This window comes from Papio anubis, chromosome 4 (assembly GCF_008728515.1).
Source record: "Papio anubis isolate 15944 chromosome 4, Panubis1.0, whole genome shotgun sequence".
Classification (NCBI taxonomy): domain Eukaryota; kingdom Metazoa; phylum Chordata; class Mammalia; order Primates; family Cercopithecidae; genus Papio; species Papio anubis.
The window spans coordinates 588,042-660,130 of NC_044979.1; the positions used below are offsets into that span (position 1 = coordinate 588,042).

At 42.2% G+C, this 72,089-nt stretch overlaps 1 long non-coding RNA gene and 1 pseudogene across 1 annotated transcript; both read left to right on the forward strand.

Moving 5' to 3' along the window:
• The first annotated feature begins 12,168 nt into the window (after nt 1-12,168).
• LOC110742928 lies at nt 12,169-14,338 on the forward strand. The gene is made up of 2 exons (XR_002521264.2): nt 12,169-13,202; nt 13,726-14,338. It is a non-coding gene; the product is annotated as an uncharacterized LOC110742928 (long non-coding RNA).
• An 18,812-nt stretch (nt 14,339-33,150) lies between these two features.
• On the forward strand, nt 33,151-38,497 carry LOC100999787 (annotated as a pseudogene).
• The last annotated feature ends 33,592 nt before the right edge of the window (nt 38,498-72,089 follow it).

The following is a 72,089-nucleotide window of genomic DNA, read 5'->3' on the forward strand; positions in this document are numbered from 1 at the left end:
TGCTGCTTCTTACCACTTCTGTAATAAACGTAAGTTTCCATTAATATTAAATATTTCTTATGACAATTTTAGTCTAAACATATTATCAAATATCTTAGAAATGAACTAGGTCTCTAATAAAAATCATCATATTAATTTTCTATTTGGCTTTCAAATTTATAAAACCTTTATCATCTCATTGGATACAATCCTGTGGTAGTTTCATTACAAAGCAAATTGCATGTTGTAATCATCGTGCTTAGTTTCTGTCACTTTTAAAAACCTGATTTGTCTGTCTCCACGCTGGAATGTCAGCGCCACTGGGACATCACCTGTCTCTCTTGCCACCGCCTGGCTCAGACCTGGCACGTGCTCAGTGAGTTTGCAAGACTGAAGGAGACCCCTGCCTCCACGTCAAATCCCAGGGATCCCTCACAGCGCTGCATCCGGGAAGATGGAGGCTGAGCCCCAGGTTGCAAGCCGTGGTGCTGGCCCTCGGGTATGAAATACACCAGTGATTATAACGGTAAGTGAAAAATCTAGTTATGAAATTGTACATAAACTACGATTAAATCTTTTTGTATATGGGAAAGGATACAAGGAAATATATCTAAATGGCTATGTTCACTATGCTCAGTGATAAGATTAAAGGTACATCTTTTTCCCGTTTTATTTTCAACATTTTCTCAAATGTGCTTCTATTACTTTTACAAATTATCATAATCAGAGGTTCAATGCCCTGAGTCACCTGTTGTGTTTACTAAGACAACAAAGTGCTTTGGGGTTTCTTTGCTCCTTGCAGACAGGGTGGTGGAGCTGAGGGAGGCTGGAGCCAGCCCGGTCGTGCCCACCCGGGCTTGGGCTGGCTGTGAGTCCAGAGTCACGGAGTTCATGGGCCTCAGGGGCTTCGTGCACTCTGCCCCCTGCTTAGGGACAGGCTCCCCCAGGCCTCCCTCCTCCTTGGTGTGGCAGACTTGCTCTGGTCCTTTAGGGCTCAGCTCACCGGACTCCTCCCAGGAAAAGCTCCCCAGTTAGAGGCTCCTCTCCCGTGCTTTTATTTAGCTCCCTCAGCAGCTACTCTGCGTCTTCGTGACCTGTTTACCTCCTTGTTCCCCAGGGAAGACACAGGCTCCCTGAAGACAGGAGCTGTGTTTTGGTTACAGCCTCCCCACGCTGGCCTGCAGGAGAAGCTCTAGGGGTATGCGTTGGATACATGAGCGAATAGATGAGTGAGAGGTTCTGGGTGCCCTGAGCTCATGAGTATGTGTTTTAAGGCAAGTCATACCATATCAGTCATATCACTCAGCCTTCTCACTCATTTCACTGCAGAATGAGAATGCTACATTCCTCTTTTTCTTACATCCCGTAGTTGCACAGCACTTTTAAGTTATTGCATGTGAGAGACGGAAGACAGCCTCAGCCTCCCAGCTCAGCCACTGGGTCTGGTCCGTTGGTCATAAACACAAACCTGCAAGGTGCATGTGGCTCGGAGAGGGGCCCCTCAATGTCAGCAGCAACAAGGGGGGATTTCAGAAGTTTCCGGTCTCCTTCTTACCTCCCTCTCTCCTTCTTTTTTTTTTTTAAATTATTATACTTTAGGTTCTGGGGTGCCTGTGCTGGCGTGCAGGTTTGATTACATATGTGTGCATATTGCCGTATTTGGTGTGCTGCCATTAACTTCGTCATTTTACATTAGGTGTATCTCTAATGCTATCCCTCCCCACCCTCCCCACAATGGGACCGGTGTGTGATGTTCCCCTTCGATTGTCAAGTGATCTCATTGTTCAGTTCCACCTGTAGTTGAGAACATGCGGTGTTGTTGGTTTTCTGTTCTTGTGATAGTTTGCTGCTTGAGAATGATGGTTCCAGCTCATCCATGTCCTAAAGGACACGAACTCATCCTTTTATGGCTGCATGGTATTCCATGGTGTATATGTGCCACATTTTTCTTAATTCAGTCTGCCACTGATGGACATTTGGGTTGATTCAAGTCTTTGCTATTGTGAATAGTGCTGCGGTAAACATGCGTTATTGCTGTGTCTTTTATAGCGGCATGACTTGCATAATCCTTGAATATCCCCAGTGTCACGATGGCTGGGTCAACTGGTATTTCTAGTTCTAGATCCTTGAGGAATCACCACACTGTTTTCTACAATGGTTGAACTAGTTTACAATCCCACCAACAGCTTACCTCCCTCTCTCCTTCTTACCTTCCTTCTCTCCTTCTTACCTTCCTTCCTTTATTTATTCCTCTTTTCCTTCCTTTTTCAACTATTTTGAGCTCCTGCTATTTCTATGCCAGGTGGGAGGCGAGGCCTTGTGAACCGAGAGAGCTGAGGGGCCTGTGGCCACCAGAGGCCTCCGGAGGGCAGCTCCTTCACCCACTTTCGATCCCCCTAAAATGTCAACAGACTTTAATCACTGATTATTTGTCATTTAGACCCAAGTGCTAATGAATCTGTCCTGGTGAAGTTCAGAATGGGCCCCTGGGAGGACCTTGGGCCTGGGGGAGCCGGTGTGGTGGGGTTCTCCCCAAGCATGGCTGAGCCTGGAGACAGCGGCCATAGCTGAGAGCAGGACACTCCCCACCCTTCTCTCCTCACCTTCTAACTGAAAGAGGGGTTCAAGCCTGCTTGGTGAGAGACTTGAGAAGGTAGACGGAGGCTACCTCAGCAGGCGTGGGTCTCTCCTCCATCCACACCTGTGCCAAGCAGGTCAGCTTTTGTCTGATTCACACAGTGCGTGTCTGTGGGCAGTTTTGTGTGAAAACACATCTGCTGCATGAGAAACGGTGGGTGTGGGTGAAAACTGCTGCCAAGGGAGCTGCAGAGTGGAGGCCATACAGCATCTACTGTGGGCCTCTTCAGTTTCACATGCCTGACACACACTTGTGTGCACGTGCACACATGCACATGTCACATGCACACGTCACATACACACATCACATGCACACATGTCACATGCACACGTCACATGCACACGTCACATGCATGCATCACATGCACATCACATGTACACGTCACATACACACATCACATGCACACACGTCACATGCACACCGCGTGCACTCTGGCCACCTGCATGTGGGCTGAAATCTCACACAGAGGACACTCCACCCATCAATACCATCCCAAACCCACTGAAGTTAACGGGTGAAGGTGCAGCCCTCCGGAGTGAGTTCAGGAGTGAGAAGAGGACTTGAGGCTGCTCAGAGCCTGGTTAGAGCCATGGACAGAACAGAAGCCTGGAAGGAGCTGTTAGAGGCTTTACAGCCACGAGGCAGCGGCCTCTAACTGTCCCCCAAGTGTGGGGTCCAAGCTCTGCTTCAGTGACCAGGCAGAGCCTGGCCTGGGTCCCGCAGGAGTCACACGGTGAGTGGACGCTGCTGCTACTGCCGCCCACACCTGCTACTGCCGCCCACACCTGCTGCTGCCGCCCACACCTGCTGCTGCCGCCCACACCTGCTACTGCCGCCCACACCTGCTGCTGCCGTCCACACCTGCTGCTGCCGCCCACACCTCCACTGGTGATGTTTCAGGACCAGCTTGTCAACTGTAACAGAAACATGTATAAAACCAGAATCCATTGCTCTTCTTGAGAAATAATTTAAGATTAATTACAATTTTACAGAATGCATAGTTAGTATAATTGCTGATGAGGGACTGAAGGCATCACATCTTCCTTCCTTCCTTCCTTCCTTCCTTCCTTTCTTCCTTCCTTTCTTTCTTTCTCTCTTTCTGAGTCTTGCTCTGTTGCCCAGGCTAGAGTGCAGTGGCACTATCAGGGCTCACCGCAGCCTTGACCTCCCTGGCTCAAGCAATCCTCCCACCTCAGCCTCCTGTGTAGCTGGGACTATAGACAAACACCACAGTGCCAGGCAAATTGAAATTTTTTTTGTAGAGAAGGGAGTCTCACTATGTTGCCCAGGCTGCTCTTGAACTCCAGGGCTCAAGGGATCTCTCTTGGCCTCAAAAGGTGCTAGGATTACAGTGTGAGCCCCTACAGGCAGCACAAAACAAAATCTTAAGCCTGCTGAAATTATTCAACCTCTCCTGTGTCATCAACACACCTCTGTCAGGATGGCCTCTGAGCTTCCAAAGATGAAACATGGAAACAGGGAACAGAGTGGTGAGCTTCTCCCTGGGTGACGTGTCTCCAGCTTTCCTGCATGGATTACACAAATGAGGAGAGAAGGAATATGTTGCATCAAAGACCCCTTACTGCTGTTTGCAATATGCTTTCAAAGCATGACATGGAAGTTTGCTGTTGTGTTCATAAGTTTTTATTTGGTTATTATTGTAAAGGAACCAAAAGTTATGCCTGTACTGGTGTGTACACTTTTAAGTAAACAGTTGTGCATTTTTGATAATTTTTCTGTACTATATTCTATTTATTGAAACATAATTTTAGGTTTCGAATCTAATAAAAACTTAGGCTTGCTTTTGTATATCTTTTAAAATTATATTTTTCTAGCAATTTATTTTTGTTGTATTTTGTTAGTATTAGTCTATAATGGCTTGGCAATTAAACACAGTCAAGCCTTCCGCACAGACGGACTAGGAAGCAGTCAGGAGGCCCCATCACGGGCATCTCTCCATGCAGTCAGTTCCCTGTATGGTGAACAGGTGCACAGGGCAGTTTGGAAGCTCTTGAGGCAAGACTTTTGAAAATACCCTTGGGGTATATAAGGAGAGTCAGTCCTAATATTTAGTAAAATTAGCTATAAAATAATACAGAGAAGTTCTTGTTTTTATCAGAGTCTAACTGTTCAACATTTTAAAGAAACGGGGCTTTACTTAACTTTTAAGAAAGAGACAGAACACATGAAATAAATTGCTGGCAGAGAATTTCCGGAGACATGCAGAAGAATGGCTTTGAGCTTGGGGATTTCCGGGGTTCCGTGCAGATTGTACCTAATCCTCCACACTCTGATGAAACTGGACAGAAAGAATTGATGTTCGGAACCAGGCTGCCGTGACAGCGAGACACACCTGCATCTTTGGAACCATAGGAGGAATCAAATGTTTTCAGCCAGAAACGTGACCCGATACATCTCAGAAAATGTTCAGCAGTGAGGGGTGAACCAGGAGGGGCTTCTGCGGCCACAGAGTTACCCTGACTTGCCTTGGTGAGCGCTCCCTTAATGCGGTTGCCCTCTGTGTGGCTTCCTCAATGTTTTCTCCTGTCCAAACGTGAGCCCCAAGCAGGAGAGAAGGAGCCCAGTCCCTCGCAAGGCCGGGCCTCATTGGTTTTACTGGTGCAAGGAGCTTGGTTGTTCTTCACTCACGTGGCGAACATCGTGGCGAACATCGTGGCCATCTTCTGTGAGGTCCTCTGGGGCTGTGAGAACAGACTGGATGTGGGTCGAGCAACTGCGAGTTGTGACACAGGGATGGAGGAAGCACCACTTATTCAGGAGCCCTCGCCCACTCAGTCTGGATCAGAAGGTCAGGTAGCCTCGAAAACCATACACATGTTAGAGGCCCACCTTAAGCATGTTATTTTAACTCAAGACACAGAGCTACATTCTCTTGCCCATATTTTAATGTTGCACCATAGCTTTTCCTTAAATATTTTTTTGACTGAAATTCTACACTACTTTTCTGGAATAAATCACATCCACAAAGCTTTATTTATACTATTCATTTTATTTTGTAAAAATAAAATAGAACTTAAGGACATTAAGGTAAAGCTATCTACAAACATTTTTTGTTAGCTTTATAATATTTTAAAATCTTTCACAGAAGTTTTCCCATATCTATTTCAACAAGCATTTTTTTAAGGAATTTTCTTTTATTCTTTCCAAAGCATTCAGTTTTGTTTAATAAATAAATTAGTTATTAAACAAAAATTGTTTTATTTTTCTGCTCGTATTTCTCCAGTGTTTGTGCTGTCAATACTGTAATTGTTTAGTAAACTCGGGCACACGCACATTTAGGAACCAGCGCAAGACTCTCGAGAGATGGCAGCCCCACCAGTGGGGCTCAGAGTTGCCACTGAGGCTGCTGGCCCTGGCGTTCTGCTTGCCTCAGACCTAGGTCCCATGAATTGGGCTTTAAAAGCTTCTGTTGTAAGGAAATGTATCATTATGGTGCTTCTAGTGGGGGCAAAAATGAGGAGATGGACATCCCTGGCCAAGTCCAGTCTGAGCCAACAGCCAGTGTGTGCTGTGTACCCTGCAAGGACTTCCCAGTGAGCCCGGCCACAGGTGCAGGGCCTCAGAAGCAGAGCACAGAGCATGGGGCTTACCAACAGGGCCGGGGGCCCCAAAGGGTGTGGAGTCAAGGAGGGCCCTGATTTGATCCCTTTTATTTTAAAAAACCCCAGCAGTTGGGTGCAGGTGGAGGAGAGACAGAGGCCAGTCAGAAGGGCCCAGATCCCTGCCAGGGGAGAGAAGGGTCTGCATCCAAACCACAGCCGCAGTGCGGGAGACGGAGGGATGACTCACGGCCACGGAGAGGTAAACCCTCCAAGCCTGGGCCCTGCTGGGCGTGAGAAGAAAGGGAGAGGGGAGGTCTCTGGTAGGTACCAGGTATCGGATCCAGCCAACGACTCAGCACTGATTCTGTCCACCAAGAGAGAAACAAGGGGCCTTGTACTGAGGATGCAAGTGAATGGCTGACTCTCCTGAGGGGCAGACACCGAGGGCACTTCATTCAGGCATTTACTCTGTTATCACCATCAAGCTGTAAAAAGCCTCTAAAAAATATTTGTATGAGCAAAGAAACTAAGGCTGGAGGTGAGGTAACCCAGACTGCACCTCCAGGTAGGACCAGAGCCAGGACTGAGACTCAGCCTGTTGGACCCTGAAGTCCACAATTTCCTAGTTTGTGGTCTTCCCATGAGTGACCACAGGACACAGGCACAGCCATGGGAGCAAGGGGCCCTAAGAGACAGTGTTCAGGGAAGACACAAAGGGTTCCCTACAGTCACTGCAATGTCCCTGGGAGGAGGATGGCCCTGGGAGCCCAGGACACCCACGCCTGAGGGAGCAGCCTGGGACCCAGGACACTTACGCCTGAGGAGGCGACTGGGACCCAGGACACGCCTGAGGAGCGGCCTGGGACCAGGACACTTGCGCCTGAGGAGGCGGCCTGGGACAGGACACCCCATGAGGGAGGCGGCCTGGGGCCCAGGACACCCCACGCCTGAGGAGACGGCCTGGGACCAGGACACCCCACGCCTGAGGAGACGGCCTGGGACCCAGGACACTTGCGCCTGAGGAGGCGGCCTGGGACCAGGACACCCACGCCTGAGGAGGCGGCCTGGGACCAGGACACCCCACGCCTGAGGAGACGGCCTGGGACCAGGACACCCCACGCCTGAGGAGACGGCCTGGGACCAGGACACCCCACGCCTGAGGAGACGGCCTGGGACCAGGCCTGCTGAGTTTGTGGAGATGTGGGGAAACGCACAGGGAGGTGGAGTCTAAGGAGGCACGTAAAGAACATGATATCCCCCCAGGTCCTGACTACATCCTACAACATTTTCATGCTCAAATCAGTGTCCGTTTGACTAGCGTTAACTACCTTTATTTAGAAATTTGACCTCTGAAATGAGTGATGATCATTTAGTCCTGCAAAGAAACATGTGGAGATGTGTCAGCGGATGAAGCAACAGATAAGCTGCGAACGGCGGCCGCTGCCTGCTGCACAGAGAAAAGAATTCCAGTCACTCCTCACCTTGGGCGGAGGCTCCCAGTTCCTCTCTCTCCATCGTTTCTCCTGGGGAGACTGCATGGAGCTGTGGTTATCTGAGGGTTTATTTCATGGCCCTAAATGCTTGTTTTGCAGTGACAGCAAAACGGAAGAAAGTAATCTGTAATCAGAACTTCCATGAGGTCACGTTTGGATTCAGCTTTTAATGAGTGCGTAGAGGTAACAAATTAGAGTAGATGCTAAGAAGCACGTTTGATATGATTTTAGAAAGAGCAGCCATAGACTTCCAGCATCGTAAGCTGGGAAAGATTGTCTAGTCTTTAGAGTTGGGAGATATCTGCTGTGACCTAGCGAGCCCAGCATCTCACAGGTCGAGAGACTTTTTCAACTTACACGGGTGGGATCAGAGCCGAAACTCCATCCAGGTCTCCAGCACCCAGACCTGTGTGTTCTCCATTGAACTAAATTAGTTCATACAAATCTACCTTTTAAACACGATCATTAAAAGGCTTTTCTCCACGTCCATTTCAGTGAGATTATCAATGGCCTTTCTCTGAGCAGCCATCCTTATAGCGACAAATTGTTCTCACACAGCAACAAATGTCTCCCTTGGAAGCCCCTCGACACTGAGGCCTGGGGGCAACCCTCCACCATCCACGAGAGAACAGCAGCCTTAATGTGGGCCCTGGGTTCACACTCACTGCTGGAGCAGCTGGGGCCCCGCGTCGGGCACAGGAAGCACGAGAGACTGCGCCAAGTAGAAGCCAGGCCAGATGGGCCACGTGTGTCCCACGGAGGCTGGGAGCTGTTGCTCAGCGTGGCTTGTCGGGCCAGTCCTTTTGAGGCCTCTGCCATGCCCAGAGGGCAGTGTTCACATTCAGCTCTACATAAACATGGTATAAGGTCAAGTGTCCCTGTGGAGCCTGGCACTGGCTGGCCCTTCCTGGTCGCTTATGATCAGATTTTCTCACTTTAATGCCTCCTGGCAGAGGACCTCAAATTACCCACACTTTGGGTACATTTCCAAGGCTTTTTTCATTATTAGTGTTTTTCTTTGAGGTTTACAGAGATCCTGATATGGAGTGAATTGACAGAGAAACCTAGAATAATTGAATCATAAAAGCTGTATATTTTTTTTTTTTTTTTTTTTTTTTTTTTGAGACGGAGTCTGGCTCTGTCTCCCAGGCTGGAGTGCACTGGCGGGATCTCAGCTCACTGCAAGCTCCGCCTCCCGGGTTCCCGCCATTCTCCTGCCTCCCGACTCTTTCAATGTCCCCTTGAGTCTTGGGTCTAAAGGGTCTCAAGCCTGGCTGCTTAGATGTAGTTATAATTGTCTGTTTATTTGGAAGATGATTACACAGGGAGCAGTGGAAACACGTTCAGCTCTGGGACTTCAGAGAAAATGGGTAGGCCATGCATGTCCTGGATTTCCAAATTCCTATGACCATTTCACAAAGCTCAGTCAAATGTAGACTTTATCAGGGAAGATGCGGGTTCTAAGGAAAGCAAAGGAGGAAGGATCACAGAATCCGTTACAAGGCACCAAAGACCTCCACCCCGTCACCTAGATTGTCCAGTCCCGGATTCGAGATAGGCCATGGCAGAGAAGGGGGCTGCCGTGAATGGAGCCAGGACAAAGACGATTGTAGAAATATCTCCAGCAGAAGAAAAGGAGCCCAGTGGGAAGGAGGCAGCCCGCACAGCAGGTGACACACCACAGCACGCAGGGCACCCCTCGGACTCTGCTGGGGCCCAACTCAGAGACGCAATGGGAACACAAGGTGCACCTGCCCAAGGCCAGATGAGGCAACGGCAAACACGTGCATTTTTCTCTCTCTGGGTCCTGAAGAGCCTCTGAAGCCTGATCCAAACTACAACTTTCTGTGGTGGGAACACACACAGCTATCCCCTCAGAGAGCTTATGGTTTACCCGCGAAGGTAAATAGGAAATCGTGTGCTCGGGCCACCACAGAGCCTGCTGCGTTTTTCAGGAGTTAGGAAAGGCTTTCTAGAGGAATCAACCTTCAAGCTGAGACCCAAGTCGTGACAGGGACTTAGGCAAAGATTGTTCGAGAAAGAAAAATTACACAACATGTGCTGAAGCCTGTAGGAGAAGAAGAATGTGTGCACTGACGCCCAAAATGTGGCCCTGGTGACTGGAACATGGTGCAAAAGAGAGGGAGAGGGGAGACGGCATGATGCAAAAGAGAGGGAGGGGGGGAACAGCATGGTGCAAAGGAGAGAGAGAGGGGACAGTCTTGGAGAACAAGATGCAGATTGTGGATTCCCTTCAGAGGGTGACTGGTGCCCCGAAGAAGGGGTACGAGGCAGGGGGAGGTAGTAGTTGTTAACCAAAACGAGTAGCTGAGGCCGGTGTCTCAGTTGAGATTTATTGTGCCAGCTTGAGAGTATGCCCAGGAAAAAACATGAGTCACAGATGCATCTATGGCTGTTTCTTCAGATCAGAATGTTTAATATTTGTACATTTTCCTTAAAAAATCGGGGGGAAGGCAGTGAGGCAAACAGTTACATTCTTGTGAAACTTTACTTAGTGCCCAGTAAATCTACATTTTACATACGCTGAACATTTGAAGAAAACAGAGTAAAGGAAGAATCGATTGTGCTGGTGTCTCTGTGTGGGTGGAGGAAGGACAGATCTCCTTGTGCCTTCGTTCTGCACGTGTGGAGGTAAACTAGCAATCTGCATCACCACTGTGGAGGCGAACAGGCTTTGGCTGTATGAGCTACATTTAGATTGCAGATGTGGAACTACAATTGACAGGTTCATGTTTTATGGGAGGATATACATTTTTAAAGTCTACAGGCTGGCAAAGAATGTACTGAAAGTGATTTTGTGGGGGCAGTCATCCCAAGACGCCTGAGGCCTTTTGCCTTTCTGTGGGGGTCTGGCCAACGTATAATGTCTTGACACAGGTTTTGAAGTGACAGCTATTCATCTGGGGAGAGGATGGCTGTGTGGCTGACTCAGTTCCAGGCTTAACTTTCCCTTTGGCGTAAGGAGTTTGAGGGTCCCGAGATTTTACTGTCCTTTACATAGTCCGGGAGGGAAATGAGGGTGGCTTGAGTGAGGGTGGTGGCAACGAGGATGGCAGGAAGTGGGTAGCTCAGTGTAGTGTTTAGGAGACAGAGCCAAGAGAATCTGGTGAGTCGCTGCCTGTTGGATGGTAGAGAGAGGATCTACGAAAGCTGTTTTCCAGGTTTCTGGCATGAGCAACTAGACGAATGGTAGGTAGACTTGCATTATTTTCTGTTCCACTCCAGGATCCATTTCACCTGATCTGTGCCCAAGAGGCTGCCCTGAGACAGAGAATCTGAAAGAAGAGGAGGCTAGGAGATGGAGATGAGAAGTTTGGATGTGTCTACTCAGGTCCAAGTGAAGACGTTGAGAAAGCAGTTCTATTTACAGCTCAGGGGCCAAGGGAGAGTCCTTTGGAAATCCTTACCTTATATGTCCTTGAAACCAGGGGAATGTGTGGTAGAGAGGAAGGAGCAGTGAAGAACACCACCATGTACAGCCGTGTTCTCCACGTGTGCCCCTGAATGGTTCCACGTGTGGCAGCATTCTTTCATGTGTGACCCCTGAGTCATGGCATCAGATCACTTGGGATCTTTGTTCAAATTCACGTTCTTGAGCTTCTGCTTTAAGGAGTGGGTAGAAGAGGAAGAGATAACAAGTGAGACTGAGCAGTGGTGGTCGGGAAGATGGTAAGAACAGCAGCAAAATGTAGTCATGGGAGCCTCAGGGATATGAATGTCTCAAGAGTCACCATGAGAGATCATTCAGCCTGAGGACTGACATGTGTCCACTGGATTGATTGACATGAAAATCATGAATGACCTTGGCAAGGTCACACTCAGAGGAGTGGTCCACAGGCTGAGTGGTTTGTGAGGTGTGTTCAGGGTGAAATGACGCCGATTGCATCTAGACAACGCATACAGAAAGTGTGGCTCTAAGTGACAGGAGAAAGGCTGGCAGCTGAAGGAGATATGGGAAGTGCCAGGTTTTGGTTTATGCTTGTTTTTAAGAATGAGAAACCTACATCATAATGGGAGGAGATGATGGAGACATAGATATTGAAGCTGATTGGCTGATGGAGAAATAGATGTTGAAGCTGATTAGCTTATTTTCCTTTACATAGCCCAGGAGAGGAATGAGGGTGGTGGCAACAAGGATGGCAGGAAGTGGGTTGAAACTGATTGGCTGATCAAAATCCTGTGGAAGGACAGAGTCCCAGGCACATGTGAAGAATTTAGTTTTGCATAGTAGGATTCTTTTCTTTCTTTCTTTTCTTTCTTTCTTTCTTTTTTTTTTTTTTTTTTGAGATGGAGTCTCGCTCTGTCACCCAGGCTGGAGTGCAGTGGTGTGATCTCAGCTCACTGCAAGCTCCACCTCCTGGGTTCAAGCAATTCTTCTGCCTCAGCCTCCTGAGGAGCTGGGACTACAGGCACCTGCCACCACGCCCGGCTAATTTTTTTGTATTTTTAGTAGAGACGGGGTTTCACCGTGTTAGCCAGGATGGTCTCGATTTCCTAACCTCGTGATCCGCCCACCTCGACCTCCCAAAGTGTTGGGATTACAGGCGTGAGCCACCGCGCCCGGCAGTAGGATTCTTTTTAATAACAAGATTATTTTGTGATCATCCACATTCCTCTTGAGCACATTCAGGGCTAAGAAATCCCTCATGCTTTCAACCAATGGCCAGCCAGAGCAGCTTTGAACAGTTCTGCATGAGCCAAAATCTCTTCCTGAGTTTTCTTTCCCTTGGTTGTCACTTTTCCTTGGGGGTCTTCTAGAACAGAGCAATCCCTCCTCCCCATCGTGGAATTGCAAGGGTCATTTTTCCTTTGAGTTCACAAGTTCCCTTGCGTGTTTAGCGAGCTCTATCCCTTTCCCATTGGCCACTCCAGACCTCTCAGTGGGCCTCTTAATTTACGGCGCCCAGAACCCAATGTCAAACGATATTTCACAGTCCTGAAGGAGACCAGACGCCTCCACTCATGGCCGCAATAGTCTGAGTCCACTGATTTGAGAGGTGTGTTGTTTTTGCTTCTGCATATGTAACTCTTAGTTTAATATTTGGCTACTATAAAATAACAAAGAAAATGAAGGAAAAATATGGCCTCTGCTCCAAGAGTTGAATAGTATCATGGGAACTCAGTGACTCTGGATTCACTAAGAATAAATCTTTCCAGGATAGTTTACTTATTTTTTTCAGATTTATGAAAATATAGCCATCATTGATATCTCTTATACAAACAAAACTTTAAAAAGTTCAACTACTGTATACACTAGTATTAAAAGTCATTAGAAGGTCATTGAGTCATGGATTTGAGTATAATCCTGAGTGTAAATGATGTTGGCACACATGCCCATACAATGGCATGTATATGATACGTTATGATTTGATAGCAAAGCATTGCTGATGGTAAAAGCTAAATCCTGGCTGTGTGTTTTCATCCAGGGACACTTTAACAGTCCATTTCTTCTATGGCATATTTCCAGAGGTTAATCCCAGAAGAAATGATAAATTAATTTGGCCCAGAGTAAGTATATTCAGCTTGGTTTAAATCTGACTGGAAAACCAGGGGGTTGGAGGGAGGTGCAAGCATTGTGGAGGGCAGTCATTTCATTTATTCCTCTACTTCCAAGTCTGCAGAGAAACCATTTAAGAAAAATTACTATCTTCCTTTTCTTTGAACTCTCCAAAGCCCTTTACAAACTTTGAGTGGGGGGCCCAGCCTGGGTCATGAACCAGCACCCAGTGGGACCTGTGTTCGCTGCACAGTCCATTTCTCCTGCAGTGAGCATCCCTCTCTCTCTCTCTGTCTGTCCGGCATCCAGTCATTCTTCCTAGGATGACAGCACCTGCGTTTTCCTTGGGGAATCACCCGTTCTCCATATTCCCAGGAGTGGCCACAACACGGCCCTGGCCCTCTGGGCTCTGCGTCCCCTCTGGCTGCCACAGTTAGTTCAGGGATGGGCTTGTGGCCCTAGTGGAGCCAAGAAACACATAATTTCTGGGTTTGGACAGGATTCTAGGGAAGTGGAAATCCTTCCTTTCTGCAGGAGTTGCTGAGAGACCAGTGTGTGAACCTGGCCTTCTGGTGACAGCCGTGTTCCCTGAGCAGGGAGCCGGGAGAGGGAGCACCCGAGCAGGGAGGACGCCACTGCCCAGGACACTGGCACTGACCTTCCAGTGACTGTCAGTGAAGCCAACGTTTGTGTCACCTGCCACAGTGCGTCTCGACTGTGCGTCTTGCTTTGTGCTCCAACGTTTGTGTCCCCTGCCACAGTGCGTCTCGACTGTGCGTCTTGCTTTGTGCTCCTGGTGCCTGGACTTGGGTCTCACCGGCTTGCAGCTGCCCGCGGGCGTCGAGCCTGATGGCCGCGCTGCTCCTCTGATGCTGACCCTGGCCTCTCCCCGAGGCTGCAACGTGTGCTCACCCGCGGACTGTGTCTAATTCTGGCTGTGCTGGGCACAGGCTTGGCTGGGTGTTGCTGCTGTGTTGCCCAGGGAACTGCGGCAGACAAGGGGAGCTCATAGCTCCTTTGGTCAAGGATTCTCATATTTCCAAGAACCAACAGAGATTTTGTGTAATTTCTTAACTAAATTAGTCATGGGGAGATAAATTCAAACATCAGTTAAAGGCAGCTATATTAAATCATTTTTTTCTAACCTACCAGGCCAACCGTTCTCATATTTGATTAGTCTCTCATAATACTGGTCTCTGTATCTTCCATCCCAGTCCCTTGCCTCCTGGCTTGGGTAAATCTAGGAAAAGGCATCATCGTTGTACCGGGCTGCTGTGAGAATTGCTTTCCCTCGTCTGTGTGCCACAGTCCCACACAGAAGACCCAGATGCCCCCATTAGCTACCAGCTAGAGTGGGGGCACATCTGCTCACTTCCAGGGTCCCTTACATCTGGCCCCATTCTCACAGTTGCCTTTTATTAGCTCCTTCTCCTGTATTTTCCGCTCCTTTGCTCTCACAGTCCCATGCACTGGAACACGCTTGCTACAGCTTTCAACTGGCCAAATTTTACCCCAAATCCTCACTGCTCAGTTGGAATCTTACCACCTTTGTGAAACCATTTCCAGTCAATAGAGTTCATGAGTAGGGCCAACTCAATTCATCATTTATTGAAGACCTATTCTGTGTTTGGCAGATGCTGTGACTTGGGCATTAAAAAATGAACAATTCCCACAATTATAAGTTTATATTCTGTTGGAGCAATAAGTTATAAAACAAAGGTATTTACAAAATGTGCTCAGAGAAGGGGCGGGAGTAAATCCCTCCGTGTGGGACAGTGGCAGGCACAGTGTGCTGGTGTGACTGGGCTCGGGGGACTCTGCATCAGCAGCATAAGGTGACCCAGGGCCTCAGGCCGTGGCTCTGGGCAGGGGCTGCCATGGGACTCACAGCCCATCCAACTTGCCAGGGCCTTCTGTGAACCTCCACATCGCTGTGAACTTATTACTTGCTGATTGAATTCCTGGTTGCTCTTTGCTCACTCTCTTACACATTCTTCCGGAAAGAGATTTGTTGTATGTACCTCTCAGTCCCAGCATAGCGATACTTCCCATAAAACAAGTTTTTAATAAGTACTGTTATTGACTGTCTTTTTAATTTACTTTTAAAGTAAGCTTAGGGAGGACAAAATTATGGTGTATATTTGCAAAAAAAAAATATCTCTAAGGAGATATAAGATTAATTGAAAGGAAATAAATTTTTTAAATCAAATATCAGTCCTGAAGAGCAACAAATGACACATGAAAGTGATTTTAAACTATAGGACTGCCCTGCGGAAGCCGAGCAGACAGGCAGGTGCTGTTTTCCCACCACTACCTCCCACCCACCCTGACCACAGCCCGTGAAAGCTGGATAACTATATTGGTTTAATTGTTTCTCCTGTAATGAGGCTAGAATGACATAAGCCTCAAAGAAAGAACCCCAAGATTGCAGTGCTGAGCAGGACCTCCCTAATGCTGACGACTAGCAGGAGGACCAGAAAGGAGAAGGAATGGCTCCAGATGGGTGGAGGCAGGCGCTGGTGGGGCCTGGGATGGAAGACTCTGCCTTGGGAAGATCTGTGGGAATTCCCTGGAAGCCAGTGGAGTTAACTGGCCAAAGAGAGCCACGGGGTGGGCTGGTTGTATTAAGCCAAACTACCCATGGAATTTGAATTTACAGGGTGCAGATTAAAAATTGGCCCAACATGGAATTTTTATCAGTCTGTGTGAGGGAAGTGTCTCTGTGGGTGTCACACGGTGATGTGAATATAACTCACAAGGGTGTGTGCAGCTTGACACACAGATCCACGGAGGAGCCAACGTCCCATAGGCAGCCCAAGTTGCTATCTTATCCTAAAATGCCTCTTTTCAACCCAAAGATTAGGTTGGCCTTGAGACACTTTTCTTAAACCAGATGAGAAGCCAAGTGCAGAGACGGCTCAGCCTTGCAGTACGTTTTCTCTCCTCTGCATTCAATGTCTTTGCTTGAAAGGAAGCTGAGTGTAATTATTAGTAATTTAGGCATTGACACTCTTTTCAGACATTTAAAAGATGATTCCCCTGGACTCTATAGTCCTTTGCCATTAGACCTGGATAAAGATCCGAGTTTGCTCAGAAGTGGTGATTGCCGAAAACAGAATTATTTTCGGTTCCTAAGCCCATGTGTCTTTGAGGATAGTCTCAATTTGAAGTTGCATTAGGCCCAAAAAAGCAGTTAAGAGAGAGAGTTTCTACCCTTGAATTGGCCAAGTGCTATATCTCTTTGAAGAATAAAAGTGGAAAGCTATTATTTCTACTTCTCAGCTAGTTTTAAAAGTGAGGAGATAGTTTTTGCAGAACATATTTTCCATAGAGAGTTTAACGTCCACGGGGAGAAAAGACTGAAACGGAACACGAGGGGATCTGCAGGCATGGCCCTGGCCGTTTGTACGCTCTCTGAAGCGAGGAGCATAAAGCAAGCATGGGTGATGAACTGCAGACTGAGCGTGCAGAACTCTGCACTTTCCGAGGGGTCCTTTCTCGTCCACAGGTCCAGCCGTTCCAGCAGAGTGATAGGTAGGGCTGTTTCCCAGCAGGGAGCTGTAAAAGCTGGGCGTGGAGCCTGCCTGCTATAAAGGTAAGGAAATGGGACTGTTCAAAACCCAGCCGTCCACGAAGTAAGATACTCACAGTGATCAGGCCTGTGTTACCCTCCAGGCCCCTAACTGGCATTGTTGTTTGTACAAAACTGTCCTAGGCCACAATCTGTAAAGGGAAAAGAAAGCTGGCTTTAGTCATGGGCAGTCATAGACTTTTGGCCTATCCCTAATCCACCCCTCTTTTGAGCAGATAAGGAAACAAAAGTGCAGAGTTATCTATATCCTCTCTTCAAGAGGGGATAACGTCAAGACCCCAACTGAGACCAATAGTTTTAAATCTTAGAAAAGTTTCATGGTCTGTGCCTCTTCTTTTTGGAATTTCTCTGCCAGGCATCCAATGTTGCCGGTGGCTCACACCATCTGGAAACCTGCAAACTGTTCTGGAGCGACACTGCGTGCTGACCTGCGAGCTGTGGGCAGCCACACGCCCAACGCCCACTGCTGGAACTGGAAATGGGAAAGGCAGAGGGCCTCAGGGGCCCTCTGTGGGAGACCACGCCTCAGAGCAGTGGGGGTCACAGCTGCCTCAGCTACTGACATGAGGGAACAGAAGTTTCTGTCTGCGATTCTACCTTAAGGGCGAAAATAATCTCCTGGCAAGTCCTCAAAGATACACATTTCCCTGCAATGCCTCAGACCCTGGTTACAGAATAATCTTGGCAATTGGAGAAACGCCATGTTCCATCATTTCAAATCTTCGCTTTCCCTTCTTATGCCCCATCTACTGCCCCAACAAGACTGACGATTTGTTCCTCAAAAGCAGAGACTCCCGACTGATTAAAACGCGTATGTGGCAACGTCGCTCCCACTGATCTGGGTTAGCGCCTGTGCTCTGAAGTGACTTTATTTCTGCTCCTTCTTCACCCTGTTGCTGGCATTTCACATTCTAAAAAATTACAGTTGATAATACCTTTCATCTTTAAATTCCAATGCAGGTGAATTTTAGGGTGACTTTCATCATATTCCCAGGCGAAGAATAAAGGGAATCCACAGTGAAACCACCAGGATGGCAAGATATTCACAGCACATTACCTCGGAGGCAACTGCACGCTCTCTGCAGCAGTCAAACTCCTGCGGGAAAAATAATTCAAATGGTTGTTCTTTACAGTATCCTACGGCCAACTGTTTTTAGTTGTCATGTTTTCCCCAAGTCAGTTCTTTGTTTTATAAATAAACATGCAGTTAGGCAGCCGTTTTGGAAGATGACTTCTCAAATAAAGTTATTGAAAAATTCTCCCAGGAGGTTCCCTGCGGGACGCCCTGGGAGCCAGCTGCGGTGAGCACGCGGGACAGAGCGCCACTGTCTGCAGTGGCCGCTGACTCCCGACGCTGCCCCGCAGCCCTTTCCTGCTGTAAGGAAGAGCGGCTGGCAACTTGGTTGCACTTTGGAACTGAAGATAGCGGCTCAAGGACTTAGTTATACCACCCAAATATAATCAGTCTGAATCAATCTCCAAGACTATAAAATGTGCTTCACCAAGTGGCCAATTCTATTATTGAATTGAAAGCTCACCAACTTTAGGCTGCCAGCTATTCAGGTTTAAAATACAGAATACTAACCTAAATACAAATTCACACATTTGAAGAACCTACTGGATGAGCATAAGAAAATGTGAAAATCTACTAACAGGGTGAAGGCTTCCTGGATCAAATGGATTTGAGTCTTGATAAGACTAGACATCATTTGAATAAAGAACCTTCCATTTTGGGGATTCCTACAGATTGCCGGCTTCTGCATGGGTGGCAGAGGGGCTGGAGCTGGGTGCACTACAGAGGATGGCATTTCCATTATCAAGAGATGCAGTGCCCGTTATCAGTATACTGCCTTCACGCTCCACGTTCACTTTTCTTGGCTTTGTTTTGTGATGCTGGAGCTGGACAGTGTAAACATCTGTTTTGCCAGCTGGTGATGTGAGGATTTGTCAATAATGGGTGCTGGAGGGACTGCAGGCACCATAGCAAGAAGAAGGGGCTTCACATCTGAGGTGCTTTCAGTGTGGCTTCCAGTGGCTGGCTGGGCAGAGGCATGGCCGTGCTCGCTTCTGACTCCCCCTGGTCTGCGCCCCCAGCAAGGGCCCTCGCCGCCTGGAGAAGCCACACCCTCCCCGAGGGATCTGTATCTCAGCCTTGTCTTGGGAGGTTCTCTTTTAAGCTAATAGTTTCTGTCTTTTTCATTCCCCATCAGGCATTCTATATTTGCTACTTCTCTACCGATTTAGTAGTCCCTAACTACTAGACATTTTACTAGGTAAGTGCTCTTTGTTTTAAAGTGTCCACCTGCAGATTAAACACAGCATTTCTGGAATGGTGGAGTAAGGACCTCAAAAATATGTTCTTCCACGAGGCAGTACGAATACTGGAAAAATTGTAAGAATAAACCTTTTTAAGACTCTAGAAATTAACCACTCTTGCAACAACCCAAAGAACTTTTATTCAAGAAAAGTGCTGACTCTTCCTAAGAGCTTTGTGGCATTTTCACTTTTCCTACTGCAACACTCGTCCACCAGCTCTGCAGGAGCCTTGAAAACTGGCAGCCACACAATTACGATTGCTGTGGAAATTAGCAGCCTACCAGCCACTAGAGGGGGTAGCATGGGCCTGAGCTCCCCAACTCCTGTGCCCAGGTAACTCTCTGGGATTGGACATTGGATATGTAAACTAAAAAGTGTCTGAGGCAGATGTCAGTAGTTTTGAAGGTTTATTTTGCCAAAGTGGGGGAAATGCCTGGGAAAAAGGAGAACAAGTTACAGTAGGATCTGTGGCCTGTGCTTTTTCCAAACACTGTTTTTAGGACTTCAGTATTTAAGGGGGAAAGAGTGGTCGGGAGGGAAAGGAAGTAAGAAGAAAAGAGCAGGAGTTAGGCTGTGAGTCAACCAGTTGCATTCTTGTGAGGCTCCGATTAGTGCCTGCTGAATCCACATTTGACATGTGGAAAGAGAGGAGTGGGGGAAAGGTCAGCTATGCATTCATCTCATGGCCCGTAGGTCTACATTTTGCATAAGATGAAGTAAGCATAGTGTAAGGAAGATGTCAAATATGCATTTACCTCAGGGTGGGCGGAGGAATAATTTCTAGTCTTGACTTTGTCCCATACCTGTGAGACAAGCTGTTAATTTAGATTGTCAGGGTGAGATTCAACACAACTGTGCTTTACGGTTCATTTATAGGGTGAATATATATTATCAAAGATTTGGGGGCCTACAAGGAATTTCCTTGTGAGCAATTTGTGAGGGAGGCCCCCTGGGGAGCTATGCAGCCTTCGATGTTGCAGCCATCTGTTTGAGAACAAAAGGAAAGCAGTTTTCTTTTTTACATGACTCAGTACCCACGCTTAATGTTCCCTTTGGCATAGTGAGTTTGGGGTCCCAAGATTTTATTTTCCTTTCACTTCCTGGAAGTTCCCTGGAAACCTCCACTCAAGGGCTTGTCTTTACTTGACCTGACTCAGAGCTCACTCAGTGAGGACAGCTTTTCCCCTGGGGTATTTATTGAAAAAAAAAAAAAATCAGTGACAGCAGATGCTTGAGGCAACACTAGCATTAGGGGTAAACAAACAAAAAGGTTGACAAGAAAAAAAAAGGACAATCTGAGGTCTGAAGACTGAGATGCCCTGAAGGGGCTTTGAAAAGTTCCAAGCTAATGCCCGGAATAAAGTCCTGTACAGGTGCAGGGTTGTACAGGCCTACTAGAGTGCCGCAGGGTCCACGCCTCTTACCTCGTGATTGCCTCAGGCAGGAAGCGATGCAGAAGACAGGGTTGTAAACAGCCTGCCAGGCGGGTAAGGAAATAGAGCCCCATGGCAGCGGCAGGAAGACTCAATACATTTAAGGACGTCTATGTTCAGTGATTATCTGACCTCCAAACCAACTGAGACTCCAGTGGCCACTTACAACAGAGAACACAGGTTCCCCAGAATTAGCCCAGGAAGTCACAAAACAAATAGCAAACAGACAGAACAGCCTCTGTGAAGAAGGGAGTGTTCTGATTTCCAGAGTTGCTACATTATATTATTTAAAATGCTTAGTTTTCAACAAAACTGAGGAGACTTCCAAATAAAAAGAAAATCTGGCCCAAAGCAGGAAAATATAGTCAACGGAAACTGTCTCTGAGGACATAAATATTGGAGTTAGTAGAGAAAGGCATTAAATCAGCTATTATAAATATGCCCAAGAATTAAGGTAAACCAGGTGTCAAGAACTAAAGAAAAGTACAGGAATTAAGTCTCATCAAATAGAGAATATTAATAAACACATCGAAATTGTAAAATAGAGCCAAAGAAAACTTTTGAAATTAAAAAATAGAATGATAGAAATAAAAAATTCAGTATATTAGCTGTTGACCTGAAGGAAGAAGCTGAGGCAAAATTAATATAGAGAGTTAACTTGGGCCGTGGTTGAGGACAGCTGCCTGAGACACACTTCCAAGTTACCTTGGGGAGTGCTTCATTCAGTCTTTGTTACAAGCAGATTTTTAAAGACAAAAAGGGGGACAAGGGATGGGCTGATACAGTTTTTGTCAGGAATTCTTATTGGTTTGCAGAAATAACATTGATTAGTGATTGGCTATACATTGTTGAGCTATAGGATGTGGGTTATGGTGTCTGTTGTGGCATAGTTAGGTTAATTTATAGTTATATGTGGCCATACAAGCAGGTTAAAGAGACGATTATGTAGCTCAAGGGTTGGGGGAAGTAGGACGTGACTGTTGTCTCATTTTAATGCCTCTTCAGGCCTAATAATTTAAGAGGGCTCCAGTTCCTCAGATAAAAGGCATATTTGTACACATACACACACATATAAATATACACACACATATATACGCATACTTTCCACACACACACACACACATTCTCATTTTCCCTCTTTGATCAAAAAGCTTTCTTCTTGAAAGCATCGATGATCAAAGTCTGAGTGTCAAGATGTCATTGTTTATGCGAAGGCTTATTCCCAAATAGCCTTGTCAACATTGAGAAGAAAGAGAATACATCTCGGTGAGGGATTTTAAGAGCACCTAAAAGCCAAATTGGGATGGCATCACAGAGTGGCCAAAAAAAATCAGCCCTCAACCAAGTCCTTCATCTATGTAGCTGCTGGCACTTGTTGAATCATCTGTAGTCTTTGAAATACCATGATTTTAGTTTTCTTAGAAGAAGCACACATAAGCATTATAGTCAAAAAGAGAATTTAAACAAACCTATTGTACAACCATGGCCTTTGTAATAGAATCAGCCAGAACCTATTATGAGGGATATATTTCTAACTATTACCTCATTTACTTTAAATCATGATAAAGGAGACTTAAAAATCACGCCCACCCAGAAAGAGGAAGGCCGCCTGGCAGTGCTGTTTTTGACATCTGATGCAGATTAAGGGGAGAGGGCCAATGTTCTGATTCTGTCTGACTAGAGCAACAAAAGTACCATTAAAATTCCTAGCCTGCATTAGCCCTTCGTCTTCCATCCACTGCGGCATAAGTTTGTCCATGTATAACGCTGGCCGTGAAATCCACCACAAATAAAAGTATACCCTGTGGGTGCACACAAGACCCCTTTCCAAGTTCTATTGTTCACAGAGGCATGAGAAAAAAAAGAGGGGTAAGTTTCCTGATGGTAGAGGAGTCTTGATCCATGAATTTGGGAAAGCTGCCCACGTCTAGAATGCTGTCTGCTTCAGGGAGAAACTTCTCTGGTTGTCTTTACCATAAAATTAACAACGGGTGGACTGTTTCAAGAGTCTGGAGGGGACCTTCTGAGTTGTAAGATTACAGACCCAAGGTTTGACACCCCAGTGCTTCCGCTTCAGTGTGGATGGCAAGTACAGTCTTTCTCTGACGTCATTATTTGAACACCCACTCTCCAGGTTGTAGATCGTGAGGATTTGATTGTTCTCCGTCAGCGGACCGTAGAAAGCTTCCTTCACCTGGTGAAAATATACTTTGGCATAATGCATGACAGTTTAATTGCATTTAGACAAATCAGAGTTTAGGAGCAAAAAATATGAGATTTATTACTGGGGCACAGGCCTTCCAGTGACTACTTCATAAGGGGTCAACTTGTGTTTTCCACTAGAAGTGGACCTGATTGTTGTCAATCTGTAACACCTTTAACCAAGGCAATCCAGTTGACTCAGTTAACTTTGCCTGATATTATTGCATCTGTAATACCTTACCTAACTGTTTTACAACTCATCCATTGAAACAAGTACTTCTGTCATTAAATATTTATCCAGGAATGCCCCACAAAGGAAAAACGTTTACTAGTGTGTGTAGCTTTTAGCTACTGAAGTATCAGCCTTCTTGCATGCAAAGGTTTCTATACAACTAGTAAACCTGCACTGAAAATGGCAACTAAATGGAATCCCTCTATAAATGTTTAAATGGCATATCAGGTGGCAAAAATTTACCTAAATTTTTTATTGTCTTCTCAGGATTATGGATTTGACAAACCAAACATCAGTTAGAAACCATTTTAGGAATTTAGAAGTCACCACAGTAATATATACATGTATTTTCTATTTAGATCGCTTTATCTCTTCCATGACAAGTCATGGAGCACAGAGCTTTTAATAATAATACATTTTAGGACTCAGGAAGAAGCAGGTGGCCACCCAGGTTCTACATGAGCCCATGCTAAATATTGGATTTATATTGTCTTAAGTACCAATTTTGTTACTCTAATGCAAATGCACAGTACTGTTTGTTACTTGGGTTATCATAGGTAGTTTGATTTGGACCATGAAGTGTATTCAAATTGCATATTTTAACAATATCAGTACTGACTGATTTAGCATGAAAATCTGGCAAAGTATTTTCTTGGAATTCAATCAATTCTTGTCCTGCTTGGGTTAATAGTTTTATAAACCAGTTAGTTTCTTTATTAGAGTTCTGGGAATTCTTACCCATTCCAAATAATATTATTTTAAAGTTACCAGAAACTGGTATTCAAGAGTGCTTATCTTTTCCATCCTTTTTGTGAACTTCCTTGAAGACTCAACACTTTAGGATTATAATTGCTTAAAAAGAGTTTTCAGAAAAATACATGAGAATTAAGTAACTGACTGTGCACAAGACTTAATATGGTCATGGTTAAAGGCATAATTGACAATAAACTGTGGTTATTTCTGTGGCCTACAATAATTTAACATAACAACCATAATTGTAATTGATAACATATACTAAGACATCAGAAATTTAGGAATCTAATACAGTTCTGGAATGCATTAACAACACATTTATACAAATATAACTCAAAGAAAGTTAAACACCACTTGTTTGACAATATTTTCTGTATAATTTAAATATATCAAGTATGTCTAATATGTCTCTCTTGGATTTCTAGGGCTCTAATGTTCAAAATGTAAGTTTGAAGTCAAAAAGGCTGAATTTAGAAATTTGATTTTGAGGTTTGTCAAATATCAAAGGTTTAAAATATCTGATATTAAAATAAGAAAGACTTACAATACTTGACCAAAGTGAGATCATAAGTCACTGCAAAATAATAGTCATTCATTTAGTCAAAGTGATAATTCAAAAAATTTAAAAAGCTGAAACTTTTACTCTTTGAGAGAGAGGTGACTCAGTTTTCTAAACAATCAAGAGAACTACTAAAGTCAATCTCTCCTTCCCGCCCTCTTAAAAATTTACTCAAAACATGGCACATGTATACATGTGTAACAAACCTGCACGTCGTGCACATGTACCCTAGAAATTAAAGTATAATAATAATAATAAAAATCACGCTTCCCACAAAGAAAAAACATTTTACTCAAAAGGTGAGTAAAAATCTTTTACTACATGAAAATCTCATTCAAAAGAGAAAACCAAGTTTTACGATTGCATCAGTGTATTATTAATATTAAATTAATTTTAATAAAATCTTACAAACAAATCAATCAATCCCAGTCAGCTTTTGAATACATAAGATTTTCATAAACCTTTTATAACCTCTTAAAAGTTTTTTCCCAAACTTTCTATATTTATTTAGTTTTATCTATATCATTTCCCCTTCAATTTGAAACATTTAAATAACTTCTAAACTAGATAAAATTATTTTTTTCTCAACAAACATCACAGTCTCATGCCTTTCTTTTAACCTTCCTTACCAAAAACACACCCAATTTTCCTTGTACACTTTGCTTACAAAAGGATTTCTCCTTTATGTAGTAGTTTTAATTATATATATTAATTATAATGTTAATGTTAGTAACCCTTATTTTTAGGATGTTGCTAATTTTAATTGTTATGTACCAGATGCAGAGCCTGGGAAAGAGGATAGGGCTATGAATTCCTGGAGGGTCTGACCTCTCCAGCAAGGCCAGTAGGCACAGTTAGGGCAGGGAGGATGGGGCCAGGCATTGTGGCCACGCTTAGGTTCCTGGTCCTCACCATGACCATTTGTCCAGACCCTAGAATCTAAAGGCTCGAACCAACGACACGAACTCTCAGTACAATGTGTGCAACACATTGCAGGAGCCCCACAGCCAGACCTTAGAGCTTTAGCTTACAGACAAATCAGTATTTCTGCTTCTGTAAAAATACTACAAAAGCAACAGTTTTATGACCTCAAAACATCTGTCAAAGACAGTATAAAGTAAAATAAAGCATAACACACCAGAACTTATGGAATGTAGCTAACACAGTGCTTAGATGGAAATTTATAACCGTTAAACATCTATGTTAAAAATGAAGAAAGTCAAGTGAATAAGCCCACATTTGACATTAAGAAATTATAAAAAAGAAGTGCAGAAAACAGAATAATTAATATTACAACAAAAATAAATAGAGAAAAGAATAGCAATAGAGAAGACAAATGAAACCAACAGTTGGTTCTTTGAAATGATCAAGAAAATGGGTACATTTTTAGTAAGACAGAACAGGAGAAAAAGAAAGGAGACTCAAATTACCAGAATCAAGAATGAAATAGGATACATTACTACTAACTTTACAGAAATAAAAAAGGATTTAAAGTAAGACTAAAATAAACTGTATGTCAACAAATTTGATAACTTAGATGGAATGGGAAAGTACTTTTTGGAAAAAAACACAAACTACCAAAAATGACTTTAAAAGAAATAGAAAAATCTGCGTTAACCTACAATCAGAAATTGAGTTAGTAATCAAAACATTTTCCACAAAGAAAAGCACAAGCCCAGATGACTTTGCAGATAAATTCTTCCAAACATTCAAAGAGGAGTTAATATTAATCCTTTACACAGTCTTCCAGAAAACAGAAGAGGAAGGAAAACTTTCTGACTCTTTCTATGAGGCAGCATTACCCCAATACTAAAACCAGACAAAGACGTCATAAGAAAACTATAGACCAAAGTGTGTATATATATATTTTTGCATTTTTTTCTTTTTTTTTAATTATACTTTAAGTTCTAGGGTACATGTGCACAACGTGCAGGTTTGTTACATATGTATACATGTGTGATGTTGGTGTGCTGCACCCATCAACTCATCAGCACCCATCAACTCGTCATATACATCAGTTATAACTCTCAATGCCATCCCACTCCCCTTCCCCCTCCCCATAATAGGCCCTGGTGTGTGATGTTCCCCTTCCCATGTCCAAGTGATCTCACTGTTCAATTCCCACCTATCAGTGAGAACATGCGGTGTTTGGTTTTCTGTTCTTGCAATAGTTTGCTGAGAATGATGGTTTCCAGCTGCATCCATGTCCCTACAAAGGACACAAACTCATCCTTTTTTATGGCTACATAATATTCCATGGTGTATATGCGCAACATTTTCTTAATCCAGTCTGTCACTGATGGACATTTGGGTTGTTTCCAAGTGTTTGCTATTGTGAATAGTGGTGCAATAAACATACGTGTGCATGTGTCTTTATAGCAGCATGATTTATAATCTTTTGGGTATATACCCAGTACTGGGATGGCTGGGTCATATGGTACATCTAGTTCTAGATCCTTGAGGAATCGTCATACTGTTTTCCACAATGGTTGAACTAGTTTACAATCCCACCAACAGTGTAAAAGTGTTCCTATTTCTCCACATCCTCTCCAGCACCTGTTGTTTCCTGACTTTTTAATGATCGTGATTCTAACTGGTGTGAGATGGTATCTCATTGAGGTTTTGATTTGCATTTCTCTGATGGCGAGTGATGATGAGCATTTTTTCATGTGTCTGTTGGCTGCATAAATGTCTTCTTTTGAGAAGTGTCTGTTCATATCATTTGCCCAGTTTTTGATGGAGTTGTTTTTTTCTTGGAAAATTTTTTGAGTTCTTTGTAGGTTCTGGATATTAGCCCTTTGCCAGATAAGTAGATTGCAAAAATTTTCTCCCATTCTGTAGGTTGCCTGTTCACTCTGATGGTAGTTTCTTTTTCTGTGCAGAAGCTCATTAGTTTAATTAGATCCCATTTGTCAATTTTGGCTTTTGCTGTCATTGCTTTTGGTGTTTTAGACCCATGCCTTTGTCCTAAATGGTACCACCTAGGTTTTCTTCTAGGGTTTTTATGGTTTTAGGTCTAACATTTAAGTCTCTAATCCATTTTGAATTAATTTTCATATAAGGTGTAAGGAAGGAATCCAGTTTCAGCTTTCTACATATGGCTAGCCAGTTTTCCCAGCACCATTTATTAAATAGGGAATCCTTTTCCCATTTCTTGTTTTTGTCAGGTTTGTCAAAGATCAGATGGCTGTAGATGTGTGGTATTATTTCTGAGGGCTCTGTTCTGTTCCATTGGTCTATATCTCTGCTTTGGTACCAGTACCATGCTGGTTTGGTTACTGTAGCCTTCTACTATAGTTAGAAGTCAGGTAGCATGATGCCTCCAGCTTTGTTCTTTTGACTTAAGATTGTCTTGGTAAAGTATATATTAAAAGTATACATTAAGTGCATTCTATGTGGCAGTTATTTGGACAAAATAGGGAGTAAGACAAGCCGGGTGCTGTGGCTCATGCTTATGGTCTCAGCTACACGGAAGGCTGAAGTGGGAGGATTACTTGAACCTAGGTGTTCAAGACCAGCCTGGGCAACATAGTGAGGCCCTAAATCTAAAACAAACAAACAAACAAAAACAAATAAAATTTTAAGGGATTAAGACAAGTAAAGTTCCTGCTTGGTACTAGCCCAAGATACAGAAAAGTGATTATGTTCTTTCTATCAAAGCATCCAGATGCCAGTATATTTTCGTTCTCCCAGACAATGGTTAATAGAAATTTAAAAGCATGATGGTCACTTTCGGTCAGACCAATGGTGCATCTAGCCCAGCATCTTGTCTATATCAGTTTCCCCAAAAGACACACTGTGGACAGACAGATACTCTTCTTATAATAATTCTGAAGGCTAGACTAGTTGATGAAACATTCTAGAGTCCCTGACTATTCTGCTGGGAATCTGTCATTCATACGTGTATTCTAATTTTCTGAGTCTGTGTAGACAGTTAGCATGTGGTTTCTCGTGATGTAATTTGATAGGTTAACAGTCCTAAGGTCTTTATTTCCCCTGAATTTACCCCTTTCCAACTTCAAGGCATGAGTGGACAATGATTGGATAAATAAAATAGAATGTCCACTCACCTCTTCCAACCCTCTGTCCAGGCTGCTGAGTTGTGGGGACTTTCTCCAGAAAGCAGTTCAGGCTGGCCTCTGTCTGCAGCTGCGTCTTTGGTGTGGCTTGTCCTTTCTCAGTTTTCCCACCCACTTCCCACACAGCAGAGGTTTTCAAAGGGTGGTTCCCAGCTCAGCAGCATCAGCATCCCTTCGGACCTTGCCCAGGTTCTCCACCCTGACCTACCGAATCAGAAACTTGGGGTACTTTCTCAGCTGCCTGCATTTTAACTGGCCTTCCCGGGGAGTCTGGTCCTCTCTCCAGCTTGAGAGCCACTGTTCCACTTTGGAATGGTAATCGTTCCTGCCAAAACATCACATTATAAAATATTGTAAAGGATGCGGGTCTTTGAGAAGGAAGCACCGATCATTAATAGTTTTGGTCCTGGCGTCAAGAATTAGTTCTGGGCACACGATAACAGATGTTTCCCCACAGGCTTGACCAGGATAAGAGAAATGGCGTAGGAGAGAGGCACCCAGGTGCACAGGACGATCCAGCTATTCAGTAATATTTCTTACCCTGAGAGGTCATCGCCTGGTTGCTGTTGTTTTTATCTTTATGCTATTTTCTATGTTTTTGTCATTACAAAATGTGTTAAGCGCCCACACATCCCAGCGCCTTGATTTGCACAACGGTTTTCTGCAAGGAGGAGTACGCTACTTCTTCTCCCTGTTGACCTAAAATTGTCAGCACCCCTGAGCTCCTCTCAGTTATCACAGAGGAAAACATGCTCCATCTCTATTTAACTGTTTTCTTGACTAAGTTTTAAACTCTTTCAAAATGTTCTCTTCAAACATAATTTACCACCCTAAAACTGTCTGCTATGATGTCAAGTGCCATATAGCATTCACTAATGGTTATTAAGAGCAAACTTAGAGAAATGAGAATGGTCTTTATTGCAATACATAGCAAGGGAGGCTCCATTTTGGTGTCTGACACTAATAATGACAGACTGTGAATTCTTGCAGCAAGCAAAACATCATAAAACTGTCATGACCAGCCCCATTTCCTGATCTGAAGGCCACGCTTTGCACACAGCTGGCAGTCCTTGAGTTCACCTTCAGTCTGGGTTCTGCTCTGAGACCTGGGAAGGAGGCTGAGAGTTGGAGAACTTGAAGAACTCAAGAGTTTACCTTAGTTGACTCAGAGGTGAGCCAAGTAATCTTGACCAGCTCAGACCTCACTGGTGCTGGCAGCTTTACCCCTGGACTGAGTCTTCACCTCTATCCAGTTAGCGGGGCCCTGCCAGGAGGTTGGGTCCTCCCCAAGTCAATGGTTGACCTCTGCTACCTGTACTGAGAACTCCCAAGGCTTCGTGCCTCCAAGTCTCTGCTTCCCCTCTGGAATGCCTGATTTCAGTTACCTCTGACCTCTTCCCGGCTGAGCTTCCTCCCATCACCTGCAAATGGCGCCCCTGTCCCCTCATTTCATCTCTACAGGAGCCTCTGATTCCTGTTCCTAAACCCTCACACTTAGCTGCAGTTCATTTCCAATTCCAGATAAGTCATGAGATTACAAGAATGAGTCAGGTATAAAAATTTCTGCAAGACTTGTAAAGAGTTAGGACTTGGAATGTTTTAGAATTTGCATGTGCTTTCTTTCCTCCAGCTTCAGAAGGAGAAGATGGGATTTCTGCCTGCCTTAGGGCAACAGGGCAGGACGTTCTGAGGACAGCCAGGCAAGGGCTGGACTGTGACTTGAGAAACGGGTGCCCTGGGAAGGGTAGAAGCCAGGAGGGAGGTGGCACCCATCCTGGAAGTGTCTGCTGTGAAGACACTCAATGTGTGTGTGTGAGACAGCTGCACAGGCATCTGCTAATGACTTGTGGTTTAATATGATTTAGGATTTTATATCTGTATACTATACACAGTACAGAATAACAGTTTATGTTAAGCATATGATGGATTGACTATTAGAGGGCTTTGAAGACACACAAATGCCTGCAGGAGGTTCAGAGCAGGCCTGGCCTAGAGCGAGGGGCTGTTTGCCGCTTTCTATGGGGCTCCCAGGCTCCCTCTTAATTTCTTTTTTTTTTTTTTTTTTTTTTTTTTTTTTTTTTTTTTTGAGACGGAGTCTCGCGCTGTGTCACCCAGGCTGGAGTGCAGTGGCGCGATCTTGGCTCACTGCAAGCTCCGCCTCCCAGGTTCAGGCCATTCTCCTGCCTCAGCCTCCGAGTAGCTGGGACTACAGGCGCCCGCCACCACGCCCGGCTAGTTTTTTGTATTTTTAGTAGAGACGGGGTTTCACCATGTTAGCCAGGATGGTCTCGATCTCCTGACCTCGTGATCCGCCCGCCTCGGCCTCCCAAAGTGCTGGGATTACAGGCTTGAGCCACCGCGCCCGGCCCTCTTAATTTCTTTAAATTGGTTTAGTCACTATGGGAGCAGACAGGAATGGAGTCAATTCCTCAGGTGTTTTGAGAGGACAGAGGTTAGCGCAGAGCTCCCTGCTCCCGATCAGCCGCGGGTAGCCCTGAGGAAGACACCCGGAGGAATCCCTCTGATGCCGGCCAGTGGTGAAAGAGGCCCAGGCTCATCATGCTGGGAGTAGTCTTCTCCTTCTCTCCTCCAGCTTCAAGATGTCACATTAATGTGGCTGTGCTGGTCGCCCTCCAAGGAGGCCTGGAATCCCCATCCCCACCTAAGGGCGTTGCAGGCCCAGGGTTTGCAATGGACCTCCATCCCACATCCTGGGCTGTGACAGAGACACGCCTGTGAGTCGCTTCGCAACCTGCCCATTTCTGAGGTAACTCAGGCTTCTGAACAGCAAGGGCGGCTTCTGAGCTTTTAGAATTGTGCTAGAGGCCCTGGTAAGAGAATCTGTGACCCCGAGGAAGTTTTCATGGGCTCCCTGGAGAAAGGGGCAGTTCTAATGATTCCTCAGGTGGACTCAGCATTGGGGGAGTCACCAGCCTTGGAATTCAGTCCCTAAATATAATTTGTTTGACTAACAAAAATTTCTAAAATGTGTCCAAGTGTTCCAAACATAGAATGTCAACTCAGATACAACACCAAATAAAGACAGTGCTCCATGTTAGCTGAACTTCTTGTACTCCTGGATTTGTATTGGACTGAGATGGATAAAGTCAATGAGATGGTTTGTTTCTGTGGAAATGGAGCTCGACATGGGTTTCGGTCTTCAGTGGTTTATATAAAAGCTGTGGGAGCAGAGTCCAGGAAATTGCCCTGTGCTTCCCTCTATAAGAGCACTTAACTCTTGGAATTGCAAGTCTCTGTTTAGGATCAGAGGTGAGTGTTCCGGAGAAGAGGCTCTGTCTCACTCAGCTTTGCATTCCTAGGGCACCGCCTGGCACCCACTCAAACACAGTGCATGTTGAGGTCATTAATTAAAGGATGACTAAACTGTCAGGTGGCCGCTGCACTTGAATGCTGATTAAGACTGTGCTTGAGACCTTTCTGAGTCTTCTTTTTAGGAGTGCATTATGAGAGGAAGGTCAACATCAGGATTTGCCCACCCAAAGCCCCATCACCTACAAAACTTCAGTCTGTTTTTGAGAAGGGCTGATCACCTCTCACCAAGGAACCCAAATTCAGGCTCAGGCTGTGATAGTTAATGCTTTACAGATTACGATTTAATTTGGAAAGATGCTAATTTTAGTAACATAAATCTACTTCTTCAGAAACTTGAGCCTTGACTTTAGAGCATATTTTGGCCCAAATCTCTGTTTCGCTTGGGCATTAGAATTTCTGGCTTCTGTAGTGAGATGGGGTGCTGAGGGTGGGTCAGGCTCAGATGGACGCACCCATGACAGGGGGAAACACTTGGTTTTTGTGATAAACAAGGGACAGAGAGGCTCATTGTGACTCTTCAGTGTGGACCTCTCAGAACTGAAACATGCAGCCAATCCCTGGCAGACCCTAGACCTGGGGCGGGAAGTTCATAAACAGCAATCACGACGGAGAGAAGTATCCTCTCCCCAGCTGGCAGTGAACTTGCAGGATTGCCAACCCTGCTCCTCAGCCGCCACCCTCGTAGGATCTTTGCAGTGATTGGAGGATGGAGTCGGATCCTCTGCTGTCCTCGCTGGGCCCAGAGCACAGCAGTGGCTGACTTGGACAAAAGGCAAGACTGTCTTTAACATTTTTCTCCTCATTTTCAATTTCTTCAAGTAATTAGTAACAATATTTATACTCCTTCTATTTTTACCAGCTTTATAATTTATAAAACACAGCCATATGTGTTATACATTGATATTTTGAAAATATTAAACTGATAGCTTTAAAAAAATTCTTTGCCTCTGTGAAGAGCATGTCCTTCAGTTGTCCTTCTGTCTTCTTGAAATCATGGAGGAGAGGGGGGCAAATCCATGTTGAAGAGAAAAGGCAGAGAAAGTGCCTCCTGCAGGCAGGGGAAGAAAAGAGAGCCCTTTGGCCTGGAGACTGGGAAGGAGGAGAAATGAGACATCAGAGCAATGTGTCTTGGCTTCCACTGCCGTTTACTGTCCAGACTGAAATGACAGAGCCCAGGGAGGCTGTTGGGCAGCCTGAGGATGATGCTGGATGCATAGGGATGCGTGCCCCATCCCCATTTAGAATTCTGGGAATAGGCCAGGTGCAATGGCTCAGGCCTGTAATTCCAGTGCTTTGGGAGGCTGAGGTGGGAGGATTGCTTGAGCCCAGGAGTTAGAGACCAACCTGGGCAACATACAAGACCCTGTCTCTACCAAAAAGAAAAAAAAAAAGTGCATGCCTGTAGTCTGAGCTGCGCAGGAGGCTGAGGCAGGAGGATCACTTGAGCCAGGAGTTTGAGGCTGCAGTAAGCTATGATTGTACCATCACACTCCATCCTGGGCAACAGAGTGAAATTTTGTCTCTAAAGAAAAGAAAAAAAAAAGAATTCTGGGAATATCCTTCATTTCCCAGCCAATATGTGTTATTCTAACAGAATAAAGATAGTGATTGGGCAAAGAGAGAAAATCATTAGTCTTAAGCTTCCCACAGCTCCTGTGTGGCATGCTATGAAAGAAACCAGAAATATTCCATATCCTGGACAGGGTACAAATAGGAGCTGAGCTAGAACACGGTGGGCCTGCCAAGGGCCTCCACAGAAGAGGGGCAGATTGCACAGTGGGACAGATGGAAGATATGATAGAATCTTTGAGATGTCTGCAGCCCCAGCAAGAGCAGACGTTAGGCTGAGTTACTGAGGAAGAGCTACCAGCCCCTGATGAGACAAAATAATCTCTACCAGTAGAAGTTCCCCAAAGTGCCATGAGTGGCCCCGACATTGAGTGACACATGAATCAGCAGAAAGACATTTCCTGGGTGATTGAGCTGTCAGGGGTCCTGTTAAGGATGAAGTGAAGAGGACCAGGCCTTTGAGTTAAGACAGAGCATTAAGTAACCCCAGAAACATAGAGATGATATTCCTTGGTCATGGAGGACACAGAAACACACATGGAGGCTATACATAGCACATTCAAGGAACATAAGTAAAAGGGAATAATGAGAGATAACATTGGAGCAGGAGATACAGGAGGTTTGCAGAAAGCCTTCAGTGTCAAACAAAAGGGTGTGGACTTTGTGCTATGAAAACATTCCCTATAGGGTGTTCTGTAAAACACTTGTTCATTGAGTTAGTAGTAAGTGTCCACCAAAAAAAGAAGGGAGGACCCATAGATTTAAAATTTTGGGAAACAATGAATTATATGCAGTGAAGCAGGTATCTTAGTATCTTCAATTTGTTACTGTGCATTCTGCGACTATGATGGGAGCATATAGAATTGATTAGAGGGAAGACCCAAGCAGGAGATCCTGTCACACACGTTTGAGTGGCGGGATTAGAGGACAAAGACTACATTGATGACTGAAAGAATGGGAATGAAAGAGACTGACTAGAGTTATTAACTAAGAAGAGTTGTCAGTGAGGTGTCTGCTCCTGGGTAATCAGGGAAGGGATGGGAACAGCCTGACCAACAGGATGGAAGGTTGTAGCACTGTTTCCTGAAATGGGGTGTTCGGAGGGTGCGCTGCTTCGGGATGAGCTTTAGTGTTTGAATCATGACCGGACATGCAGGTGGAAACGGCCAGCAGGCAGTTACTGACTGAAGACGGAGGCTCAGGACAGAGGATCAGGCAGAGCTAGAGGTGAGGATCTGTGCACTTGGCCAGAACCTTAGGCCAGCACCGAGTCTCCAGGAGCGCCCTCGGCTCATGGCCTTGTCCCGAGGCACCTCGCTCATGCCTGTGCTCCTCAAATATCACTGGCTGTGCTGGGTACTTTCTATTTTTCTCCCCTTTAAAAATGTCCAGTCTCGTACCCCAATTCCTAGGACCCAACTTTCCACAAAACGAGTGATTTTTCAGCTGTGGTCCTAGGGAACATCGGCTCTCTGCCCAGAACATCGGCGACTCTGAGCAGTGATTGTCTGTCTCTTTGAACACATAGTCAGCAAGTGATTTGCATATTGCATCTCAATTTTATTTTTCTCTCACTATTTTTTCTTAAGCCTTTGGCGCTTGCTATTACCAGTGTGTGAGCAAGTGTGAGCAGATGAACAGTGAATGAGTGAATAAACATTAATTTAAATTAATTAGATTGACTAATTATGTTTGATTTGATTGCTTTTTAGTGGGTATCTAGGCTCATGATTGTAATTTCATAATAAAATCTATTACAGCAGTGCTCGGATTTTTCTGGGCCACCGGAGTGGAGCGGCCGGGTTGGGCATAAACAGGCCGTCCAGGAGGACGGAGCAGGGCGTTCGCTCCGCTGGGGCTCTTCATGCCCCGTTTGTTTTCCAGGTGTGGCTTGTTCCCGGGAGCTTAGTCTTTTGTGAAAGGGGAAAGCGCCCCCTGTGGAGAGCGGGTAAACTCGCGGCTGGACTTGAGGCAGGAGTTCTCCCCAGGCCCGGCGAATGGGGCGGGCCTGAGCTGGTCCAGAGCCGGCTCCACGCGTCTGCGGGGGGTCCGCCGGGCCGGCAGGTGGCGCAGACGCGGGTTCTGTGAAGGCGCTTGGGGAAGGAAGAGTCCACTGGAGCAGAGGAAAAGCCGGATCGGAAGAGGCCAGGCCGCCGAGGGGAGGGGCTGCCAAGATGGCGTCGGCCTCCTCAGGGCTCCTTCTGCGGTCGGTTTTTCATCCTTTGATCCTGGGGTCGCTTCCTGTACCTCGTCCTCAGCATCTGGAATCAAGAGACTCATTGCGTCTGAGGTGCCTTGTGTCTCAGGCATGCCCATCAAGAAAATAGGCCATTGAGGTGTTGATTCCTCAGGAGAGACAACCTGTAGAAAGACAACCGCATCAGCCTTGAAATGTGCCATGGGATTGGGCATTACTCACTGTGGGGAGCCTGGGTCCCACACCCCAGCGTGATGTCCTCATGCAAGATTTCTGCATGGTGGAGAGTCTCTTCTTCCCCAGTGAAGGGAGCGACCTGACCCCTGCTCATCACAGCAGTGACTTTCCTTTCAAGACCTGTGCACCTGTTGCCTTCCGCTACTTTCAGGAGCTATTTGGTATCCGCCCTGATGATGGCTTGTACTCCCTCTGCAGTGAGCCACTGATTGAACTCAGTAGCTCTGGAGCTGATGGTTCCCTGTTATGTATCCAGCCATGATGAATTCATTATTAAAACAGTCCAACATAAAGAGGCGGAGTTTCTGCAGAAGCTGCTTCCAGGATACCACATCCACCTCAACAAGAACCCTTGGACTTTTCTGCCTAAATTCTATGGACTGTGCTGTGTGCAGGCAGGTGGCAAGAACATTCAGATTGTGGTGATGAAGAATCTCTTACTAAGACTAGTCAAAATGCATATCAAATTTTACTTCAAGGGTTCAACCTACAAAAAGCAGGCTTCCCAGAAAGAGTGAGAGAAGCCTCTTCCCACATTTAAAAACCTAGACTTCTTACAAAACATCCCGATGGTCCTTTTTTTTTTTTTTGGAGGCTGACATGTACAATGCTTTCTGTAAGACCCTGCAGCGTGACTTCGAGATAATGGACTATAGCCTCTTGATGTCAATCCACAACATAGATCATGCACGAAAGCCCTGAAGCAGTGAAGCACAATGCTCAGTTGACACTTGAAGACCAGTCCCCCAGAAGGCTATGTATTCCACAGCCATGGAATCCATCCAGGGAGAGGCTTGATGGGGAAGCCCCATGGAGACCGATGACCATACGGGTGGCATCCCTGCCCAGGAGAGTAGAGGGGAAAGGATCCTGCTTTGTATTGGCATCACTGACATTCTACAGTCTTACAGGTTTGTTAAGAAGCTGGAGCACTCTCGGAAAGCCCTGGTACATGATGGGGACACTGTCTCAGTGCGTCGCCCAGGCTTCTACACTGAACGGTTCCAGTGCTTCATGTGCAACACAGCATTTAAGAAGATCCCGGCCAGGCGTGGTGGTTCATGCCTGTAATCCCAGGACTTTGGGAGGCCAAGGCAGATGGATCACCTGAGGTCAGGAGTTTGAGACCAGCTTGGCCAACATGGTGAAACCCCATCTCTACTAAAAACACAGAAATTAGCTGGGTGGTAGTGGTGCATGCCTGTAATCTCAGCTACTTGGTAGGCTCAGGCAGGAGAATCACTTGAGCCTGGGAGGCGGAGGTTGCAGTGAGCCAAGATTGTGCCACTGCACTCCAGCCTGGGCAACAGAGTTAGACCCTGTCTCAAAAAAGGAAGAAGATCCCCTTGAAGCCTTCTCCTTCCAAAAAGTTTCAGTCTGGCTCATTTTTCTCTGGGTGAGCAAGCTCCAGTGACAACCCCTGCATTACTTACCAGCCATCGGTCTCAGGGGAACACAAGGCACAAGCCACAACAAAGGCGGAAGAGGAGCCAGGTGTTCACCTTGGTTGTCCTAATGTTTTACCTCAGACTCCACCATTGGAGGAAATCAGTGAGGGCACACCTATTCCTGACCCCAGTTTCTCACCTGTAGTTGGAGAGACTTTGCAAATTTTAACTACAAGTACAACCTTGGAAAAACTTGACATTGCAGAGTAAGAGTTCACCCATTGAGCACAAAGCCTCAGAAGACCTGAAACAAGATTCTGCCATCTCTGTGATCCCAAGATGTCAGTCCTTGCCCCAGCAATGCTGAGTTTTCTTCTACTTGGCCATCAAAAAGGAATGTAATGGAAACGGGGGGAGCTCTCCATCTTCTTCCTGAAGAAGAACCTCATCTCCTTCCCCTTCCTCATGAATGGGCATTAGTGCCTCAGACAGTTGAGGACCGCAGCAACCCCTGCACTCCAGAATTGGGTGGATGGATTTTCAATGGGCTAATCTTGGCTTTCACAATTGAAACTTGCATGTAGACCCCCATTCTTCATGCTGGAAATGGGATGGCTGAAGTTGGCAGTTTTCTTTCCACTTGTCTTTCACCAGGAGCTGGACTCATAATTTCCTCAGGACAGACTTGCTAGCACATTATCCCCACCTCAGTTCTTTCTCTCTGATCCCCGGAAGAAGATCCCTGTAATCTCTGTAAAGGCTTTGAGGGGATAAGGGTGTTTAACCACATCCCAACTTTCTTCTTCTTCTTTTTATCCTGAATAAAGGAAAAAGCGCACAGCACACAATTTCAAGTCAGTTTCAGATCAAAACTCCAAAAGTGTTGACGAGATGCCTAGTCATAGGATTCCCTCCGAAGAGAGATGGTGTTTGTGAAGAGAAGTGTGGTGATTGCTCTGCCAGGACAGCTCCTCTTTAAACTCTTCCTTTCTTGATGAATTTCTTAAGGCTGAAGGAATGGAGAGAGTGGGACATGGGATAATCTTTACCCCTTTGTTAAAACATGGGGCAGCCATGGGCTGGGAGATCATAGCCCTTCCTAGGCAGAGTCCTACTCACTGCCAGGCTGTGATGATGATTATTGCAATTTGAAACATATTCTGGTTGTTTTTGTAAATATGAAGACTTATCAAATGAATTTTAGATCATTCTCCAGAGGCGATTTCTTTGCTCTTCCTGTCTTTTCCAACAGTGCTCTCCTGCTTGTGGAGCTAAGGTGGAGACACCTCTGTTTAACAGGCAGTCCGTATCTATGAGGTTAGCCAATATTTTATTTTATTTTATTTTATTTTTGAAACAGAGTCTCACAGTGTCGCCTGGGCTGGAGTCCAGTGGTGCGATCTTGGCTCACTGCAACCTCCACCTCCTGGATTCAAGTGATTCTTCTGCCTCAGCCTCCCAAGTAGCTGGGATTACAGGTGCCTGCCACCATGCCCAGCTAATTTTTTCTATTTTTAGTAGAGATGGGGTTTCACTATGTTAGCTAGGCTGGTCTCAAACTCCTGACCTTGTGATCCACCTGCCTTGGCCTCCCAAAGTGCTGGAATTACAGGCATGAGCCACCATGCCCTGCCACAGATATTTTCTTAAACTCATGAGGAAACAGCAGATTCTTGCCTCAGTGAAGTCATTGCTGTGCCATATGTCCTACCTCCTGTCTTCATGCAGGGAAGTTGGAAATGGGAGCTGCATGTGCCCTCTCTTCCCCTCTACAAGAGTTCCCATCTGATCCTTCCACTCTTGTTAGGGGAGGAAGGAGGCCTGGTATCAGACAGATTGTTGAATTCCTGTTCTATCGCTTCTCCATCCCACCCCACCTTGATAGTAGGTTAGCCCATACCCCAAATAACTGTCTATATCAGACACCCCCAGTCAGTTTCTGGCTGCCTGTCTTTGTTGCCATGTTCTTTTATACAAGAAGAAAAGAAACAATTATTGCTGTTTTTTTCATGATTTACTATTTATGATGTATCTAAGTGTTTTATTATGGATAGAGTTCTGTAAGGGGTGGGAGGGAATATTTGAGAGAGGGCTAGGTCTTAGGGAAAGGAATGGGGAATCAACATTTTCATGAAGTGTCACTATTTGCCTCTACTTTGTATTGTTCAGAAATGGCAAATGCAATATAAAAGTATTACACGATTTTAATGTATTAAACTTGAATCAGTTTTTCAGAAAAAAATAAAATTAAAAATAAAAAACTGATTATGATTATAACATAATTTTAGTGAAAAATTACATCGTTAAATACATTATAGTATTCCACAAATGACCCCAGAATTGCAGTTGCTTCAGCATGTGAAAATATTTAAGAAACTCGCCCAGAGTCACAACGCTGAAATGAAATGGGCTTCATTCATGAAGCAATGCACTGAGTGCCCACTCTGTGCTGTGTGGTGGAGAGGAGAACCCAGCTGGTGCCACGACGCACTCCCCCTCCCACGCCTGTCCTGCGGAGGTGGCTGCCCCCTGGGACACTGAGCCCTACACATTTCTCAACTGCCTTTCACCTCACTTCCAACATGTGCACCGGTTCTTGGGAATGGAATACTGCAGAGTGGTCTATGCTTCTCCCAGGCCTGTGCCATGAAAACCTCCTTGCGGAGGGCTCCACTTTCTATCCTAAAGGCTGCATGTGGCCTCTTGGGCGACGCTGGAAACTGGGAGCTGAAGGTAGAGGAGTCCTCGTCAGTCTGGGTCCCTGGACTGCAGAATGGCATGGAAAAGACTCCACTCTTCTGATGACCAGGAACACACTCAACTGTCTGTTAATCGAGATAAAAATAAAGTTTCATTGTGTTAAGCTTCCTGTGTTTGGGGGTATTTGTTACATTATGTGGCACTGCCCTAACTAATACAACTAGATACTATACTAGGCATTTTGGATCTAAAGATTAACAAACCACAGATCTATACTCAAAGAACACAGTCTAGTGAGGAGGGCAGCCACATAATCAGACAGGTTTCACAACATATCAAGTGCAGTGAAAGGACATGCAGAGGACAGTATCAGACAGACCACCGGAGAGGGGCCCCTGACCAACCCAGAAGCTGCAGGACCAGGAGGAGTCAGGGAAGACTTCTTGGAGGAAACCCAAGGAGTGAGTGGGAATTGGCAAGGCTAAGAAGGTGGCCCAGGTCACTGAGGAACTTGGACGGCATGAGTGAGTCGCACCTGGCATGAAGGGTGGGGGCGCGGTTGCACCACCAAAGCTTAGAACAGGAGCTTCTGGCAGTGCAGAGGCTCCCATGCTCCTCTAGCAACTTGGACTCTGGGGAGTCTGGAAGTGTTTTCAGGAAGGCAGACTAAGGTTAGATTTGCAGATTTTTGTTTTTCAACTATTTACTTTTATATATAAAGAGAACATGCATCTGTTTCTTCTGTCTTCACTCTTGAAAGATTAACTGCTGTGGTAATGCCCTTCTGCCATCAACAGCTAGAAAACTGAACAAAATGTATGGAGCGAGTGGTGTGCTGAACTGAAACACCTACGAGAGGCTAGCAAGGGCAGTGACCCTCAGATCCCCCCCTACCCAGAGGCAGCCTTCCAGACTCAGGGCAGAGACAGTGGCTCCCACAGAACCCAGTGTCTCACTGAACTCCAGAGACACAAATCAGGCGTGGGAGACTGAGGCTGCCAGGATTGGTGGTCCAGAAAGGAGTGAGCTGCACAAAGAGAGAAGAGCACCTCAGGTACCTAGAGTGGGGAACACTTGCATATTTGGTTGAATGCTGAGATTGTTATGAGTGGGGTAAGACTCCAGAACCACTGCAAAGTGAAGCTAACCCCAAGGACCTCAGGGTGCAGGGAAGAGCTATTGCAGCTGGGAGAAAAAGGGGGGAAAAGAGGCCTTGGAGGAAAGGAAAGCAAGCAGAGTCCTGACTCCTACAGATCCCCTGCGGCAGGGAGACAGGCAGGAACCTGACTCACACACAGTTCCAGGGGTTCAGTTGCCATGGGTGGGATTACTGAAAGAGCCTCAGGCCTGCCTGAGTGTGAGGCTGAGTGAGGAGGGAGAGCAGAGCGGACAGCCCAGCTACAGCCACCAGGCCACCCAGCGCTGGATCAAAGGCAACTTCCGACTACCACTGTGGGGAGGGAGTGCACAGACCCGGGCCTGAGGGTCAGGCTCAGAGGGAAAGCCCTCAGGCAACCAGTTGCCACACTAAGCCCAAGGAAGCACTAGCAAGACTGAAGTCCATCAGGCATAAGGGCTGCATAGCAACAACAGAAACAAAACTGAAAACAAACCCGTCTCAACTAAGACCCCAATGCATCCAAGCCCCGCACAGAGGCCTCACAAGAGGCCCATCCATCCTGAGGCATAAACACCACACGCCTTAGCTTTTGTGTCCCACACATGTGGTCCAGGTTTCCAACAAAAAGTATGAGATGAGAAAAGCAAGAAAATATGACAGGAAACAAAGCACAGAATTAGATCCAGATATGACCCAGGTGTTTTACTGTTGGGTAAGAATTTCTAAAGATAGCGTTAGTATATTTAAAGCACTAGGAAAAGGGTAAATTTTAAACACAGATGAAAAATATAGTAAAGAATCAAAAAGAAAAGATAGAAATTTAAAATAGTAACAGAGATGAAGGGTCATTAGATGGCTCATTAGCAGACCCAACACAATCTCTGCACCCTGACACCCCAACAAGTCAGTCAAGTCACACTGAAAGACACGGCTTATGAAGAATGGAAACAGAATAATGCAGCACAGCACCAACAGGCTGAAATACTTGGGATTTGAATCCTAGAAGAAGACAGAGTGAACAGGGCATAGGAAGTGTTTGAAGGGATAATGGATGAGAATTTTTCAAAAATAATGAAATAAACAACAGATCTGAGAAACTTGTAGAGCACTGATAGGGATAAGCACAAAACAAAACAGTAAAATTGAAACCAAAATGGAAATGAAAAACGGAGTAAACAAAGGGCAAAACAAATAGAAAACAATGAGTCAGATGATAGATTTTAACCCAACCATATCAATAATTACATTAAAAGGAAACGGCCTAAACAAACCAATTAAAAGACGATGATGTTTAGATTAGACAAAAAAGCAAGGCTCAACTAAGTGCTGTTTATAAGAAACCCACTTTAAATATAGAGAGATAGATATGTATGTTACAAGTAAAAGGACAGAAAAAATATGCCATGCACACACTAATCAAAAGAAAACTACAGTTTCTGTACCAATATAAATAGATTTCAAACAGATACAAAGGGAGAAATAGTAATCAGCGTGTTAATTCAACAAGAAGGTATAACAATTTAAATGTATGTACTTAACAAGCCTTCAAAATATATGAAAATGAACAAAAACTGACAGAATTGAAGGAGAAAATAGTTACATGAAAAATTCTAGTTGGAGACTAAAGGTTCTGTCTCAGTAATCAACAGAACAAATAAACAGAAAATAAGTCAGGATGCAGAAGACCTGAACAACACAATCAACAAAGCTGGCCCAATCGACATTTACACAACTCTGTCTGAGAATATCAGAGTACATGTTCTTCTCAAGAGCACACACAACATACCCAAGAGAGACAAAAACAAACTGTTATAAATTTCAAAAAATTGAATTCATACGAAGTATGTTTCCTGAAACAGAAATATTTCTGGAAAATTCTCAAATGGTTGGAAGTTAAATGATTCATAAAATGACCCATGGGTCAAATAAGAAGCAGAAGAAAAATTTGAGCTGAATGTTAAAGGAAACAAATCCAAAATCATTGGATGCAGCTGAAGCAGTGCTTAGAGGGAAACAATGGTCATTAAATGCCCATTTATAACAGAAGAAAGGTCTTAAATCAATAACCCAACATTTTCATATAGCAAACTAGAAAAGGAGACTATATTAAATGAGCAGAAGGAAAGAAATTATAAATATAAACAGAAAACAATAGAGAAAAATCAATAAAAGCAAATGTTGATCCATTAAAAGATTAATAAAAGTGAAAAACTTCTAGCCACACTGATGGGGGGGGAGAAAGGAGGAGAGAGGGGGAGAGAGAGAGAGAGAAGGGAGAGAGAGAGAGAGAGAGAAAGGAGAGAGTGAGAGAGAGAGAGAAGGGAGAGAGAAGGGAGACAAAGAGGAGGAAAATGACTCAATGACACAAATTATCAGTATTGGAAGAGGGTCCTCAACCACATTACCAAAGACCTCTACAGTCATTACAGGGGGAAAAAAAGGGAATGCAGTCTACAACTTTATTTCCACAAGTTAGAAAATGTAGACGAAAGGGGAAATTATTTGAAAGACACTTTAAAAGAAGTAATCTGAAATCCCAAATCTATAAATGAAATTGAAGTCAAAGTTAAAAACTTTCCAACAAAGAAAATTCTGTGCTCAAATGGCTTCACTACTGAATTCCATCAAACATTTAAAGAAGACATAACACAATTCTACAAAACTCTTCCACAAAAGTGGAGGAGACTGAAACATTTTCCAACTCATTTTGAGACCAGCATTTCATTGATAACAAGTAGTCAAAGATATTCCAAAGTGAAAAAAACAAAACAAAACATGGTTCAATATTCCTCTTTAATGCAGACATAAAAATTGTCAAAAATACTAGCAAATCAAATCCAGCAACATATAAGATGGACAATACATCATACCCAAGGGTGGTTTATCCTGGGAATGCAAGACAGATTCAACATTCAAAAATCAATCAAAGTTATTCTCTATATAAATAGACTAAAGAAGAAAAACCACATGAATTCCTATAGATACAGATAGAGCATTTGACAAAATTCAATATCCATTCATAATTTAAAATAAGAAGAAAAATCTCACAGCAAAGTAGGGCTAGAAGGAGACTTGGGCATCTACAAACACCTGCAACACTATAGTTAACACTGAATGGCTAAGTGCTTTCACCCTAAGTTGAAGAACAAGTAAAGGATATTCACTCTCACCTCTCCAACTCAAAATCAACATTATATCATCATACCAGAAATCCTAGCCAGTTCAATATAAAAAGTGTGTGCGGCAGGTGGGGAGGAGTGGGGGACAAAAACAGACACACTTTGGAACTGGAGAAATAAAACTATCTCTATAATTAACACACTGATTAAACACTGGGTGAAAGACCAGAACTAATTCCCTACCAAAGAAGATATACACATGTCAAATAAATATGTGAAAAGATGCTCAACGCCATATGTCATTAGGGAATAGCAAATTAAAACAACCACAAAGTATTGCTACACACCGATTAGAATGATCCAAATCCAGAATATTGACAACACCAAATGCTGGCAACGACATGGAGCGACAGGAACTCTCATCATTGCTGATGGGAATGCCAAGTGGCACAGTCACTGCGGAAGACAGCTTGGTGGTTTCCTACAAAAACTAAACATACTCTCACCATATGATCCAGCAATCATGCTCCTTTTAATTTTCCCAAATGAGTTGAAAACACACAAAAATCTGCACACAGATGTTTACTGCAGCTTTACTAGTAATTACGAAAGCTTGGAGACGACCGAGATGTCCTTCAGTAAGTGAATGGATACATAAATGATGGTGCATCCAGACAGTGGAACACTACTCAGTGCTAAAAAGAAACAAGTTATCAAGCCATGAAAGGACATGGAGGAACCTTAAATGCATATTACTAAGTGAAAGAAACCAAGCTGAAAAGGCCACATACTGTTGATTCTAATGACATTCGAGATGACATTCTGAAAAAGGCAGCTATGAAGACAGTACCAAGGTCAGTGGCTGCCACTGAGTGAGGGGAAGGAGGGATGGGACAGGCAGGGTACCTGAGATGTTTAGGGCAGTGAAATGACTCTGTATGATACTGTAATAGAGGATGTGTATCATTATACACTAACCAGACCCATAGAATAAACAACTAGAGTGAACCCTAATGTAAACTGTGGCCTTTGGGTGACAATGATGTGTTAGTGTAAGTTCATTGGTTGTAGCAAAGGTACCACTCTGGTGGTGGACACCGATAATGCAAGAGGCTGTGCATGTGTGGGGGAAGGGGGTTATGGAAACTGAACTCCCTGTGCTCCTGCTTAACTTTGCTGTGAACCTAAAACTGCTTTAGAAAAATAAAGCTGATTTAAAAAGTATCCGTCCCTATGCTCAGGTAGTATGATCATGACTGCCTCTTTAGGCAATTCCAAAGAATAAATAAAAATACTCCTGAAACTAGTGTGTTCAGCAAGGTCAGACAGTACAAGGTCAATATACAAAAATCAATTGTATTTCTATAATACTAGCAATTAAAACTTGGAAATGAAATTGTATGTTTCAGTTTTAAACATGAAGCAATAAGAAAACATAAAAACTTAGATACAACAAAATCTTGCAAAATTTATGTGCTGAAACCTACAAAACACTGATTAAAGAAATCAAAGAAGACCTAAATAAATTGAGATACATGCCATGTTCAAAGTTTGGAAAACTTGATATTGTTAAAATGTCATCTTTCTCCAAACTAAACTACAGAGTCAATGGAATTACAAAGAAAATCCCAGCAGGATTTTTTGGGTAAAACTTAATAATCTGATTCTAAATTTATATGGAAAGTAAGAAGAACTAGAACAGTCAAAACCATTTTGAAAAATAAGAATAAAGAATCAGTTGAAAGATTTATAGTAATCATGACAGTGTGATATCAGCAAAGTTATAGACATATAGACCAATGGATGAGAATAAACAGTTCAGAAATAGATTCACGTCTGAATGGGCAAAATATTTTTTAAAGGCGCATAAGCAGTTCAATGAAATAAAGATTTTTTTTTCAACAAATGGTTCTGAAAAAAACTGAAAAGTCATTTTTTAAATTTTTGTTTATTTATTTATTTATTTGAGACGGAGTCTCACTCTGTCACCAGGCTGGAGTGCAATGGCATGATCTCAGCTCACTGCAACCTCCGCCTCCTGGGTTCAAGAGATTCTTCCGCCTCAGCCTCCCGAGTACCTGGGATTACAGACACATGCCACCATGGTTGGCTAATTTTTGTGTTTTTGTAAAGACGGGGTTTCACCATGTTGGCCAGGTTGGTCTCGAACTCCAGACCTCGTGATCCACCAGCCTCGGCCTTCCAAAGTGCTGGGATTACAGGCATGAGCCACCGCGCCCGGCCTAGTTATATGTTTTTTAAAAAGGAAAAATAAACTTCTCTTTATACCTTGAACCATATAGGGACATTAATTCAAAATTATTCATAATTCTGAATGTAAAATCTAAAACTACAAAACCACTAGAAGGAAACAGCAAAAACAAATTTAATTTGGGTTAGGCAAAAACTGCTTAGATAGGACACAAAAATCATGAGCCATAGAAGAACAAACTGATAAACTCGACTTTATCAAGATCTAAAACTTCTGCTCTTCAAAAGACACAGTTAAATAAATTAAAAGATAATGCGCAGGCTGGGAGAAACTATTTGTAAAATACCTAATAACAATTTTATGTCTTAAGAATATATAAATAATTCTTAAAACACAACAGTAAAAAACAACCTAATTTTTTACATGAACAAAAAAATGGAATGTGTATTTCACTAAAAAGGACATATATTAATCGTTAGGGAAGTGCAAGTTAAAATTATAGTAATATACACCTATTAAAATATCTAAAATTAACAAACAAACAAACAAAACACCTGCCAATACTGACAAGTATTGGCAAGTACTGACAAGGATGAGTTGTAACAGCAACTCTCATACATTGCTAGTCAGAATGCAAAATGTTACAGCCCCTTTGGAAAACAGCTTGGTAGTTTCTTACACAGTTAAACATATGCTTACCATGTGACACAGCAATTCCTCTACCGTGTAAATAACCAAGTGAAGTTTACTTAGGTTCACATAAAAACTTGCTCACAAGTGTTTACAGAGGTTTTATTAATCATCATCCAAAATGGGAAGCAATCAAATACCTTTCAACTGATAAATGGATAAACTGTGGTGCATCAATACGATGGAATTCTACTTATAATAAAATTAAAGAAATATTGATATAAACAACAACATGGGTGAATCTCAAATGCTTCATTCTAAGTAATTAAAAAAACGGGCTCTAAAGGTGAAATACTCTATGATTCCATTTATATAATATCTACAATAGGCAAACTGGCAGGTATAGAAAAGCGATCACTATTTGCTAGGGGCTGGGGATGGGGATGGGGAGGTGGTGACGACTGAGCATGAGGACTTTTAGAGGTTAATGAAAATGTTCTGTATCTTGATACTGGTGAAGGCTACGTGAAAGTGCATTTGTCAAAACACGTGGAACCACACACTAAAATAGTTTTACTTACTATAACTAAAAATTTAAAATGTACTGTAAAAAGAAAACATTTGTCCCTATTTTTTAAAATAAAAAAATGGGAGAAATGTACCATGTAAACATAAATTTAAAAAAAACTGATAAACTATATTAATATTGAAAGTAGGCTTCAGAAAAGAAAATACTATCAGGTATAAAGGGAGATATTTTATAATGACAAATGGATCAAGTTATTAAGAAGACAGATCACCCTAAATGTGCATGCACTTAACAGTGAAGTGTCAGAAGATGTGGAGCAAAATCTAACAGAACTTAAATAACAAACAACAAGTAAACAAATAGACAAGAAAATTCTCAACTCAGTTGTCTAAATTCTAGCTATAAGAAACTAGAAAAACAAGCCAAACATAAGCAGAAGGAAGAAAAAATAAAGAAGAGAGCAGAAATCAAGGAAAAGGAAATAAAACAACAGAGAAAATTAAAAACAGAAAATCCTGGATTCTTTGAAATAATCAATGAAATTGATAAATCTCTAGCCAGACTGATTTAAAGAAACGCCAGCAGAAAACATAAAAATCATCAGTATGAGAAACAACAGGGAGGATAACCCTGCAGATGTTATCGATGCAAAAGATTAATAAGGAAAAGCTCTAAATCTCTGGAAGCTGATAAATTTGATAATTTAAGTGGATGAATTTCTCGAAAGACACAAATTGCTAAAGCTCACTTAAGAAGAAATATAAAATTTAGATATCTCATTACCTTAGATAAAATTAAATTCATAGTAAAACATTAAAAAAAGAAAACTCTAGTCTCTGCTGACCCGACATTAAAAAACAACAACAACAACAAAAAAAAAACACACCACTTTTACACAAACCCTTCCAGAAAAGAAGAAAAAAAGGAACACTTCACTATCTATTTTATAAGATTAGCATTATCCTGATACCAAAACCAGATAAAAACATCTTAAGAAAACTACGAAAGCCAATATCCCTCATGAACATAGACAGAAAAGTCCTTAACAAAATCTTAGCAAATTGAATATAGCAGTATATAAAAAGGAGAAGTCAGCATGACTGAGTGGAGTTTTTCCCAGATATGCAAGTTTGTTTTAGCCTTCAAATAATGAGTATAATTCATCACATTAAGAGACTAAAAATTGAAAGACAAAAACATGCAAATAATCCAAGACATGCAGAAAACATTTTTGACAAAATTCAACGTCAATGAAATGTAGCTGACTAGAAATAGAAGGAAATTTCCAAAATACCTACAGTTAACATTCTTTGAATAGTAAAAGGTTGATTGCCTTCCTCTAAGATTAGGAGCAAGGCAAGGATATATGATCTCACCACTTCTATTTAACATTGTAATTGGGGTCCTATCCAGTGCGATAAGGGAAAAAAAAGAAATAACATCCTTGGAGATTGAAAAGAAATTGACCAAACTCCCTTTTTTTTTCACAGACAAAAGAATTGTCTACATAATATATCTTAAAGAATCTATTTTGAGTTACTGGACTTTAAAAGTGAGTTTAGCAATGTCTCAGGATACAAGATCAAAATGCAAAAACCATTTGTATTTCTACATACTATCAATAAACACTGGAAATGAAAATTACATTAATAATACAGCTTACAATAGTATCACAAAATATGAAATACTCAAGGATGGATTGAACAAAGTATTACAATATCTGTATACCAAATTAGCAGATATTACCAAGATAATTTAAAGACCTAAATAAATGAAGAGAGATACCATGTCAATACATTGGAAGACTTATTGTCACAAGGTCAATTGTGCTCAAATTGATCTAAAGATTCAACAAAACCTCAATCAGAATTCCAACAGCATTGATTGTACATATTTATAAGCCTATTATAAAATTGCATGCTAATTCAAAAGATGTAGAATAGCCAAAACAATTTTGGTAAAGTACAAACTTGGAAGACTTACAATACATTATTTAAAAAGGTATAATAAAACTACACTAATCAAAACCATGGGATTTAGTGTAAGGACAGAGATACAGACCAACGGAACTACAGACCAGCTATAAACAAATATAATTTATTTTTGACAAAGAAGCTAAGGTAGTTTAATGGAGAAAGGACAGACTTCTCAGTACATGTTACTGGAACAATTGAACATCTACATGGATAAAAAGCACAGTGACCCTCACCCTCAGACCATATACAAAGATGACTAGTTGGTCAGGCATGGTGGCTCATGCCTGTAATCCTAGCATTTTGGGAGGCTGAGGCGGTTGGATCAATTGATGTCAGGAGTTTGAGACCACACTGGCTAACATGATGAAACCCTGTCTCTACTAAAAGTACAAAAATTGGCCGGGTGCAGTGGTGCACACCTGTAATCCCAGCTACTCGGGAGGCTGAGACAGGAGAATCGCTTGAAATGGGGAGGAGAAGGTTTCAGTGAGCCAAGATCACACCACTGTACTCCAGCCTGGTGACAGAGAGGGACTTTGTCTCAAAAAAACCAAAACCAAAAACCAACCAACCAAACAAAACACAAAGATAACTAACTGACAATGCATCACAGACATAAACAGAAAATGTAAAAAAAATTACAGGAAAAAATTTTTAAATTTCAGGAAGAAAATGTAGGAGAAAATCTTTATAACCTTGGGCTAGGCAAACATGAACCAGATATGAGACCAAAAATATGGATAACAGCAATAATTGATAACATTGGGATTTTTCAAAATTCAAACTCCTATTCTGAAAACCCTGTTTAAAAACCCTAAAAAGTCAAAGTTCAGGCTGGAAGGAAAGTGTATTTCATAAAGGACTTGTATCCAGACTATGTCAATGACACCCAAAAGCCAATAATAAGATGTACAATCCAATTTTAAAATAATAGGCCAAAAATTTGAACAGACACGTGACCAATAGAAGATACAACATTGACAATAAAGAATAAACCACTTGAGAAAATGTTCAACATCCTTAGTCCTTCGGAAAATGCAGGTGAAAAATAATGTGATGCTATTACATAACGGCCAGGATGGCTACACAAAAAAGTGTTAAACTAATTGTTGAAGAGGATGTGGGGAAATGGAAACTCTCATTGCTGGTGGGATGCAGAATGTTACAGCCACTTTGAAAATCAGTGTAGCACGCTCTTATAAAGTTAAATGCATAGCTATCATTTAACCCAGCAGTTCTACTCTAGGTGTATGCAAAGTCTTATATACAAATGTTCATAGCAACTTTTAAAAATAATAGTCAAACCTGGACACAGGTAACTGCCTTTCAGTTGGGAAATGAATGAAGAGATTGTGGTATATTTACACAATGGCAAATGACACAGCAATAAAAAAGAATGGACTACTGATACACATGACACTACGAATGATGCTCAGAACTGCTGTGTGACAGGAAAAAGAAAAACGCAACACAATGACTATGTACTGTGTGATTTCATTTTGTGTGAAATTCTAGAAAACCCAAAATATAGTGGCAGAAAGCAGACGGGCGGTTGCCCGAGGCCGGTGGTAAGAAAGGGGAAATTCTGGAGGGTGATGGAAATGTTCTCTATCTTGATTATGCTAGTGTTTACATGACTGCACACATTTTTCAAAACTAACTGAACTACACACTTAAAATAAGGAGATGTTATTGCATGCAAATTATAAAACAATATAGCTGACTACAGAAGAAAAGATATTAATAAAATGAAAATAAACTGATAAAACAGTTCTAACAAGTTAGTTCATAATCTTTCCATTGTTTTCAATAGATACTGAATATATTGCCTTATAAGCTTTTTCATGTAATGACACACTGTGAACATCTTTCTGTGTCAATAAAGACTTCCTATACTGTCATTTTAAATGACTGCATAATAGTTCAATCTGTTTGTAAAAATCATTTACCAAACTAACTATTGCTAAATATTCAAGTAATTTTCTATTTTTTAATGTTACAAATTAAGTTTTAGTTTCAAATATTCTAACTTTGGCACAATAACTTTTGGCTGGAATTGGCTTATCATTCCACAAGCTTGATAAAAACTACAAAAAAAATTTCAGAGGACTGGTAAAAGTCCTGTTTTGATCATGACCTGACTCATAGATTTCAAAGTGATTCAAATGAGATTACAGAGATATTTTTTGGGGGGCAGTTAAATTTTTACCTACTTCTGTGGCCAACCAAGTAGACGTGGTATCTTCAAGCTATGATTATGAATGCAAACCCAACAGAGGTTTATACACAAACATTGCACCAAGAACCATTCTTCTGGTTTTGATATGGTACTATGGTACACAGGACCTCTCTGTACTATCTTTGCAACTTCCTGTGAATCTATACCAAAACAGAAAGTTAAAAATGGGCAAAGAATAAGAAGTATAAAAATTGCCAACAGGTATATGAAAAAATCGCTAATCATTAGAGAGATGCAAATTAAAACTACAATAAGAGAGTATATCATACCTGTTAGAATGGCTATTATCAAAAAGACAAAAGATAAGTCTTGGCGAGGATGTGGAGAAAGGGGAACTCTCGCATGTTATAGGTGGAGTTAGTATAGCCATTATGAAAAACTGTATAAAGCTTCCTTAGAAAAACAAAAATAGAAATACCATATGATCCAGCAATTCCACATCTGGTCATATAGTCAAAGGGATTGAAATCAATATGTTGAAGAGATGGCTGCACTCTCATGTTCATTGCAGCACTATTCACAATAGCCAAGATATGGAATTAACCTGTGTCCATCAACAGATGAATGGATAGAGAAAAGGTGGTATATACGCATAATGGAATACTGTCTAGCCTTAAAAAGGAAGGAAATTCCATCACATGCAGTAACATGGACAAGCCTGCAGGACATACACTAAGTAAAATAAGCCAGTCACAGAAAGACAAATACTTCATAATCTCACTTATATGTGGAGTCCAAAACAGTCAAACTCAGAAGCAGAGAACAGAGTGATGTTTACCTGGGGCTGGGGTGGGAGTTGAGGAGATGTTGGTCAAAGTTGCCAAGTTTCAGTTACACAAGAGGGATCAGTTTTTGAGATCTACTGCACAGTATGATGACCCCAGTTAATAATAATGTATTGCATATTTCAAAATTCCTAATAGAGTAAATTTCAAATGTTCTCACCACAAAAATAAGTATATGAGGTGATAGATATGTTAATCAGCTTGATGTAGTCATTCTACATTGTGTACATTATCATAACATCCATTGTACTCCATAAACATACACAATTATACTTTGTCATTAAAATTAAAAAATAAATGTAAAAAGAAATCAATAACAATTCAAACATGTATAAACGAAAAATAGATAAGAAACAATTATTAAGAAAAAATCTAGGCATTCTATGTTCAGTTCAGATCTCTGGAAACTCTACTCAAGAGTTCTTACTTTCACTGAAATTTGTTTCATATTAAATGAGTTCTGTTCAAGTGAAAGCACTTATTGATCACCAGTTTGTTTCAAGAAGTTCAACTTATGCCGGGCGCGGTGGCTCAAGCCTGTAATCCCAGCACTTTGGGAGGCCGAGACGGGCGGATCACGAGGTCAGGAGATCGAGACCATCCTGGCTAACACGGTGAAACCCCGTCTCTACTAAAAAAAAAAATACAAAAAACTAGCCGGGCGAGGTGGCGGGCGCCTGTAGTCCCAGCTACTCGGGAGGCTGAGGCAGGAGAATGGCGTAAACCCGGGAGGCGGAGCTTGCAGTGAGCTGAGATCCGGCCACTATGCTCCAGCCTGGGGGACAGAGCGAGACTCCGTCTCAAAAAAAAAAAAAAAAAAAAAAGAAGTTCAACTTATTCAAAGGGCAATGTTCAGATATGCGCCTGTCTCTGTTTTCAGGTTGGGACTCAACAGCCTGCTGCATGGAGCAGCTTGTCTCCTCTCATCTAATTCTCACAATAATCCCAAGAGGCAAGTAACATGCTTATCACCAGGGTGCAGATGGGGAAATTACTCATTTCAGAAAAAAATTCTACACCATTCTAATTTCTATACAAATCTGGGATGTATTTAGGCCATTTTCAGTCAAACTCTGTTCAAAGCACATATTATCTTTTAGGGAATGAATTCAGACAATTTTGGTTCCCGTGGCTCAAAGAAAGGGTTTATTTTGGCTTTGTGTGATCCTGTCATCTCTGTGGTGGTGTTTACTACATGCTGCATGACACATACTCAAAACAACTCTGCAATTAGCCGGATGCTACTCTTTCTTCCCAAGAGAAAGGTCAATTTTGAACTTGCTGTAAAGTAGTGAACATATTCAAGCAGAAAGTTAGGTGGCTTCAGATCATTCTGTTCAGCAAATTCCAGGAAGCATGGACTTTCCAGCTGCCAGACAGAGATAAATTGGAAAGTTGCACATAATCCTGTAATTCACTTGACTTCTCAAAGACAGAAACGGAAAAATTTGAATAGCCAGCCCCAAGATTCTGAGGCTCTGGCTGCTGGATCCCAAATCCTCGGCTGCTCTTTGTTCCTGGCGCGTGAGAGAAAGTAGTGACCACGCAAACGACGCTCCCACAAGACATCAACACTGTCTGTGGGAATTGGAGGCAAGACCCCATTTTCCCCAAGAGATTCAATATCTACTCACGTCACATGTTTTCTTTATATGATAAATCATAGCTCACGATCACGTTACAGGGTGTCTTCATCTTGTGTATTCATGCATTGTTTACATGCAAATCTGGAGAAGCCTAAGGTAGGTGGCTGAATGCATTTGCTACATCCACTTATTTAGAAAAACAGAGACAGCTAACGTTCACAACAGAGAAGAACCACACAAAAAAAAACATTTTAATTCATCAGTTTACAAGTGTTCTCACTGTGGTATTTTCCTTTGATAAGGGGAATTAGCACTTACATGTTAGCTGAGCCTCACTTCTGGTATAAAAACAGGATTTTGGTAATTCAAATTATGTTTTTATTTACCAAAGACAGAATTTTACTCAAACAGATGAAAACATAGAGGTCAAATGTGATAGATTTTCTAGCTTTATGTTACTACTGTAGACATTAATTTTCTATAAAAGTTGTGGGAACACAAGGGAAAATTACTCCAGCAAAGCTGTGGAATAATTAAACCTACATGTGGACTCTCTTGTGAACTCAACTTCAATTGCAGCTTCACACACAATAAGCCAACATAACATTCCCTCTCATGGGTTTGAAGTTTATGGTTCAAAGACGCCAAAAGTAGCTAGACTGAAAATGAAACAGGATCTGCTCTGGAAAAATAACATTCTCCTGGGATAATCATTAACGTTGCAGAGAAAGCCAGGTCAGATGAAATATTCCCATTCTAGGCAGTCTATGGTAAGTTAGATGGAAACCAGACAGCCTGATTTGAGGCTAAGAACCTGTTTTCATTCTGCAGAAGACTTGGAGCATCCTTAGCTAGAAGCTGTAAAACATTTTAGCCTGTCAAAATATCATTAACAAAATTCCCAGTACTCCAAGGCATCTTTTGGCATTAAAGGGTTCATGACTGGCTACAAGTAAGATTGGCAACGACTGTTGCCTGCTCTTAAAATTCTTGTAAGGGTGAGTAGTGGTGGAGCTACAAATAAAGCTATTCCAAGTGAACAGACTTGAACTTCACTGACCACATTTAATTTATTTCCACTGCATGTTCTCATGCTTGGAAAATGGAATCTTCAGGGAGTATTTGCGTTTCATCTCTCCATGCCATCCAGCTGTAATGGTGATAATTCACGTAGCTGCAGCACAGTGAATAACAGTGCGTGGTGAGGCACAACACGTAAGCTGTGTTTAGACTTCAGTGATGGAGGGATCGGTGTGTAACGCATAATCCATAATGCATAATGCATAATAATAAAATGCACACACACACATTTTATCTACACAAATATATATCTGTATCACTAGGATATTTCATGACTTCTACTTTTGTTTCAAAATTAAATAGTAAAAAAAAAAAGTGAACTGAAGTATTACAAGGTTCAAATAGTGTGTCATTCATACAGCCAAATGTGTCAGGCTCCACCCGGCTACATCTTCTCTTCCCTTCGCAGCGGTCTTGGTACAGCTTCTTGGCCTTAGCTCCATCTCTTCCTGTACACTCACGATTTGCCATCCATTTTTCTCTCCTCCAGATCTGTGTCCAATTTGTTTTGTTTACTCTTTACTACCTTTCTGAACTTTCACTCTCGAAATAGAGAAACACAGTTCAATCTGGTACTCCTCAGGATTCATGTGAGAATTCTATTTCCTAGAAAGTAGGTCTTCCATTGTAACACCTGGTCTTTTTAGGAAATCGGATCTTTTTTTCTAAGTATTTTAAGCTACCAAATATAGCAAAATATTTTAAAAGTATGGTTGATCTTTCTTTGTAATGAACATGAAGACTTGCACATTTGAAACCCCATGTTTTTCCTGTTCCACACCATGACCGTGAGTGGTAGCACCAGGTTCTCCTCAATCCATTCTCAAAAGCCTACTGTGTCCCACTCTATTGACCTGGCTCTTGTCAACACCATCACCGGCCTCCACTTTGCCATCATCACTGGCCTCCACTTTGCCACCAGTTACTCCTCTGTCCTCAGCTGTTATCCAAACTCTCAGCAGGATTGAAAACAGTTGGTCGCACTGTCCTTTTGTATTTTCTCCCATTTCAAATACTTTCTTCTCCACTTCTCGATTCCAGAATCCTTTGGGTTTCCTGCAGCCTCCCTGGCTCTGCCTGCTCTGCTTCCTTTGCTAGACTCTACTCCTCTACCAGAACTTAAACACTAGCATGTACCAGGGGTGTGCCACTGGCTCTCTGTCCACCCTAGCCACACTCTCTCTTCAGGTATTCTCACACAGTGATGATTACCTCTGTGTCAGTCTTAGCCAAGTCTATGTCTCTGTCAAGTCTGAGACTCCTGGACCTGACGGCCTATCTGGCTTTCCCCTTGGGTGTCTTGCAGATGCTTCAGATGTTGACTGTTCTAAGGAGAACTCTTAGCTCCTCCACTGCTGGCTCCTCTTCCTGCCCTACCCTGGCATTCTTGGCACCACTGTCCACCAAACTGCTTAAGTCAAAACACGGGCATTATCCTTGATTCCACTTCCACCCTGCCCCACGTTTAATCTGTCAGCAAACTCTAGAGCCTCTGGACAGACCCTGTCCATCTACTCTCCTCAGTTCCAACCCTGCTAGCCTGGACCACAAGTTGGCAGATCGGATACTTATTTCCTACCTTCTGCAATGCCAAGTGACGTTGTGACAGCACAACACAGACATCTCAGCAACTCGATTTTTTTTCTGTTATGCAATTCAGGTAACACCCTCAGTCAGCATCTGCTGTCCACCTGTCTCTCCACACCGTGAGTGACTTGCCACCATCCTGACCCCCGGGGCTCCAGACACACACGTCCCCAGGTTTCCTTCTTGCTGCTTGTGGCTGTGTTGCTGTTGCCCACCCTGCTTCTGGCAGTTTGTAACAACTGATTGCTGTCATTCCGGAACCCTGCGTCCCAACTGATACCAGGACCCCAGTTCTGTGGCTGCATTTCCCACTGCTAGCCTCAGCTTCCAGGGCTCAGCACCCCACACTTCTCAGTTACACCAAGTTACACCAGTGTCTGCTCCTCAGGAAAATCCTCAGTAGCCTTATCAGGGGACACGTTCTCCAGGGTCTCCCAGCAGAGTATACCGGCATCACATGAGAAACCCACTCTCAGAGCCTCCTGACCCTCCCTCAACATCTGGCCCAGGCAGTTCCGCTGCCCCTGTTCATTTGCTGTGGACACACTGTGTCCCGGGGGCCATCCCAGCAACCCACAAGGACCAGTTCTCACCAGGTTGCTTAATCCTAAGCCTGCCACTGGTTTCTCAAGGCTTCCAAAGCATTTAAAAGCCAACTAACTCAAAATCATTAAAATTATTTTAATGATTAGTTGCCCTTAAATCATCCAACTATCAGGGCTATCACACAGCCCAATGGTTCACATGTTACAACTCCTTCCATTCGTATTCTCTACAGATAAGGGCTCAGTAGTTCTGATGCCAATGCGTGACACTTCCTAGCAATGTGGGCCTCAGTGCCGTCAGCTCTGGCTTCAGATCTCATCCTAAGGGCCTAACTGTCTCGATCTGGACTTCCCTCGAAATCAGAACCCAAGGCAAAGACTTCTGTCCATGCAGTTTCCTGGAAAGTTATTCCAGAGAGCAGGAATGAAAGACCAGAGGAAGTGAAATGGAAAAGAGGGAAACTGACCCAGGAAGGCATTACCCGTTGGTCACCAGGACCTTCTGGGAGCATATAAAACACTTCTCAGAATTATCTGCTAGCAGACTGAAGATTAGAAGCAGTCTCTGTCAACCCACGCCCAGCAGTTGAGAAGTGTGTCATGGAGTGTAGACTCCCTGCCATTTCTGTCTGTGCTCACAGGAACGCAGGGCAGGCTTCAAAGGAGCCTAAGACAGGAAGTGTGGGCCAAGTGTCAGGCAAGGCACTGTCAGCACAGACTCAACCCAAGGGCCCAGGAGACAGCCCCCTGCCTCTGTAAGGTGACACTGAGGGCACGAGTTCTGCACAAGAAATTGGACATGAACAAAGCCCACACACCAAGGAAAGGACACTGACACCCCCCACTTCAGAGAATCGCTTGAATTCTCTGGTCCTCTCTTGGTTTTTTCATCTGCATTTTGGGAAGACTGGAGTACATTCATGGCTGCCAACCTATTTGCAGAACAGAATTACTTTGGGAATTCCTAAAGTCATGTGTACCTGTGCCTCTGAGATTCTGATTCAGAAGTTCCTGATTACAGCCTAAGAAGCCGATTCTGTAAGCCTCCCCAGGTGACCCTGATGTAGTCAGTTACTGGACATAATTCTAGGGACCCTTTTTACTCTGAAATTTGGTGAATTATTTAGCCCATTGGATAAATAACATGGGAATTTAAAGAGAAATACAACATGCCATTCCTTAACTAACAGACCTTACAGTGAGCTTTTTTTTTTTTTTTTTTTTTTAATTTTTGAGACGGAGTCTTGCTCTGTCGCCCAGGCTGGAGTGCAGTGGCCAGATCTCAGCTCACTGCAAGCTCCGCCTCCCAGGTTTACACCATTCTCCAGCCTCAGCCTCCCGAGTAGGTGGGACTACAGGCGCCTGCCACCTCGCCCGGCTAGTTTTTTTGTATTTTTTAGTAGAGACGGGGTTTCACCGTGTTAGCGAGGATGGTCTCGATCTCCTGACCTCGTGATCCGCCCGTCTCGGCCTCCCAAAGTGCTGGGATTACAGGCTTGAGCCACTGCGCCCGGCCAGTGAGCTTGTTTAGATAAGATTCATGCTTAAGAAACGCTAAGTTTATAGCATAAGACAATATCCAACCAGATATTGCAATTCACACGACTCTCATGTGTAGACTTTTTCTCAGCAATAATCAAATCATTTTTCTCATTATTCTTTGTTACTCAATTTAATAAACACTTTTAAACACATTTAATCTATCAGATATGTATTATTTGTTAGATGTTGATCTGTTATTATGAGGCATAAAAAGGTGAATAAGACATTTTCTTCATCCTGAAGGAGTATATGACACACGTACAAGGAAAAAATGGAGGAAAGTGAGATCAAGGTCTGCAGGTTGTGAGAGGTGGAAGCAAATCAGTAATGCAAGGTTTGGGGTTCAGTTTATTCAGTTCTCCAGCTATGTTCAACAGCCTCGGATAGAATGGAGGAAAGCAGAATCTTGGGAAGGTGAACGTGGAAGACAGACAAGACAGTGATGTGTTCTCGGGGTCCCCAGGGACATCATGAGACCAAATTGAAGAGCGGGTGAAGGTGGGGCAGGGGTTAGGGTGGTTAGTCATGATGTGGGGAGGTGAGCAGGGAGGTTCCAGAGCCTCTGGAAGGTGTGTTTCAACAAGGCTGTGGGTGGGTATGAGCAAGTTTGTAAGCGTGAACGCACAGCAGTTTCAAGCCACGACAGGGCCCGAAGAATGCCACAGGCTGCAGATGATGCAGTTCCCTTGGGGTGGAAGCAATCCAATCCATGTGGACCCCTCAGGTCCAACTGGAAAAGGGGCAAACGATTGTTCAAACAAAGCCTAAGCTTTAGGAGGAAGAGCCTTGCCTTCCTCATCCTACCTTATTATCATTAAAATGAGCTGCTGGTTAAGAATTTGAAAGCCAAGAATATTCTGTGATACTTGTAAGAACTTAGTGGTTTTTAAATTTGTAGCAGCATAAGCACCAAATCCACCTCATTCATTTGCTCGACTAAACTGAAATTCTCAGCAAACCAGGCTTCCCACTTCTCACTCCTCACAACCCTCGGGCTGGAAAACCTTCAGAAAACTGTCTGTCTTCACTCCACCCCTGCACAGCCCTCTCCTCCTCCAAAGATCTGCGGTTTGGGACAGGCTGGTACAGAATTTGGTTCTGGGCAGGTACACTTGGCTTCCATTTCAAAGCACCCAAGTCAACCTGGCAACCTGAAGGACCTAGAAAAGCTTCGCTAATCAGTTGTCCATCAGCAACCCTGATTCTTGTGGGCGGCAGGGACGAATGGACTCTCCTGGGAAGCAGCGGTCTTTGGAACTGTGGGGACCACAAAAGTTCTCCCTGTGCCGGCACCACGGCCCTCCCACTACATCACTGACGTCTAACTGCCCTCAAACTGTCACTCCTTTTCCTGAATCATTAGTTTCCTTGGGAAAAAATAATCAGATCCATAAGGAGGAGGAGAGTATGAAAGAAAAAAAACTAAAATGAGCAAAATTCGTTCCAGTCAATGAGGGTGGGGAAATAAGACTCATCAGCAGCCCTTCAAAAATAACATGATTACCTTTTATTCTTTTTTTTTTTTTTTTTGTATTTCTGTTGTAAATACTTACAGTACATATAAAAGCAGTTTAAAAAAATTTCCATAGTGCCACAACTACTTACTGGGGATAATGTGGGTATAATCTTGCCTGCAGGCAAGAGACAGATTATTACACCTATTTTCAAGCTTTCTGTGACTCTCAAAAATAGATGTTGAGATAGATTTCTGAACGCTCCTGGAAATGTTAAAATCATTATGTGATTATTCAAAATATAGTTTTCCATGTAATCAAAAGCTAATAAACTCTTCTCTCCTTATTTCGTTGTAAGGCATAATCGGCACAAATGCTGTTCCAGTGGCTTAACATTGTACGTAAAAGGTATAAACAGAAATTCTGGAAATGTGTATTTTCACTTGATTCAAACAGAGAAAGAGTTCCAAATATGAAAATGAACTAAATAAAAAATGAGATTGGATTGCTGCCCGAAATTTGTAAATTTAAAAAACTAATTCTCTAAAGTAAATTACTAGGGACCTTCATATTTACCAAATATTCTGCATAATAAACTTAGAATTAAATTTAGCCCTCCTACACTCAAATGTAATACAAAGAAAAGCATCAATGAGAGGAATAAACCACGCAAAATATCTCTGATGAAGAAGACTCATGGCCAGGTAGAGTGGTGAATGCCTATGACCCGAACACTTTGGGGAAGCAAGGCAAGAGGATCACTTGAGCTCAGGAGTTTGAGAACAGCCTGGGCAGCATAGTGAGACCCTTTCTCCACAAGAAGTTAAAAAAAAAAAATTAGCTCCGTGGTGATGTGCACCTGTAGTCCCAGCTACTCGGCAGTCTGAGGTGGGAGGATCCCTTGAGCCTAAGAGTTCAAAGCTGCAGTGAGCTATGACTGAGCCACTGCACTCCAGTCTGAGTGAGGGAGCGAGACCTTGTCTCAAAAAGAAAAAGAAAAGATTGATAGTTACAGATTACAACTTGCCTCAAGGCTGTTTTATTTGTCCTCCTAGAAATCTACCAAGTTTTGTTTATTCAAACCACTCTCTGAGGTGGGGAAAACTCCAAATACTGTGTTTTAAGGAGTTGTGCCACCAAAACACCACAGAGGAAAACCAGAAAGGATCTTTCCAAAAGGGCCCTGAGACTTGTGAATATGATTCCTGAGGAAAGACAGAATTGTTTGCAGATAAAGTAATCAATATGTTAAAAAGTGACAGATGTGAAAAAAGGGGGAAAAAGAGAACAATGAACTGGGAGGGTTTGGAGTGGAAACAGGAGAGAGCCAGGGAGCCTTCAAAGGGAGTTGCTGGCTGGGTCTGTTGTAACTAAACCAATCTGGTTCAACTTTTATGTGACTAAGTTTTGAATTATTTTTCAGTTTCCACAGACCCCCATGTTAAAGGTCACATAACCTGAGCACGCCCAGATAAACCAAGTGTGCAACATGGGCGTAACCTCGGTGGTTGGGCTGAGGAGCAGAGACTGAATTAAGAAGTGGACACAATATGGTGGGGTCCAGGATCCAATCAGGTTGAACCCTCGCATAAGCCATGGCAGGATCCAGTCAGACCACACTTCCCAGCACCACTCATTGCAAGACCCAATCAGATGATGCCTCACTACCCTCTGACCATACAACCTGCCCCAACCGCTGACTCAGGAGACACACTTGAGCCCAACTCCTGTGTCCTTGCTCAGCTGCTTGGTAAAATCCCTTCTTGCTGCAAAACTCCAGTGCTTCAGTATTTGGCTTTCCACTACATGTGGACAAATGGAACCAGTTCGGTTTGGTAACACTGTGAACTCAGGGACTTGAATCAAATGAACTATCAGCCTGGTGAGGTTGGTTTTGAAGAACTGGACAGATCATTTCTATTCTGACTTACACTAATTAATTATGTTATGTATATTTTTATTTTGTCCAGTTTCTAGTAACAATAATTTGAAAAAAAAAGTCACAAGAACAATTTACTGAATATTTACACTGTACTTTATATAAATTTCTTATTTATTCTCTGAACAATCTATTAACTCAGTTTATAGATGAGAAAACCAAAGGTGGAGAGAGGTGGGGTAGCTTCCCGGAATCATACGGTGCAGTTAATGAGGGAACTGAGATTTGAACTCAAAGACCACACAATTATGTGTGACACTATGGCAAACTGATGATTTCAATTCAAAGTTTATACAATAGTGAGTGCCATTTATACCTATTTTGGTTCTGAATTTGGTCTGATTCAAGTCTCTAGCAATTTATTTTGAATGTCTATATTCAGGTATAAATGTTGTACTCACACACTCAAAACAAAAACATAGTCATTTACATTTTGATATCTGCCTACACCCTTGTATTTGTGCAAAACATCAAGAATTCGATTTTTACAAATAAAGAAAATCCCAGTAGAAAAGGAATCAATTTCCATATAAATTTGAATCATGCCAGATTCATTCTATGAATACAATACAAATGGAAAGTTGTTGATGAAAGAAATCTGTCTTTTCTTAGTCTGCATTCCCAATTGTTGGGCACTGCTGTGATACCAGCAGCTACTTAGGCTGACAGCACGTTACTCGCAGTTCACACCTCTCATAGCTTTACTAATTGAGTCACGGCATTATTATGACACTGTGAAGAATCACCTTGGGAAAAAACATAGGACAATTTTATCTGTAAAATGGCTTCTGAAGCATCCTCAAATTCTCAACATATGGTTTTGGCGGATTGATTATTTCTGCAGTAGACTTTCATAGCCACAAAAGCAGAGCACCATTGTGGCAACCCAGATTTGGCCTCTCCCTTCCTGCTGGGGTCAGGCAGATTAAATCACTACATTTATATATATATATAAAATATAAATTTAATAATATAATATAATATATTAACTAATAATATAATATAAATTTATATAATATAATATATCACTATGTTTATACATATATTTATATAATATATATAGAAGCAGCTTTATTGAGATATAATTTACATATTATGCAATTTACCAATGTAAAGTATACAATCCAATGGCTCTTAGTATATTCACAGAGTTGAAACCACTACATTTTTGCCTGCCCTCCCTCAACCTATAATTTTTTCCCCTTGAAAAAAGAAACAGTTTTATTTGTGATACTACTTCCAAAAAATCCAGGGCCTTGGAGAGAATTTACCCAAAGCTGAACAGGTCTCTGTTACTGGCGAGACTCCTCTCTCATTCTCCACAGGAGTCCATTACCCACTCAAATTCTTGCATGGAGTTGTGTCCGGTGAGTCTGTCTAGATCTGTAGAACTGTGTCATTCTTACTAAAGAGAACGTAAACATTGGATATGAAATTGAGAAATCTATTTGCCTTAAATGTGCCATCCGTTTAATAGCAAAATGCACAAAATGTTTCTGATTCATCTATTCAGGGAAACCCCCAATTCGTGTCTGATTGAATTTCAATATGATGGAACACAATGGCCCACTCATCAGCTGCCAATGAATGGCTGGTTTATGTTTGTGGAGGCTTCATCATCTAAAAATTACTGCTAGAATTCTTAATAAAAAAAACTTCAGTATGCCTAGAAATTACTAAGACAAACATATAAATTGAAGGTGGGAAATGTTTGACATTCTGGGAGAATTCCAAGTGTCAGTAGCTCTCAATTTTTAAATATTGTGCTAGAAAATTTTCCAGGTTTACTTACGTATTTATATGTTTTTGAGGATATAAGGTATCCTACACATAAGAGATATACTAGAAAATGAATATGATCCCCTTTTAGTCCAATAGGAAAGACAGGTTACATAAAAGTTACCAGATTTTTTTTTAATTTGGCAATTTGGCTCCAATTTCCATATGGTGGGGGAAGCCCAATACAGTCCATCTTTCTCGCTGATTACAACTAAAAACTCTGGACAAATTTGGAAAAAAAGATAACCACCTGAGGATTCTGAAAAATAAAATGGAAAGATTTTGAAGGTGAGTCAACTTGGAGAGGACCTACATAAAGATGGTTTTCTCTTTTTCTTTTTCCCCAACAGCAGCAGTCTCCAGTCTTGGAGCTGGTGGCTAAAAGTCCAATAGGAACCTAATATTTCTGGGCAGAAGACTATGAAAAGGGGCTACACTGTTTAGTTTTATGCATTAACTTGACTGGGCCACAGGGTGTTGAGTCGCTTTGTTAGAAATCATTTCTGGGTGTGTCTGTGGAGATGCTTGTGGGTAAGATGAATATGCAAGTTGTTCAATTGAATAAATCAGATTGCCCTCTCTCATAGTGGTGGGCCTTGTCCAATCCGTGGAAGACTTGAACAGAACAAAGGGCTGAGGAAGGGGGAGTTTACTCTCTGCTTGGATGTCTTCAAGCTGTAGGTCAGTGTTTTTACCTAAGTGAATCCATTAGTAGGAATAATGGAGAGAATATAGTTTCTCAAAGTGAAGTGTTCGATATTTTTCAGAGGCATACAAGGACCATGTCGTTTTCTACTGACATATTCATGAAAATAGAACATACCAGCAGCATCAATAATAGAATTGAATGAATTGGCTCTTCTGTCACCATTCATAGAAATATGATTCAAGTGAAAACAGAATCATATAGTAATTCATTCATTTACTTTAAAAAATTACTGTATGTCAACAATGTGTCAATCATTGTCTTCAGCTTTGGGGAAACAGAAGCACACAAAATAGACTCTGCCCTGGGGAACTTATACTCTAGAAGAGGAGGCAGATAACCAATAGATAAATATATTTTTAAAATATCAGGTAGTGACACTCCTCTGAAGAAAAGTAAAGCAGGTTGAGGAGACAGTGAGTGGAGTAAAAGACCTCTCTGCAGAGGTGGTATTTGGGAAGTAACTTTAATAAAGTAAAGGTATGAGCCATGAAAATACACAAAAGAAGGGTTTAGAAGTCGGAGAGGTAACAAGTGCTAAGCCCCCAGGCAAAAAGCATGTTGAGGCATCAGAAATGAAGACAACAGGACTGGAGCTTGGCAAACACAGGAAAAATGGTACAGGATTGAGAGGCAGCCAGGGCCAGATAATGACCTTGCAGGATTTGTGATTTTGCTTCAGGCTAGTGGGAATCTTGTGGTGTTTTTTGAACAAGGAGTAAATTCGATTTATATTTTAAAAGGATTACTGTTGTCACTGTGTGAAGATGGTGTATAGAATGAGAGGAAACAGTAAAACTAGTTAGGAAGCTGCTATCGTAATCAAGGTGAACAGGAAATAGTGAGAGATTATCTAAATTAGATTATATTTGAAAAGCAGAGCTATTAGGGATTGCTTATAGATTGGATGTGTGATGTAACAGAAAGAAAAGTCAAATATGATCAAAGTTGCTGGCTTGAGCAACAGGAGAAATGGTGGTACCATTTAGTGACATGGAAAAAGACTAGGTAAGGAGCAGATCAATGGGACCAGGGAGGAGCCAAAAGTTTCTTCATAGACATTAGGTCTAAGAGGCCTATGAGAGTTTCAGTGAGGAAGTCAGCTGGGCATATGGATAGACCAATATCAATAAAATTATCCCTAAGGCCCATTCCAACATTTGGAGTCCATTAAAAAATTATGAAAATGTACTGAGGAATTACTCCAGAAAGAAATTGTTCTTATTGAAAACACAATATGGTTCTGAGTTTAAAATGGAAAGCAAAACTTTACAGAATTTATCTCTCACAATGCTTAACAAAATGGGTTGGGGTGAGGGGGATAAAAATTCCAAGAACAACTATTAAGAAAAAACAACAGCAATAAGCTTCCAAAACTAGGAATAACAAAAGAAATGGAATATAATAACTTCACCACCATTCTCCAAAATTATTTTGGTAAAGTCACAAAATCCTGAGATCTGTCACTTATACCTCAAATATAGGAATAAATAAATCCAGAAATAGTCTTATCTTGTTATTCTCTGGTTAAAAAATTTTAAAAAAGACCGTTGTAGGAGAGAAAAATATAAAGTTAAGAAACTAAATAACAGGACTAACAATAAAAATAAGGCTTCAGGTCTATATACCAAATTGAGGAAATTGAAGTGCAAGGCAATCTCTCCATGGGATAGTATTTTTCATCTATCTAGATTGAATAAACTCTGGCATAAGAAGAAAAGGCAGAGCCCAGTTATTCTAATATTAACTGCAACTGCTTCACTAAGCCTTTCTCAATCATACACTTTTATACAACCACATAATACACTTTTATTCCCTCAGGCTACAAAAATATGGAAAAAATACTAAGTGACTACTTCTCGCTCAGGGAGGAAAGTTACTCACCAAGGAAAAAGCTGGTGATAGATACAACAGAAAGAGATATTACTCACACTTTATCAGGAGAAATAACATGTCTGGAGGCACCCAAACATGCGCAGGATGAGAAGACACAGCAGAAAAACCATGTAAACATATAGCAGAGGAAAAAGGAAGTGAAGAAGGAAGATAAGGAAAAGATAAAGAAAGAGGAGGATGAAGAGAAAGAGGAAGAGAGAAGAGGGTGACAGGAAACCAGAGGAGAGGGAGAAAAAGGAAGAGAAGACAGGGTGGAGAACGAGAAGGAAAAAAGGAGTAGCAGAGAGATGGCATAAAAACACAAAAAGTTTGAGTGAAATAAAATGTAACTCAGAATATTCTCTTTATTGTAGAATAACTTAACAAAAACATAATATCCATGAACAAATGATCAATGGTAAGATGATGAAACAACTGAATAAAATGAAGTTTGAGTCCTAAGAGATACACCAAGGTTCAAAACAATACCAATATCCAACTAATAAGTAAGTTAGAAACAGAAAAGGTCACAATAGAGACTGCTGAAAATCTAATTATTGACCCAAAATAAAAATTTTGAAATAATCACAATGACTATTTTTGAAAAGAGAAGATCAAATCAGAAAGAAAGACAGAAAGAAAGAAAGAGAAAGAAAGAAAGAAAGAAAGAAAGAAAGAAAGAAAGAAAGAAAGAGGAAGAAAGACAAGGATGGTCCAACATAAAAATAATTGGCATCCCTAAAGTTAAAAAATCAGTGAAGGAAAGAGGGAAGATGTTTATAATATAGTAGAATTTTCCTGAAATGAATAATTTAATCTATAATTTTAAGACGTATATGCTCTTTGAGGGATAGTTAATACAGAATGCTCAACACCAAAATACATCCTATTCAAGTTATTGAACTTCAGTGACAGAAAATATTTCATCTATATCTAGAACGACAGTACACATCATCGACAAGGTGCTAAATAAGACATGATAGAGACTTCCCAAGTGGGACATTCAATCAAAAGACAAGAAATCAATGTGCTGAGAAAAGACAATGTGGCCCAAGACTATTATACCCAATTAAGATGTTAAGATGTAGTTCAAGAAAAATGGTCACCAGATGAAACTGTAATAAAGATATTCAGGAATATAGTCCTCATGAGCCTCCTTAAAAAAATCCAGCCAATCAAAAGGTGAATCAGAATAAAGAACTCAGGAAAGGAGAAGCTGCAGTGAAAGGACTGGTGGTGACTCCTGAATCTATCTGTAGAACTAACCAATAGTGAACCATGACATAAATTATAGCTGCACAGAGAATTCTAATATTCTAAATCTATGATGCATAAAGTCATTAATAAGTATTTGGAGGTAGGTGGAGAAAAGGAGATGGAAAGAAATGAGAGTACTGGTGTTCTTCTCTTCCAAAGCAGGAAATTAATAGAGACTGCCAAAAATTAAAAATTGTTTTGTTATTTATTATTTTTGAATCATTTTTATTTTAAAAATCACACCTATAATATGATTTTGCATGATAAAATTATTTCTATCTTTCCATAAATATGTGTATAGGAAGATATCTAAAATAATGTTCCCCAATGTTAACTGTTGTAATTTTTGTGTGGCAGAATTTGGTGGGACCCTTAATTTGCATATTTTTTCTATCATTTTAGTTCTTCATAATGAGCATGACTTTTATACAAACGTAATAAGACAGGGGAGGAGGAGGAATAGAGAGAGGTCAGTTAACAGATATAAAATTACAGCTACATGAGAGCTCTAGTGTTCTACAGCTCTGTAGGGTTATTATGGTTAACAGTACTTTATTGTACATTTCAAACAGCTAGAAGAGAGGGTTTTGAATGTTCCCAACACAAAGAACCAATAAATGTTTGAGGTGATAGATGTACTAATTACACTGGGCATAGTGGCTGACATCCTTAATCCCAACACTTTGGGAGACTGATCTGGGAGCATTGCTTGAGTTCAGGAGTTTGAGACCAGCCCGGGCAACTAGTAAGATTGCATCTCCAGATGTAAAATACACTAATTACCTTGATTTGATTCTTACACATGGTTTACATATATCAAAATAACACACTGTACCCCATAAAGATGTACAATTATTATATGTTGATTAAAATAATGAATAAAACAAAAGTAATAAGATAATTTTTGAGAAAAGAAAGCAAATAAATGTGACAAGATATGATTAATTCTAGGTGGTCATAATATGAAAGATTGTTATTTTCTTCATTGTACTTTTTATATTTTTAATTTTACTATTTTAATTTTAAAACAGAAAAAAAATTTATGCTATATTTTTCATAATTCGATCTGACCTAAATGACGTTTCACCTCACCTTCCATTTCACAAATTACATACCAGAATAATGGACAGGATAAGTGGGAGTTTGAATTAGTCCAAGCTTTCCTCTTCAAGTTACATGCCCTAGTGTTAGTTAGCATCAGCACAGAGAGGTGATATCCTTTTCTGTGTGCAAATGTGCCCTCTGCTCAGCAAGGCTGTAAGCCCAGATTGCTGTCTACCAGAGGAAGTACCTTTTTCTAATTCATACAAAATTGCCATATAGGGTAATTATGATCTTCATTTGCTTAATCAGATTCTGAAAAGAACAAATTCAGATTTTATTAGGACAAAGTAGAAAATGTTTTAAGGGAAAATAATAAAATTTTGGAATTGAGAAAAATTTTCCTAGAAATAACTACAAAATGTTATTTCAATACATTTTTTTTTTTTTTTTGAGACAGAGTCTTGCTCTGTCACCCAGGCTGGCATGCAGTGGTATGATCTCAGTTCACTGCAACCTCCACCTCCCGGGTTCAAGCGATTTACCTGCCTCAGCCTCCCGAGTAGCTGGGACTACAGGTACCCGCCACCATGCCTGGCTAATTTTTTGTATTTTTAGTAGAGACAGGGTTTGACCATGTAAGCCAGGATGGTATTGATCTCCTGACCTCGTGATCTGTCTGCCTTGGCCACCCAAAGTGCTGGGATTACCAGTGTGAGCCACCCTGCCTGGCTATTTCAATACTTTTATAATTGTGAGAATTTTACAATGTCTTTGATTGATGTCTTCTGTTTAACAGATTGAATTATGTTATTCACCCAAATGAGGAGTCTGAAGGGACTGTATCTTTTGGAAAATAAAGATTAAGAATGTATTTTATGAAACACTAGAACTAACTACATTGCTATACTATAGAATTATCTGAACACCAAAAACAGGAATAATTTCACTGTGTCTATTAAGGCCTCCATCTGTGATGGAGGTCTGGTTTCTTTTAATAAACACTCAGAGCGATCAAACAAGGCAACTTCCCGTTTTTAAGTTTTTTTTGGTTTTGTTTTGTTTTTTTTGTAGAGTCTGTAGGTTTTTCTATATCAGATCATGCTGTCTGCAAACAGGGACAATGTGATTTCCTCCTTTCTAATTTGGATGACCGTTATTTCTTTCCCCTGCCTAATTACTTTGGCTAGGCCTCCCTGTATTACATTAAATAAGAGTGGTGAGAATGGATGTTCTTGTTTTGCTATTGTTCTTAGAGAAAAAACTTTCAGCTGTTCCCTATTCAATAAGATGTTAGCTGTGGATTTATCATATATGGCCTTTATTACTTGAGGTACTTTCCTTCTATACTTAACTTACTAAGAGGATTTTTTTATTATGAAAAGTTTTTTATCAAAAGTTTTTTCTGCATCTATTGAGATGATCACATGTTTTTTGCCCTTCATTCTACAGATGTGATGTGACATTTATTGATTTGCACATTTTGAAGCCTCCTTGTATTCTTGGGATAAATTCAACTTGATCATGGGGGATGTGTTGTTTTTGATGTGTTGTTTGATTCAATTAGTTGGTATTTTGTTGAATGTTTTTTGTGTCTGTGTTCATTAGGGATATTGGCCTGTAGTTTTCCTTTTTTGTTGTGTTCTTATCTGGTTTTGGTATCAGGATTATGCTGGTCTCATAGAATGAGTTAGAAAGAATTTCCTCTGCTTCAATTTTTTTGAATAGTTTGAGAATAGTTATTATAAATTCTTCTTTAAAGGTTCAGAAAAATTCAGTGGTGAAGCCATCTGGTCCTGGACTTTGCTTTACTGGAAGACTTTACTACTGATTCAATCTCGTTACTTGTTATTGGTCTTTTCAGGATTTTTAGTTACTTCTTGTTTCAATCTTGGTAGGTTGTATGCATCTAGGAATTTATCCATTTCCTGTAGGTTTTTGAATTTATTGGCCTATAGTTGTTCATAGTAGTTTCTAATAATCCTTTGTATTTCTATGATATCCCTTGTAAAATCTTTTTGCATTTCTTATTTTATTTATTTGGGTTTCTTTCTTTCTTTCTTTTTTTGAGACAGTTTCACTCTTGTTGCCCAGGCTGGAGTGCAATGGCACAATCTCAGCTCACTGCAACCTCTGCCTCCCAGGTTCAAGTAATTCTCCTGCCTCAGCCTCCTGAGTAGCTGGGATTACAGGTGCACACCACTATGCCTAGCTAATTTTTTTGTTTTTTTAGTAGAGACAGGTTTCACCATGTTGGCCAAGCTGGTCTCAAACTCCTGACCTTGGGCGATCCATCTGCCTTGGCCTCCCAAAGTGCTGGGATTACAGACATGAGCCACCACACCCAGTCTTCGGTTTTTTTCTTAGTTTAGCTAATGGTTTATTGATTTTGTTTATCTTTTTGAAGTACAAGCTTATTGTTTCATTGATCGTTTATGTTATTTTTTAGTCTCAATTTTGTTTATTTCTGCTTTGATCTTTATTATATCTTTCCTTCTGCCAATTTTAGCTTTGGTTTATTCTTGCTTTTCTAGTTCCTTGAGATGCACTGTTAGGTTGTTTATTTAAAATCTTTCTATTTCTGATGTAGGCAAGTTTATAGCACTTACTGTGTATTAGTTCATTTTCATGCTGCTGATAAAGATGTACCTGAGACTGGGTAATTTATAAAGAAAAAAGAGGTTTAATGAACTCACAGCTCCACATGGCTTGGAAGGCCTCACAATCATGGCAGGAGGTGAAAGACAGGTCTTAAATGGCGGCAGGCAAGAGAGAGAATGAGAACCAAGTGAAAGGGGTTTCCCCTTATAAAACCATCAGATTTCATGAGACTTATTGACTATCACAAGAACAGTATGGGAGAAACTGCCCCCATGATTCAATTATCTCCCACTAGGTCCCTCATACAACATGTGGGAATTATGGGAGCCACAATTCGAGATGAGATTTGAGTGGGGATGCAGCCAAATCACATCATACTGCTATAAACTTGGCTCTTAATATTGCTTTTGCTGTGTTTCATTGGTTTTGTTACATTGTACTTTTATTTTCATTTGTTTCGAGGAATGTTTAAATTTAATTATTAATTTCTTTCTTCACCAATCAGTCATTCTGAAGCAGGTTGCTTAATTTCCATTCATTTTTATAGTTTAAGTGTTCCTTTTGGTATTGATGTCTGGTTTTATTTCATTGTGGTCAGATTGTGTATTTGATATATTTCCATGTGTAAAAAAATTTGAGACTTTTTTTGTGTTCTTAACATATGGTCAATCCTGGAGAATATTCCAGGAGCTGATGAAAATAATGT